Source organism: Desmodus rotundus, chromosome 5 (assembly GCF_022682495.2).
Source record: "Desmodus rotundus isolate HL8 chromosome 5, HLdesRot8A.1, whole genome shotgun sequence".
NCBI classification, from domain to species: Eukaryota; Metazoa; Chordata; class Mammalia; order Chiroptera; family Phyllostomidae; genus Desmodus; species Desmodus rotundus.
In genome coordinates, this window is record NC_071391.1 from 78904733 (window position 1) to 78965837 (window position 61105).

At 38.0% G+C, this 61105-nt stretch overlaps 1 protein-coding gene and 1 pseudogene across 2 annotated transcripts; both read right to left on the reverse strand.

Annotated features, from left to right (window-relative positions):
* Positions 1–14262: 14262 nt before the first annotated feature.
* On the reverse strand, positions 14263–60267 carry C5H11orf65 (chromosome 5 C11orf65 homolog). 2 transcript variants are annotated; one of them, XM_053924217.1, is made up of 9 exons: positions 59931–60267; positions 46769–46857; positions 41004–41096; positions 32958–33011; positions 32628–32828; positions 30775–30905; positions 22106–22276; positions 17052–17107; positions 14263–14594 (listed from the first exon to the last, which is right to left on the reverse strand). In XM_053924217.1, the coding sequence occupies exons 2-9, from the start codon at positions 46847–46849 to the stop codon at positions 14458–14460; spliced, it is 924 nt and encodes a 307-aa protein (XP_053780192.1). In that variant the 5' UTR covers positions 46850–46857; positions 59931–60267; the 3' UTR covers positions 14263–14457. The 2 variants fall into 2 exon arrangements, with proteins under 2 accessions (XP_053780192.1, XP_053780193.1); XM_053924218.1 differs by lacking the exons at positions 14263–14594; positions 17052–17107 and adding an exon at positions 17586–17920.
* Positions 23435–26962, reverse strand: LOC112314386 (peroxiredoxin-1-like; annotated as a pseudogene).
* Positions 60268–61105: the final 838 nt, after the last annotated feature.

Consider the following 61105-nt stretch of genomic DNA (forward strand, 5'->3'; position numbering starts at 1 on the left):
TATGGTTCCATATACATTTTTTGAAGTGTTTGTTCTATATCTGTGAAATATGCCATTGATACTTTCATAGGAATTGTGTTGAATCTATAAGTTGCTTTGGGTAGTGTGGACATTTTGATGATGTTAATTCTTTTGATCCATGAGCACAGTATATGTTTCCATTTGTTTGTGTCTTCCTTAATTTCTTTCTTCAGTGTTGTGTAGTTTTCTGAGTACAGGTCTTTTACCCCTTTGGTTAGGTTTATTCCTAGGTACTTTATTTTTCTTGTTGCTATATCAAGTGGGGTTTTTTTCCCTGATTTCTGTTTCTGATATTTCATTGTTGGAATATAAAAATTCCTTTGATTTCTGGATATTGACTTTGTATCTCACTGTTTTGCCAAAATCATTTATTAGGTTGAGCAGTTTTTTGCCAGAGTCTATAGTATTTTCTATGTACACTATCATGTCATCTGCAAACAATGAGAGTTTTGTTTCCTCTTTTCCAATTTGGAAGCATTTTATATACTTTTCTTGTCTGATTGCTGTGGCTAGGACTTCCAATATGATGTTGAATAGAAGTGGTGAAAGTGGACAACCTTGTCTTATTCCTGATCTTAGTGGGAAAGTTTTTAGTTTTTGCCCATTGAGTGTGAGTTGGCTGTAGTTCTCTCATATATGGCCTTTATTATGTTGAGGAATTCTCCCTGTATTCCCACTTTGCTGAGTGTTTTTATCATAAATGGGTGTTGTATCTTATCAAATGCTTTTTCCGCATCTATTGATATGATCATGTGATTTTTGTCTCTGTTTTTGTTTATGTGATGTATTATGTTTATTGATTTGCAAATATTGTACCATCCTTGCATCCCTGGGATGAATCCCACTTGGTCATGGTGTATAATCCTTTTAATGTATTGCTGGATGTAGTTTGCCAATATTTGTGGAGGATTTTAGTGTCTGTGTTCATTAGTGATATTGGACTATAATTTTCTTTCCTTGTTATGTCTTTATCGGTTTTGGGATTAGGATGATGCTGGTTTCATATAAAGAGTTTGTGAGTCTTCCATATTCTTGGATTTTTTGGAATAGTCTGTGAAGGATAGGGGTTAGCTATTCCTTAAATGCTTTGTAGAATTCTCCTGTGAAACCATCTGGTCCAGGGCTTTTGTGTGTTGGGAGTTTTTTGATGACTGTTTCAATTTCATCAGCTGTTTTTGGTCTCTTCAGGCTTTCTTCTTCTTCATTCAGTTTTGGAAGGTTATAGTTTTCTAGAAATGTGTCCATTTCACCTAGGTTTTCAAATTTCGTGGCATATAGTTCTTCATAGTGATTTCTTACAATCCTTTGTATTTCTGTGGTATCAGTTGTAACCTCTCCTCTTTCATTTCTGACTGTGTTTATTTGGGTCCTCTCTCTTTTTTTCTTGATGAGTCTGCTTAAGGGCTTGTCGATTTTGTTTATCTTTTCAAAGAACCAGCTCCTAGATTCCTTGATCCTTACAATTGTGCTTTTAGTCTCTGTGTCATTTAATTCTGCCCTGATCTTGGTTATTTCCTTCCTTCTACTTGCTCTGGGCTGTCTTTGTTGTTGTTCCTTCAGTTCTTGTAGGTGTAGGGTTAGGTTGTTTATTTGAAATGTTTCTACCTATTTTAGATAGGCCTGTATCTCTATGAACTTCCCTCTCAGGAATGCCTTTGCTGTGTCCCATAAGTTTTAGATTATTGAGAATTCATTTTCATTTGTTTCCAGAAACTTTTTGATTTCTTCCTTGATCTCATTCTTTCACCCATTCATTGTTTAATAACATGCTATTCAGTCTCCATGAGCTTGAGTGTTTTTGAGTTTTTTCCTTGAGGTTGGTTTCTAGTTTCAGTCCCTTGTGGTCAGAGAAGATGCTTGATATGACTTCAGTTTTCTTGAATTTGATGAGGGTTGTCGTGTGTCCTATTACATGGTCTGTGTTTGAAAATGTTCCATGTGCATTTGAAAAGAATGTGTATTTTGCTCCTTTGGGATGAAAGCGTCTACATATGTCAGTTAAGTTCATTTGATCTAGGACATTGTTCAATGCCGCAATATCTTTGTTGATATTTTGTTTGGGAGATCTGTCCAACTTTAACAATGGGATGTTAAAATCCCCTACTATAATTGTGTTGCTGTCAATATCTTTCTTGAAGTCCTCCAAGATTTTCTTTATGTAATTGGGTGCTCCTATGTTGGGTGCATATATATTTGCAATGTTTATGTCTTCTTGATGGATTCTTCCCTTGAGTATTATTAAGTGACCTTCTGGGTCTCTTTTTATGGCCCTTTTTTGAAGTCTATTTTGTCTGCTATGAGTATTGCTACCCCGGCTTTTTTTTTTTTTGCTGTCTGTTTGTTTGGAATATTTGTTTCCAGCCCTTCACTTTCAGTCTGTGTAGGTCTTCTGTTCTGAGGTAGGTCTCTTGTAGGCAGTATATGTGTTGGTCATGCTTTCTTATCCATTCAGCTATTGTATGTCTTTTGATTGGAGCATTTAATCCATTTACATTTAAGGTTATTATTTATAGGTACTTATTCATTGCCATTTTTTTGTACCTGAGTTCCCCTCTCTCTCACTCTTTTCCTTCCTTTCCTTAAAGCAATCCCTTTAGCATCTCTTGCAGAGCTCATTTGGTGGAGGTATATTCTTTTAGATTTCTTTTGTTTGGGGAACCCCTTGTTTGGCCTTCTGTCTTGCTTGAGAGCCTTGCTGGGTAAAGTAGCCTTGGTTGCAGGCCTCTGGTTTTCATAACTATTATGGAATATTTCTTGCCATTCTCTTCTGGCTTGGAGCGTTTCCATTTAGAAGTCATTTGCTAACCTTATTGGGGCTCCCTTGTATGTTACTTCCTGTTTCTCCCTTGCTGCCTTTAAGATTCTCTCTTTGTCTTCGAATTTTGCCATTTTAATTATGGTGTGACTTGCAGTGGGCCTCTTTGGGTTCCTCTTGATTGGGACTCTCTGTGTTTCCTGGATTTGTGTGACTTTTTTCTCTCATCAAATTAGGGAAGTTTTCCATCATTACTTTTTCAGACAGGTTTTCTATCCCTTGCTCTCCTTTTTCTCCTTCTGGTATCCCTACTATATGGATATTATTACATTTCATGTTGTCTTGCTGCTCCCTTACCACCTGTTCATTCTTTTTGAGTCTCTTCCTTTTCTTGCTCTTTCTGGGTGTTTTTTTTTTTTTTTTTTTTTTTTACCTTGTCCTCCAGCTCACTGATTCCGTCCTCTGCTTTGTCCCTCCTGTTTGTAATTCATTCTAACGTGTTTTTTATTTCTGAGATTTTATTGTTCATTTCTTCCTGGTTTTAGTTTATAATTTCTATTTCCTTTTTCATACTGATGTAGTTCTCACTCAGTTCCTTGTAGTTGTCTGTGAGTTCCTTGAGCATCTTTATAACCATTGTTTTGAAATCTATATCTGATAGTTTGGTTACCTCCATTTTGTTTAGCTCTTTTAGTGGGGAGTTTTCCATGCTTTTTGATTGTAGGTTCTTTTTTCGTCTCCCCATTTTAGGTGACTCTGTTTTTTTCTTTGCTTCCTGTTGTTTCTCTTTGCTAGCTGTCTTTGTAGAGTGAACTTCTATGGTTGGAATTCTATGATGTTCAGTGGTGTGGTCTCTTTGGTCTCCTTTTCTGGACACTCTAGGTTTGCCCTTCTGTTTGTGTGGGCTCTCTTGTTGTACTTGGGTTTTTACCTTTTGGTGGTTCCTCTGTTGGTGGTTTTTCTCCTCTAGCAGGTATACTGATGTTCACAGCTCTCACCTATTCTTGTATGTAATCATTGGCAGGGGGTAGGCAAAATGGATTAGGACAGCTGGAGATTATTTTATGGGATTTAAAATACCAGCAAATAGAGAAGAGATAGGAGATTCTTTGGATAAGTATAGTGTTAACTGTGATATTTCACCCAACTAGCCACTTTTTATAAAAGGTGAAAGAGAGATAAGACTCTTGTTAGAGGGGAGGATGATTGTGAGCTGAATCCGAAAAACAGAGTGGCTCGTGCAAGGTCAGATGATGAGATATAGTGAGATTAAAGTATAGAAAGTAGGTGTAGTGTGGCTGAGCATAGAGTTAACCACAACAGTAATAATGCTTAGGAATAAAGTGAGGTGGGCTAAGATCAGGGAGGGTTGCTGTGTAGTATGTACAGTTGTATGGAACAACAATTATTTACAACTAGTACTGGAGCAACAATAGTATGACAAGAAATGTATGATTTGGATAACCAGAATAGAAAGTACCTGATCAAGAGTCATGTATTATTGGAACACAGGTGAAGTGAAAGAAGGAAAATTAAAATACAATAAAGAGAGAATAAGGAAAACCAGTCAAACAATGCAATTAAACAGAAATAAAATGAGGAAAACTAAACATAAAAAAGAAATTGAAAAAATACTAATAAAATAAAAGTGGTAAAAATAATGAAAAGATTATAATAAGACACATAAACAATAAAATGCCAGCTCTATGGGATAGCAAAGTGACATCTGTCTCAGTGTCTCAGTTTTAGGGGTTAGTCTTGTGCTCCCCCTTTCAATCTGTCTCTGGGCCCTTCATAACTCCCATGTCTTATTGTTTCACTCTGGGTGGGGTGGGGAAAAAAGAAACAGGATCCAAAAAAAAGAGAAAAAAAAAGTAGTAAGCCTCCTGCTGACTCTAAACCTGTTCAGCAAGTTCTGGTTGTCTTCCTAGAGGCCAGGGGAATAGGGAGGCTAGGCTTAGCTTTTCTCCCTTCCTGTGGTTTTGAGGGGATGGGAACCAGGTCTGGGTCACAATATTCACAGTTTTCCCGCCTCAGATCAGCCACTCAGTCTCTGGGCTCACACAGCTGAAATCACCCTCAGGGCATCTAGAGTTCCTTACAAAGCAGCTGCCCACCATTTTGAACTAGCCCAAGGCTTTTCACATGGCCCAACTTTCCAACCAGTCCAGAGACAATCCGAGTCAGGGTCCGACAGGGCCCAACTCCTCCCTTCTCCAGATATCGCCTGGCACCTCAATTCCTCTGGTGCCAGTGTCCACAGTCCTAGTGGGTGTACCACCTCTCTGTGTCTCCCACTTCATCTCTATTCCCCCAGCGACTGCCAGCACCGAGGACCCTCCTGGTACTGGGCTGCCCTCTCTGCTCTGGTAGGGGAGGGAGCCGGTGATCTATCTCTCCTCCCCGTATCCTGTGGCAGGCGCCTGGCCAGGGGCCACGGCAGCCCTGGTCCCCATGCAGATCCCCGGGACCTGACCTTCCCAGCGCAATCTCTTCACTGTCTGTTTTTCAATGTCCTCTGCAATTTTTTTGCCACCAAACTACATATAAGCTGGGATTCTGTTGGCTGTTCACTCTGTTCCTCAGAAGATTGGCTAGGTGTTCCAGCTGTACACAGGGAGAACTCTGCTCCGCTCCTACCTACCTCACTGCAATCTTCCTGTATCCTCAAATATTATTAATGGTTTTGAAAAGTTTGCCAAATTTGCAGATAACAAACCTGGGAGAATCACTGATTTGGAGGTAAGGAAATTAGAATTCTAAAAGATTTTGACAAGCTGGAACACTGGAAATAAATAGGAAAGAAATTTATCAGGAACAAATGGGTAGTACTTAGGTTTCTAAAATATTAATTATAAAGTATTTGTTGTATGCTGAGTACCTGACATACATTGTATATGCAGCATCTTTTGCATATATATTATGCAAGAATAGTGGTGTTATTTAATTTACACCCAGGGAAAGAAAAATTTGGAGAAATAAGGTACGTATATCAAGGCCACAATATAGTAAATCCAACATCCAAGTTTATGGACAATCCCTAATTTGCAAAGCTAAAAATTTAAATATGGTCTAAAGCAGATAAAAGCAAAGAGGAAAAGCTTTGGATTTATTAAAAACCTAAGTAAGCTAGTCTTTAAAAATGTAGAAAGCGAGTATACTGGCTTGAAATAATAGAGTTATGTGCCATTGTGATTATTTTAATTACACCTTAATGAAATTATACATTATATATATATTTCTTTTACTACTATTGAATGTATTTCTTTACTATACTGTTACCTGTTTCTGAGTAAATGTTTCTAAAACAAAACGTGCCGAGACTCATTCATGTTATTCAAGACTGTGCGTGGTCTGTGTGCCAGGCATGGTGCTGGTTCCAAGGGAAGCAGCAGTGGCCAGGGCAGGCAGAGTCAGCCCTTACAGAGCTCAGTCTGGGTGCTACTGGCAACCTAACATGCGGTGTGAACTGGGAGGCCTGCTTCTCAGAACCAGCCTGGTATGCTGCATGTCGGTCTGAATAGTCTGGTAGTTTTTCTTAATTACACCATGATAAAAGGCAAATGGATGTTCTTTGGGCCTAGAAAGTGATCTAGTTAACTATTCTAAAGTCTAAAAGATAGGTTCTGGAATATGACAACCACAAAGATCCTGGTATCTGAAATGTAAAGTTTATATACCACATGTTTATTTTGTCTTATTTTTTGTTATTTATAAAACCAAACAGGTTTCAAGTGTACAACTTTATTATACACCATCTGCATACTGTAATTTTATTATGCATCATATGCATACTATATTGTGCATGCACCACCCACAGTCAAGTCTTTCTGCCACCATGTGTCCTCCCTTTGCCCTCTTCCACCTCCCCCCACCCTCCTTCTATTCTGGCAGTTACCATTGTACTATTGTTTTGGCGGGGGGGTTGCTTAATCCCTTCACCTTTTTTATCCAGATCCCTCCCAAGCCCCCTCCCCTCTCACAACTGTCAGTCTGTTCTGTATATCTATGAGTCTGTTTCTATTTTGTTTCTTAGTTTATTTTGTTCATTAGATTCCACATATAAGTGAAATCATTGGATATTTTTCTTTCTCTGATTGGCTTCTCTCACTTAGCATAATTCTCTCTAGGTCCATCCATGTTGTTACAAAAGGTAAGAAAGCAGGGTGCAGCCAAGAGGAGGGCCCCAAGAAGGGACTTGTAATGGGGTCCAGAACTCAAGGTGTCCGGGAAATATTAGAAAAATATATATAGGATGTCCTCACCCCCACAAGCCTGAGTTGGTGGGGGGGGGGCGGGATGGGACACATGGAACAGGGCCATTCAGAGCTGTTTTGGGTAGCAACAGCTCTGCAGCTAACCCCTGGCATGGTCATTTAACGTATCTATAACCTTTAACTGGTTTCATGGATATGTTAAATAGCTGTGGCCCTGCTTTGAGCCAGGGGGATGGGAGTGACTTCCACCCAAGATGGGACTGGGAAGCAACTCCCCCTGGTTACAGGGCCTGCGTGAGAGCTTGGAGATGATTGGCTCCATGCCATGGGGCCACACCTGCTGGACTTACTATGGCAGCCCAGTAAAGCTGGAAGAATACGGGGATGCTGGCAGGTGTAACTGACTGTAGGAGGAGTCAGAAATGGGGCTGCAAAGGAAGATGGGCGCTGGGATTTAAACGTAGGTGTGGCAGCCATAGAGAGAGAGGACCACCCGGTTCTGGGGGGAAAGAAGAGGATCATGCGGTTCTGAAGGAATGAATAGGGAGGACCATGTGGCTCTGGGGTGCTTCTTTTTGCCACGCAGCTTAGGCAGCAGGAGAGACTTTGCCAGGAAGAAAAGGGGAGAAAGGACTCTTGCTGGTGGGCCTGAGAAGGTGCCTCATGGCTTTGGATTAACTGGAGATTGTGGTAGCCACACAGCTGATGGTGCCGGGAGCCTGAATCACAGGCTTCTACTTCTTTCCCTAAGACATGGTACCCCAGACTGGGCACAGGGAGAGGGAAGGACTGTGCATCTGTGGCTATTCTAGAGGACTTTAGTATCTTATTGGAAACATTAAGTTTCCAATACTCTAAGTCTGTGTAACTTTTAAATAAATAATTCCTTTCCTTTTCATCAGTCTCTGGCATTGAGAGACGTCTTTCCTCTGGCGGTGGGCATTTCGAACCTAGCAGGTGTGTGTGTGGGGGGAACTTCCAGAGAAAGAAAAGGGGGGATCCTTTCTGTAATAATTTATCGTGACACCCCCCCCCCAGCCTTGCTCTGTAACAGTAAGATTTCCTTCATTTTTATGGCCAAGTAGTTTCCATTGTGTAAATGTACCACAGCTCTTTTATTCACTTATCTCCTGATGGGCACTTGGGCTGCTTCCAAATCGTGGCTGTCATAAATAACGCTGCAATGAACTTAGGGGTGCATGTATTCCTTTGAATTAGCATTTTGAGTTTCTTCAGCTGTATTCCCAGAGTGGAATTGCTGGGTCATATGGCAGTTCTATCTTTAATTTTTAAAGAAAACTCCATACTGTTTCCCACAATGGCTGCACCAATCTACTTTCCCACCAACAGTGTGTGAGGGTTCCCTTTTGTCACATCCTCACCAATAGCCATTCTGACAGGCATGAGGTGATACATCATTGTGGCTTTAATTTGCATTTCTCTGATTAGTGACGTTGGGCCACTTTTCATATGTCTTTTGGCCATCTGTATGTCCTCTTTACATAAGTTTCTATTCAGGTACTTTGCGAATTTTTAAATTGGATTATTTGTTTCCTTAGTGTTAAGTTGTATAAGTTCTTTAGACTACAGGCTTTATTTTCAGTGAGATTTCACCTGGATATGATTTGTTAAAGAAAGGCTTACTGCAGTTAACAGCGTAAGGACTGTCACCTGGAGAGAGCTTTAACTGAAATTGTGTGCTCAATTCACATTCTAAGTCCTCGGTAAATACTCTGAATTTAAAGAATCTAAAGACAGTATGTTCTTACATCCCAGGAGCTTTTAACCCTTCAGCTCACTTATGCTAACAATGAGGAAGTTTTATTATACATCGGTTCTGTGCTCTAAAATGGAAGATAAGCACATATTGTGCCAACAACTCCAATCCTCTATGTCTATAAAATAAATGTTAATTGTTACTACTGTTTTAAGGGATAAATAATTTTACTCTAAATGTAATTAGACAATTTGTATATTGTCTTTGTACTCTATGATGTTTCAGATGCCGTAGAAATAAATCACAATAGGCTATGTTTGATTTTTTCTACTTTTTTTTTTTTTTTTTGCTTTTTTAATACAAAGCAAGATGATTGTTGAATACTGCTAGGATGCTTTGAGGACATCCTATATATATTTTTCTAATATTTCCCGGACACCTTGAGTTCTGGACCCCATTACAAGTCCCTTCTTGGGGCCCTCCTCTTGGCTGCACCCTGCTTTCTTACCTTTTGTAAGACCAACATGGATGGACCTAGAGAGAATTATGCTAAGTGAGAGAAGCCAATCAGAGAAAGAAAAATATCCAATGATTTCACTTATATGTAGAATCTAATGAACAAAATAAACTAAGAAACAAAATAGAAACAGACTCATGCTTAAGGAGAGCTCATTAAACTCCTTTAAAAAATCAGTCTTAAGCAAGCTAACGCCTGTAGATTCAAAGGTCTTTACATAGCTTTTAAATGTAGTTTCCATTTTAATTATTGGAATTAGGACTTGGTTAATTAGGAAGCTTGGTATAAGAGCTTATTTTAGACGTTGTAACTCTCCTTCTTATTTCCCTTGTACAAGTATTGATAAATTTTGGGAATATACCCCTCCTCAGATGTATAATTTGTGAATATGTCCTCCCATTCAGTAGGTAGCCTTTTCATTTTGTTGATGTTTTCCTTTGCTGTGCAAAAACTTTAATTTGATGTAGTTCCATTTGTTTATTTTTTCCTTTGTTTCCCTTGCCCTCAGAGTTATATCAGAAAAAAATACTGCTATGAGAGATGTATGAGATTTTACTGCCTATGTTTTCTTCTAGGATTTTTACCTTTTCAAGACTTATATTTAAGCATTTAATCCATTTTGAGTTTATTCTTGTGTGTGGTGTAAGAAGGTGGTCTAGTTTCTTTCTTTCTTTTTTTCTTTCTTCCTTTTTTTTTCTTCCTTTCTTTTTTGCACATATCTGCCCAATTGTCCCAACATCATTTATTAAATAGATTGCCTTTATCCCATTGTATATCCTTGCCTCCTTTGTCAAATATTAATTGACCATATAGGCATGGGTTTTTTATCTGGGCTCTCTATTCTGTTCTATTGGTCAATATGCCTGTTTTTATTCCAATTCCGTGCTGTTTTGATTATTATGGCCTTGTAGTATAGTTTAATATCAGATAACATTATATCTCCATCTGTTCTTTTCTCAAGACTGGTGAGGCTATTTGAGGTCTTTCATGGTTCCATATAAATTTTTGAATATTCTAATTCTGTGAAATATGCCATTTGTATTTTCATAGGAATTATGTTGAATCTATAGCTTGCTTTGGGTAGTATGAACATTTTAATGATGTTAATTCTTCCTATCCATAAGCATGATATATGTTTCCTCAGTTTCTTTCTTCAGTAGCCTATAATTTTCCAAGTACAGATTTTTTTACATCCTGGTTAAATTTATTCCTAGGTACCTTATTCTTTTTTGTTGTTTTTGTTGTTGCAATTGTAAACAGAATTATTTTCTTACTTTCTCTTTCTGACAGTTCATTATTGGTGTATAAAAATGCCACTAATTTCTCAAAATTAAGTTTGTAGCCTATTTACTGCATTCACTTATCAGTCCTTGTAGTTTTTTAGTGGAGTCTTTAAGATTTTTATATATAGTGTCATGTCATCTGTGAATAATGGCGGTATTACTTCTTCCTTTCCAATTTGGATGCCTTTTATTTCTTCTTGTCTAATTGCTTAGGTTAGAACTTCCAGTACTATGTTCAATAAGATTGGTGAAAGCAGACATCCTTTTCTTGTTTTTGATCTTAAAGGAAACACTTTTAGTTTTTGCGCATTGAGTATGATGTTGTCTGTAAGGTTTGTCATATATGACCTTTATTATGTTGAAGTATGTTCCCTCTATTCCCACTTGGCTGAGAGTTTTTCTTGTAAATGGGTGCTGGATTTTATCAAATGCCTTTTCTGTATCTGTTGATATTATCATGTTATTTATATCCTTCATTTTTGTTTATGTGGTGTATTATGTATATTGATTTGTGAATATTGTACCAACCTTGCATCCCTAGAATAAATCCCACTTGATCATGGTTTGTGATCTCTTTAATGTATTGCTGGATTCAGTTTACTAATATTTTTTGAAGACATGTTTATTTCTTTTAATTAAAAAAAAAAAATCAGCCTGGCTGGTGTAGCTCAGTGGATTGAGCATGGACTGTGAACCGAAGGGTCAATGGTTCAATTCTCAACCAGGGCACATTCCTGGGTTGTGGGCCAGGTCCTCAGTAGGGGGTGTGCAAAGGGCAAGCACACACTGATGTTTCCCTTTCTTTCTCCCTCCCTTCCCTCTCTCTAAAAATAAATAAAATCTTTTAAATTATTTTTTAAAGATTTTATTTCAGTTTTAGAGGGGAAGGGAAGGAGAGGAGGAGGGAAACATCAATGTGTGTTTGCCTCTTGTGCATCCCCTCATTGGGGGGGGGGGGCTTGGCCCGTGACCTTTCAGTTCTCAGCCCATGCTCAATCCACTGAGCTACACCAGCTAGGGAATAAAATCTTTTTAAAAAAAATCAGTCCTCTTAATAATTTCAGGCTCTTTGTCTAGTTTCTGAAAAAATTAATTTTGCACAAATTTGACAGTAGACAGTAGAGACAAATTTTAATAAAGATTAGATTCAGAATTTGGTAAGGTGAAAATCTCATATAATAAAAGTTATTCCCTAAATAACCCCATCTTTTGTCCATTAAGCATGCATATTTTTAAATGTACAGCTATATGTACAAATGTATACTTTCTACACTAATATACAGTGCATTTTTGCTTCCTCCCCATTTGCCCCCACAGAGAATATTTGGCAATGTCTGAAGACATTTGTGTTGTCACTGGCATGGTAAGAGCATGGAACATTGACTTGTAGTGTCAACGAAAGGTCAGCATTTCCAAACTGGAACAGAAACATGTAGAAAAGAAATGGGCATGATTTTTCTGTTACAAATGTGTTACCATAGATGGTCTGCTAATGTGTGAACCACTATTTTGTAAAATTATGGTAAAATACACATAATATAAATTTTACCATCTTAAGCATTTTTAAGTTCACAGTTTGGTAGTATTAAGTTTTGTACAATCTCCAGCACTCTTTTCAATTTGCAAAACTTCTTCAGGGTGGGGCAACACAGCTGTGTTGTGGTGCTGTCTGTGGGGCAGGGGTCCGAGAGGAAACAATGGCGCTTGCTCCACTCTCTGCCAGTTTTCAGTCACTTCCTCCACTACTCACAAGCAAATTGGGCCCTTCTGGTGCTGATTCCAAGGTGGGTGGGCTTGTGTACATTCTAGGGCCCTGTGGGTCTCTCAGGTGAACTCTCCTGTGAGTCTGGGAGTTTCTCTTGTTGCTGCCTCAAGCCCCACACTTGTTTTCAATCAGAGTTTGAGCTTTTGTTTCCCCACACTGCAACTCTGTGTTGTGTAGAACAACCAGTTGTTCCTCCTGATTTATCTGCCCTCAAATGTGGGTCCGCCCGGTCTGCTGCTTTGCCAGGTCCACCAGCCACCGCCTTGCCGCAAGTCCTCTCTGCCCGGCTGCCCAGCTCCGCCCCTCCTACTGGTTTGGATGAATGTTTTTTCTTTAATACCTTGGTTGTTGGACTTCCATACAGTTCAATTTTCTGTCAGTTCTGGTTGTTTTTTGTTTTTAAATTGTTGTCCTTCTTTTGGTTGTGTGAGGAGGCACAGTGTGTCTACCTATGCCTCCATCTTGGCCAGAAGTACCAAATATCAATAATTTTTCTATGTATTAATGTTAAAGGATCTTGACTAGTCCCAGGATGGAGTTGCTTATGCTAAGCCCCATGTCTGCAAATGGAAGCTTATCTGAGCTTCCATGCTCAGCTCTCCCAGAAAATGTAGGCCTAGCCCAACCTATCAGCAATTGCCTGCTTAGTACAAGTTACCTAGCTCAACTCCACTTCCCTTTGCTCCATATATGGAAGGTTACACTGTTTTAACCAATTAGCAATGCCCAATATAACTTTCTTGTTCCTGCTCACTTTTATCTATGAAACACTCACTTTGTGCAACTCTTGGAAGCTACTTTCTGTTTTCTACACTCGATGCTTTTCAATTCATGAATTTCTAAATAAAAGCCATTTGGGTCAGGAAATTAAGGTCTGAAATTTTCTTTCGAATGGATTGAAGTTGAAATTTAACATAAAATAGTTGGGCATAATTTTTTTAAAGATTTTATTTTTAGAAAGAGAGGAAGGGAGGAAGAGAGGGAGAGAAATATCCATTAGTTTCCTCTTGTGAGCCCCCAGCTGGGGACCTAGCCCACAACCCAGGCATGTACCCTAAGAATTGAACTACTGACCTTTCATCTTGCAGGTTGGTGCTCAACCCACTGAGCCACACCAGTGAGGGTTAGTTGGGCATAATTTTAATAAAATATATGAAATGCCCGTTCACTAAAATATTACTGAGAAACCAAAGGCCTAAATATATGGGAAAATGTACCATGTTCATGCATTGAGATACTAATTAAGAGCACTTCTCCCTTAAATTCATATATATAATCAATGCAATCGAATCCATTTCCAGCAGCATTTATTTGTTTGTTTGTTTGTTTTAAGAACTTGACAATATGATTGTAAGGTTTGTATGGAAATGTAAAGGACTAAAATAAGACAAAACAATTTATTTTGAAATGAAAGAAAAGTTTGGAAGACTTGGGCTAAATCGACAGTAACACATAGAAGATGGAATTGCCATAAAGACAAGACACAAACATCAATGGACCAGGGTAAAGAACCCAGAAATAGATTCTGGTCCATTAGGATTATAGACAGATTTTTCAAGATAGTGTGATGACAGGTAGCAGTAGAGGGTGCTTAGACTTGGAGGGTGTGATAGACTCTGTTCTTGACCCACTGTCATCTCCAGTCCCCCGTTCCTCCCACTGTGGAAGCTGAAAGACAGATTTTCGTTTTCTAGCTTCTTTAGCAAAGGGCGCCCACTGACCCAGTTTTGTTCAAGGATGTCTAAGCTGACTGGGGCAGGGGCTTCCAGTAAGCCTATTGCTCTCCCAATAAAAAAAAGAATTTGCTATACTGCCCAATTCCCTTTTTTTTTTTTGCTCCTTTTCCTTTTTTAATGGAAAGGGATTTCTACCTGACATGAATGCCCAAATAAAAGATACTTCAAAAAAACAAGCTAAAGATTTTTTTTTGCACCTAAGTATAATACCTTTATTTAAGTGTAATTTTTAGAATATTACAATTTCTCAGAATACCAGGAATAATTTCTACATTTTCTCTGACCACTATATTCAGCCCAATGTTTTATTTTTGTTTAATTTTTACTTGAGTAGACTCTGTGCCAAGAACACAAGCCATTCCAGTCAGAATAAACTATCTCATGATTATAACTGATGGACTCAGGGTTTGAAGGGCTATAGCTCACAAAATAAACGAGGACTTTATTTATATTCCGAACGTGGAATCAGGTGTTAGTCTAGTAACATTTGGTTTTTCGTAAGAATTATTTTCTGATATTCCCATGTTCTCTGACATAGATGCATAGTCATATTTTCTTTTCTGTTCTTGTTCAAACCTGAAACCTAGAGAAGAATGACAGATGTTTACAAAGATGCCAGATGTGTTAAGATACAGACTTGTTCAATATGCCTGGTTCTACATTCCTCTTAGAGCACCTATCTTTATATCCTATTTAACTGAAGCCATAAATATCCAACATTTTTAATTTCATTGTATGCACTATATTTTGTTGTCCATCTCTACAAAAGGCTCTGCAGGACTTGGGTTTCAGGTTTGATCTATTACTAATTAGCTGTGCAATTTGGAGTAAGTTACTTGCCTTCCAAGTCTCAGTGTCCTCGGTGAGAATTAAGTGTAGCGATGAATATGAAGAGGACTTAGCATTTAGTTTGGCATTTAGTTAGAAGCCTGTTCTCTCTAGAGCTAGTTTCCAAATCTCAATCAGATTTTGTGCTTTTTGAAGACATGACACACATTCTCTCTTCAACGCCAGCACCTTCGGTGTATCACCTTCACTGACTGCAGCTGTAGTGCAAACCCTCACTGCTTAACTTGCTCTTATGCTCCTTTCAATTCTCACGCTGTATCTTTCCATCGTTTTGCAGTACAGGCAGACCTTGTTTTCTCACACTTCATCATACTGTGCTTCACAGATGTTGCTTTTTTTGTTGTTGTTTTACAAGTGGAAGTCAAAACTACCCACTGGCAAAAAGGTTATGACTCACTTTATTGCAATACTTTAATTGAGGTGGTTGGGAATTAAACCTGCCATATCTCCAAGGTGTACGCCTGTGATCTCTTAACTCAGTGTTTTATATCCTATGCTTCCATCTTTGTACTTGTCATTCCTTTATATTCTTTTACCTGTCAAACTTAATATATGCTACACATTGGTGATTCAGTAGCAAACAACAGACAACTCCCTGCCCTTAAGTGGAGATAGTTACCTAAAACCGTTCTGTAGAAGGCCATCAACTCCACTGAACCCTCAGGTTGAAAATGCAGAGTGTTTGAGGAATGGCTAAGAGTTCAATGATGGTGGGGTTGTGAGTGAGGGGGAGAGTGGACATGATAAGGGTGGAAAGCTATCCTGAAGTTAAGATTTTATTCCAGGCACAGTGGAAATCTTTGAGAGGCAGCAGGAGCAGTCATTGTTAAGCATGTAGGTTCTGGAGCTAGCATGACTGAATTCAAGTCTTGGACCTCACAGTAAGTTCCTGTGAGACCTCGAGCAAGTAATCCATCTCTTTGCTTGCTCATCTGTAAAATGCAGACAATAGAACCTGACTCAAATGAGTTACTATTTAATATAAAGCACTTTAAAATAGCACTTCTGCATGGTAATTGCTAAAGAGGAGTTTAAGTGTTCTAATGCATTGGCTTAAATTAGTAAAAGATCACTATGTGTTGTGTGGGGAATGGGCTGGAGGAGCATCAGTTTGGGGGCTGTGGCAGCCTGGACTGTGGTAGCAATGAGCTGGACCTAAGGGGATAGGTTCCGGCTAGTGATAGCTAACATTTGTAGAGAATGAGTTATGTACCAAGGACTAGCCTAAGCTCTTTACACATTTTACCTCTTAGTACTTCACCACAACCTAGGAGCTTGGTACTATTGTTATTCTCACTTTACAGAGGAGGACACTGAGGTAGTAACTTGCCCAAGATCACACAGCCAGTAAACAGAAGAGCCAAAAATCAAAACCAGGCAGTGTGCATGTACACTCCACAACGTAACCTCTCTGCTTTACTGCCTCGCAGGGATGACGGCAGGACAGAACTCACACACTCAGACTATACAGTCACCATAATTAATTCTGGCTATGTTAGAGTTATTGATATTTCTGGGATATGATGATCTGCTTTAACATGCCATCATTGTCAGTTTCTCAGTGTTGTGGATCATAGGAGGGACAACAGTGGCACAGAACTTAAAAAATATTTTTAACATTTTGAGGCATTTACTTAGCCAAGTGAAGTTTGCTGATTAAAAATTATTACTGAAACCATAAGATGCAACTTCTAAAGAAAAGGATTCATTAATTTTTTTTTAATTCAACCTTATATAAAACGAAAAAATTCTATTTCCAAATAACAGTCTTATCTAAAGCAGAGATTTTCAACCTTTTTTCATCTAATAGCACACAAACTAATTACTAAAATTCTGAGGCACATTAAAAAAATATTTTTTTGCTGATCTGATGAAAAATAGGTATAATTTTTATTCATTCATACTGGACAACTATTGTGTTGGATGTTGGGCTTTTTTTTTTTTTTTTTTGACAGTCTAAGGGAAAAGAGGTCAGTGCCCCTTACTGAATAGTCAGGTATAGCATGTTTTAAAACTTCCTGTGGCACACCAGTTGAAATCACTGCTATAAGGTAAGAATGACTTGGCAAATTCATCTGTCTATATACTTTGCAGGGTTCTGAAATGTTAGGTGCTAAGAAGTGTGTACATGTGTAGAATGTATCATTTATTCACAAGAATTTCCCACAAAGTATTGCTAAAAATCACCTACTTTTGAAGTTAGCTGAAGAGTTGCTTGTAGCAATTTCCTTCCAGTTGGCAATATACCTAAGCACATTATATAGACACTCATTAAATTAAATTAAACTAGTTTGTTAGTAAGTAGTGAATGAATTCATTAGTGCATGATTAGGCTACTTCCACAATTCCACTTTCTCTGTAAAATCTTACATTAATGGCAACAAATTCTCTAGTCAAAATGTTTAATTTTCATGACTTTCCCACCTCCACGTAGCTCTCATGCTTCCAAGACAAACCCTAGGACAAGGAGTTGGAAGATGTATAAAAATTGTGCTCACATCTACCATGTTAGTGCCCTGTGATCTTCCTCAGCACACCTTTCCTCATCCTATGTTCCATTCCTTCCAGATCATGCCCTCAGTTGAATGCCTGCTAAGATGTTAGTTAACTTCTAAATTAAAAGTATGGACAGAAAACTCAAGGAAAAAAGAGGTAAACAATTATGACAAACTTTCTCCTCGGTTCCAGATTGCCACACCTACTGTCTCTGACACGTTAACAGAAATGTAAAGCATGTGGTTTATGATGTTAGTAGAGCTATGGTGCTACCTTTGCAGTGTGCAGTCAACACGTCATCCAAGTAGGACAAGTGCAGCTGCCACCTGTTTCCCAAACAGAGACTGAAATAGGGACACCAGGGTAGCCTGAGAAGAGGTAGAATAACAGGGAAGAACAAGATGTGATGAGCTATGAAGACGAGGGGATGCTCCAAGAGGCAGGTTTCCTGTAACTTATTCCATTTCATTTTAGGCTCTGTGTCGTCTTTCCCAAGCCTCGCTTCTTCCAACTGCACCCAAGAAGTCAGGTAAGGAATTGGTCACAGCAGGTGCCGAAAGGGAGCTGAGGAGGATTAGAATTATCGTGTAAAAAATGATTTTCTAAGTACTCATTTATTCCATTGAATTACTCTGGTTAACTTAGTGTTCCTGAAGGGGGTTTTTGTGTTTGTTTTTTTTTTTGGTTTAGGAAGGTATACTTTATCCAACAATATTTAAATATTTAAAGTACTGTGTGTATAGTTGTTGGGTTTTTTTTTGTTACTCCTACCTCTTATTACTCCAAAAACTTTATTCTATGACCTTAAATACGATATTACTGGGTCACTGTTAAAAGATGCAGGATAAGAGCAGGCAATGTAAACCCCTTCCCAGGATCTCCTAGTAGACGGTGCGGTCTGGACTGACTGTACATTTAGCAGACTTGCAGTGGTTGTCCAGGATCACTGTGAAGAGTTGCATGTCTGTCATCCTGCTTTCTTGGATCTATATATTCAAAGGTTTGCATTCCACCTTCAAGAACACCTTGATTTATATACTGATTTACATATTTGATTTATATACTGAAAGGTTTTCATTCTACTTTCAAGGACACCTGAGAGTCTGGAGGATAAACATATGCCATATTTAATTAAGGCTGATCACTGACCCAGCTTTACCTGATACTAGGACAATTATTTTAAAAGAACTTCTCATAAAAGACATACCAACAGTAACTGATACAAATATCTAAGTTTTACAAATAGAAGAAAGAGTGATAGCATTACTATACTGCTCATATCATGGAACTAATGTGTCTTTCTCACTAAGAAGTTTTTGTAATTTTAAGGTAATAATTGCAGAATAGTATGTATGTGAAATCTATAATAAATTCCTCAGGATTATAAATGTAACATTTTGATCATCTGGGAAGGTGCCTAGCCTGAGAAGCCACTTAACTATATGTCCTAGAAATCAACGGAACGGCTTCAGATATAGAACTACACCCCACACACATAGGCAAAGATCTCATAGCAACACAATTGATAGAATATCAGGAAATTATTTAAGATATCCCAGCTGCTGGTCACTTAACAAGTTATTTCAAAATTCACTTGCGGTTTGAAAATGATGAAATTCTGTAAGAGGAACATCTTATAGAGAATATGCCCCTAAAGATCCAACAAGACAGTAGCGGTCACATGGCATTGTGGGAGACTCAGTGACGGTGATGCGGGGGTGCTCCGTATTCTAAGTGCCTGCAGCAATGTATCTCTCAACACTGCAGAATTTATGATGGAGCTCTTCAGTGTCTTTGAGGCCAAGAGTGAAGTTGGCTCTATCCATTTCTTCAAAATAATAATAATAATATTGTATTCAGTTGATAGAGGATGCACATGGCTTCTCCTCAGGAGAACAGCCATCTGTCGTGACAAGGGACTAGCACAGAAGCTGTTGGGGAAAAACCTGGTTTGTATCAGTGTTCAACACATTAATGTCGTTCTGTTGGTCTGATTATTGAAAACTGTCCACAGATTTTGAAGGACACTCTACAAAGAATTAGTGGCCACCAATTCTTCTAAAGAAAAATGTCAGACTCTGAAATTCTCATCAAACAAGGTGGCATCAATCCAGCTACAAACATCTACCGGAAAGACTGTGGAAACCACAAATGCGCTGGGAAGAAGGTGCTTGCTTGTACCTCAGCTGGGGAAGATCTTTGCAAAGTTTAAGCTACTGAGATACTCAGTAGTTTAGAGATAATCTACTCTACTAGGTAAGCTACTGAGATAATCAGTAGCTTCGAATTAGTAATGCTACTAAAATATTTCCAAATAATCACACTGGATTCTATTTGAAATTTTTGTTATCCAGGGCCTAAGTGAGAGAATAAACTGATAGATATTGTACATAATTTGGAAACATGAAGTATCTCCATTTTAAAAACTGGACACTGTCAGTTAATCCTACCAGGTCAAACCTAGGAGTATTCATCCCGCCCACCTACGTATATGCTACAAAAACCACTTCGAGTCTTACTGGTTTATTGTTTTCATCCTTTCTTCCACAAATTGAATCCCCTACCAGAGAAAGGTATGGTGGATGACAGTGGACTGAGATGTCTGTTTATTTCCTCCCTTTGAACTTAATTGTATTGTTCTTTTTGTATTCCAGCAGTGATGAAATACAGAATATTAGGTGTTGATTTCTGGTTAATCTTTCACTAAAGCGTGCTGGTCCTTTGCTTGAATTAGCCAACTGTATAAGGGAAAGGTAAATCCGGATTTCAAAAGCTCACCTGAGAAAATTCTCTCTCCTGCTCTCTGAAGATCATTCAAAATGAACCTCACCGACCTCTCCCTTTTTTTCCTCCATTCTTTACCCAGCAATTTTTACTCTTGGGAAAAAAGGTAGAAGTACAGCACTACATAAAGTATATACTTTTCTAATTGCTAATCTGTACACCTAAAACTAATGCAAAATATTGAATGTAAAAATATATAAATATACTTGTAATTTTTAAAAAGGTACTGCATTACAGTGTGTTTCTTTGAATGTCATTTCCTGCATCATTATTACTATCTGTATTTATTCAGTGTCCCCCAATATCACAGACATCCTGTCTATAGGGAATCCAAATACTATGGTCAGGACAAGATATTGGGTTAAAGAATCTTAACAATCTTTTTTTACTATTTACTTACTACAATATATTTTAGAGCATCTACCTACAATGCATAACTAGTTATTTTTTCTTGTCTTTCCCTTTTTATTTTCTAATATATCTTTCCCACCAATGTCTTATTTTTCTATTTTTAGTCATTCTTTTTCTTTTCTTGTCTTTTCTCATTATTCTCTTCTCTGATTCCTCTTGGATGCTTTTCTTCCTGTTCTATTGTTCAATGACATGTTGATTTTTCCTATCCCATATTCTTATCTCTCTTCCTGATTTCTTCCTTTTTCTTATGTTTCTTTACTTACACTATCTTCATTTTAATTTTTCTGCCTTTTCATCCACACAATAGTCACATTCATTATTGTAGCTGGCAAATATTCAATATATTTAAAAGCTGTTTGAGATACAATTCACATACCATACTGTCCACCCATTTGAAGTGTTTAATTCAGTGACTTTCTGTGTACTCACAGAGTTGTACATCCATCATCATGATCAATTTTAGAACATTTTTATTTCTCAAAAAAAAAAAAACTGTACCTCTTAGCCTCACCTCCCAACCCTCATAAGTCTTCCAGTCCTAGACAACCACTAATCTACTTCCTGTCTCTATAGATTTGCCTATTCTGGACATTTCATATAAATGGAATCATAATACATGGTCTTTTTTTTTACTGGGTCCTTTCACTCAGTAGAATCATCAATATTGTAACATGCATCAGCATTATTTTTTATTGAAGAATAATATTCCATTGTATAAATATATCACATTTTTATTTATCCATTCATCAGTTGATGAATATTGGGGTTATTTCTACTTTTTGGTTATATTATGAATAATGCTGCCATGAACATTTATGTACAAGTTTTTGCATGGACGTGTGTTTTCATTTCTCTTGTGCATCCATACTGAGGAATGGAGTTGTTCAATCATATGGCAACTTCATGTTTAACCATTTGAGAAACTGCCAGATTATTTTCCAAAATGGCTGCACCATTGTACATTTCCACTGACAGTACATAACGGTTCCGATTCCTCTACTTCCTTGTCTTCTTAATTATAGCCCTCCTAGTTTGTCTGAGGTCAGATCTCATTGTGGTTTTAACTTGAATTTCCCTGACGGTTATATTAAATATTTAAAAATTTCCATCACACACACACAAAAATTCTAAAAATGTTTTCCAAGGGCTATAGTATGCCACTAAAAATTATAACTTTTTAGTGTCTCATATGGGAAGATCAGGGTTGGTAAGCTAACAAAATGCTTTGTATTATTGATTTCATGTTCTTAGCCTTGTTTCTAAATCCCAAAGTAAGAAAGAAAGAAAGCAAATTTAGGCTAAGGCATAAGTATGAAGTCTGACAATAAAGAACACCTCTCTAATTTTCTTTTTTCTACTTTTAGATCATCCCTCTTATATCTTTCTCCCTCATTTCCTCTTCTTTCTTTCTAGACAAGTATAAATACTTGTTTTGTGGGGAGTGGTGGAAATTATGTTTGTGACTCCTACATTCAACACGGGAATGAGAAATATTGGAAAGAAAAATCTGATGCCTGCCCTTGTTCCCCAAGAACAGCAAAATGTATTTACTCATCAAAGTTCAGTGTATTTGTCCAGTTCAGCACTTCATCCACTTCCCATTCCATCACAGAATCTATCCCACCATCTTCAATAGATCTTATTAGCCCTTTTGTTGCTGTGTGAATTAAACCTAGAGTTTTATTGTTTGTTGACTTAGCCTCCAGGCTTCCTGCATAGTACCTAAATAGAGGAAAGGAAGAGAGACATAAATCCTCTGGAACATGTGATTACTAGTAGATTCAGTTAATACATATTGTTGTTGTAATAGTATTTAAATATAAAGCAAGTTCTTTATCCTATTTAACACAAATACCTCTAAACCAAGTCTATGGGATGGGATCTTTTGGAAAAAACAAAGCAACTTAATCAAGCACATTAAACAGAGAGAAGCCTCATTTCAAGATTCCCACTCAGCAAGTTGGATTTTTATGATACAAAGAAAAACTAAATTATATCACCAAATCATAGAATTACAGAATCAAAGGGCCTCGGAGACCAAATAACTAGCCCACTTGTTTTACAGATGAGGAAATTCTGGAAGAGTTGAATAACTTTTAGAAGGCCATGCAGCTGATGACAACTATGAAGAAAGAAGAAAAGAGAGAGGGAGGAAAAGATAAATGGAAGAAAGATACTGGCATTTTGTATGTGCCAGGCACTTTTCGTTCATCATTTTGATTCTTTTTAAAAAGACACAGCCATTTTGACAACTATTTTTATTCCCATTTTATGAATGAGGAAATTGAGACTTAGAGAAATTAAGAAATTGTTTGAGATCATGAATGCAGTAAATATGTATGTGAAAGCCAGTATTCAAATCTGACTGTAAGCACAGACTTCGGTAGCACTATTCTCCTACGTTCGTCTGAGCACGTAAATTAATGCATCCTCCAAACAAGCTGAGCGAGGAGACAGAAGTTGTGTTTACCAAGAATATTAAAATTGCTATATTTTAATGCTATTTAAAACTGCTTTTTTTTGTTTTTTATTTTAAGATCTACATTGGTGTTCTATTTTAAAGGTTAACCTATTCTGACACTATTTAATTTGACACTCATTTATTAGGAGGTGGCATGATGGAGGTGTACAGCTAGAATTTGGTATTGAACTGTCTGACTTTGAATCTTGCTTCTGTGATTTATAGCTATATAATCTTTGGCAAAGGATCTAGCCTTTCTGGGACTTAGTGTCCTCTTCCTTAAAACGATAATCATTATACTACCTCCTGCTAGCATCCTTACGAGGTTTAGAAGTATAAATACAATTAAAGCATTTACAACTATTGGCACTTGGTAAACATGCAATGAAAGAAAGCTTCCGTAACCCTGGATGGCAAAGATGTGATGGTGACAAGATGTATCCCTGCCCTCATCAAGTTTCTGCTTTGTCAGACTTTAAATGCACAATGACCTGTGTGAGCTAATGAATTGTATAGCAGGAACATGCCTCTTGATTTATATTGTTAGGGAGTGCACAAACTGTAAGAAAGTATGATTTCACAATTTTCCTTTTTTTTCTCAGTTCAAGTTTAACAGAAGCTACACAAAATAAAAGGTGTTGGCCCAGTCCTGTACGTGTCAGTTGGCCTGCTCCATAAATTCAGGCCATTTTCTCCAGAAAAAGAAAGGCTGGCCTCCCCAAACCCTGCAGCAAAGGCCTGTTTTGTCCCACACCACAACTGGCCTAAATCTAAGATCTTGTTTTAAGCATGACAATAGTAAAGAGAGGTTTTGTTCTCGTGCCTGTACACTGCTCACATGATCCTATAACGGCCCGTTGCTCACTTCTGCTTAGAGAAACATTCTTTGCTCTTCCGGACATCAGGCTTGATGGCATCACCGCCAGGTTTCCAGCCAGCTGGGCACACTTCCCCATGGTTGTTAGTGAACTGGAAAGCCTGAACTAGTCTGTTTTCATCCAAAGAGTGGCCAACAGGAAGGTCGTTTGTGGTGATCTGTGGAAGGATACCTTTTTCGTCAATGATAAAGAGGCCCCTGAGTAAGATGCCTTCATCAGCCTGTAAGACCCCATAGTCCTGAGCAATGGTGCGCTTGGGGTCTGACACCAAGGAATGTTCATGGATCGCAGTCCTCCCTGTTTCTTGGGTGTGTTGATCCATGCCAGGTGACAGAAGTGAGAATCCACAGGAGCACCAATCACTTGGCAGTTGAGTTTCTTAAATTCTTCTGCCCTACCACTGAAAGCAATGATCTCCATGGGGCAAACAAAGAAAGGTAAAGTCAAGAGGGTAAAAGAAGAACACCACATATTTTCCCCTGTACTCAGATAGGCTGGTATCTTTGAACTGACCATCTGGCATAAGAGCTGTAGCTTTGAAGATGGGGGCAGGTTGCCCAATGTTAGCATTTCCTGAAGACATCTTGCTATCAGCAGCTCTGAGACACAAATACCAAAAGAAGCAGGTCAGGAAGAAGACTCATGAAGCACCTGATTTTACAATTTTTCTAGAGTTCTTCACTCACTTATTCATTTAATGAACATTTACTTCAGTGTCCAATGTTTTCAAAGCCATCTGTCCAGTGGTGAAATGCCTTCATGGAACATGCAGTCTTCCACTTCTATACTCTCCTCCCTAAACAATAGGCACTTAGCAGACACGTACTAAATAAAAAAAATACATGAATGATGGTACCCTTTGGCCCAGAATTATTAACTAATGCTCATGACACAACAAAAATGAATTTAGAAATCAGAAACTTCTGAAAGGCTGAGGTTGAATGTATTTTTTATGAGTTCCCCCATGTTTATCTTCCCAAAGATACAGACACTTAAGATTAGATTTGTGAACTGGGATGATACTCATTTTCCCTTCTACAGCACTGATATACAGCAATTCATATATCTACTTTTTGTTCTCAGACTTTATTTATTTTTGAAATTTAATCTTTATTGTATTATTTTTTATATTACCTTTTAGTCTCCTTATACTCTCCTCTGTTGTCCATGTCCATGAGTCCTTTTTCCTTTTTGCTCAGTCCCTCCACCCTCTACCCTCTCCCTGCCCCAGCTAGCATCCTGCTCTCCATCTATGAGTCTGTCCCCATTTTCCTTGTTTGAGTGACTTTTTTTTTGTTTCCCTGGATGAAAAAAGCCCTCATTGGGAAATGTTTTGCCAATGTGGCAGAGGTGAAACAAAAAATGGCAGAAGCACTAAAAGACATCAAAATTGATGAGTTCGAAAACTGTTTAGAGCACTGGAAAAAAATGTCTCGCTAGATTTACTGCATACAATGGGGAGCACTTTGAAGGTAACTAAAGTTTAAACATGTAAGAATAAATACACAATTTTGTAATAAATAAATTCTGTGCTCAGGGTTCCCCCTCATACTTATACACCTGTAAATCTATCACTACAATAATGAATGAACACATCACATCCCCCAAAGTTCCCTGTGTGCCTTAGTAATCCTTCTCCCCCTCCTTCCTCCCACCCTTATCTCCAGACAGCCATTGATCTGCTTTGTGTCACTCTAGACTTGTTTGTATTTTCTAGAATTTTGTATAAATGAAATCATACAGTGTGTTCTCTCTTTTGACAGGTTTTATTCATTCAGCACCATTATTTTGAGATTCATCCATGTTGCTGTGGGTGTCAATAGTTTATTCCTTTGTACTGCTGAGTAGTATTCCCTTGTGCAGGTACCTCACAATTACTTATCCAGGGACATTTGGGTTGTTTCTGGTTTTTGGCTACTTCAAATAAAGCTGTTATAAAAATTCATATATAGTCTTTCTGTGGGCATATGTTTTATTTCTCTTGGATAAATACCTAAGAGTGAAATGGCTGAGTTGAATGGTAGGTATACCCTACCATTTAACTTGTAAGATAATACTAACTTGTAAGAAAACTGCCAAAGTGTTTTCCAAAGTGGATGTACCATTTGCATTTGCTCTATGTGTGTGCAGACAATTTCTTCCATTCTAGTGGTAATGTAATATCTTGTTGGGAACTGCCCTGCCTGGTTTCAGAGGCTGTAACCCCCCATGGTTAAGGCTGAGTCAGAGTTGGGACCATAAGCCACTAAGGAGACAAAGCTTATCTCCCTGGCAGGTGCGCCACCTCTGCCCACTTCACCCTGCTTGGCCCTGAGCTTGGCCAGTTAGCCAATGACGGGTAAGAATCCTCAAGGGAGGATCAACCTAAGACAGGCTCTGGTCACCAGGAATAAGCTCGCAGGGAAGGACTCAGGGGGCTGTGGAAAAAGGGGGTGATGGACCCTCGCCCCTTGGCTTTGAAATGGCCTGAGTCCTCATTCTGTCTGCAAGAAGTCTCCTAATCTCTTGGCTGCCTTACTTCCCTTGCCTGACTTAAGCCTGAAACAAGGACAGAGGGCAGTGCAGTCCTGTGCTGGGAGGGGCGGATTCCCTGGGGAATCAGGCCTAACAAAAATACATACATTCCTGTGAAACCTACTTAATTTGTACCCTCAGTTTAAAGGATAAGGGTCCAGACCTGAGATGAGTCTGGCGCCTAAAGTTTTATGGCCCTCTAACTAATTGGCTGTAACTCAGAATAAGCCCTCAAAGTTCTCTGTAAATCATGTATTGTTTAACCCTTACTGGCTGACAATGATTGATGAGCTTTATCTGTATTCCTGTGCAAATGAACCTAATAAAAGCCCATGGAGAGAAAGGCTCTGGGCCCTTCTCCTTTGAGAGATCGGCCACCTCTCCTCCCCAAGCAGATCATGTCTTGGTAGACTTATTCTTCATCCGTGGCGGACCGGGGGGCTGCGTTAAAGCCCCCTGACAATATCTCATTATAGTTTTGGCTTGCACTTTCTAATGACTGATGATGATAGCTATTAGTACACTTGTGCTTATTTGCTATCCACATGTCTTCATTGTCAGAGTATTTGTTTAAATCTTTGCCATTTTAAAATTAGGCTGTATTCTTATTATTGAGTTTTGAGTTTAAAAAATATTCTATACAAGTCTTTTATCATATATATTTTGCAAATGTTTTCTTCCTGACTGTGGCTTGTGTTTTGATTTTTATGTATTTTTTCACATTTGCAGTATTTTTTGTGATATATCTCCTCAGGCAAGGGAAACGAAAGAAAAAATAAACAAACAAGATGACATCAAACTAAAAAGTTTTTGTACAGCAAAGGAAATCATCAAGAAAATAAAAAGACAACCCACAGAATGGGAGAATGTATTTGCTGATACATCTCATAAGGGGATAATATCCAAAATTTATGAAGAACTCACAAAACTCAACACCAAATAAAGCAAACTACCCAATTAAAAAATAGGCAAAGGACCTGAATAGACAGTTCTACAAAGAGGACCCACAGATGGCCAGTAGACATATGAAAAGATGCTCAGTGTCACTAATCATCAGAGAATTGCACATTAAAACCACAATGAGATACCATCCCCCACCTGTCAGAATGGCTGTCATCAATATATAAAAAAACAAGCACTGGCCAGGATGTGGAGAAGGGGGAACCCTTTTGTACTGTTGGTGGGAATGCAGATTGGTACAGTCACTTGGAAAGTGGTATGGAGATACCTCAAAAAATTAAAAATAGATCTACCTTTTGACCCAGTGATCCCACTTCTGAGAATATATCTGAAGGAACCCAAAACACTAATTCAAAAGAACATAAGCACCCCTGTGTTCATTGCAGCGGTATTTATAATCACCAAGATATGGAAGCAGCCCAAGTGCCCATCAGCAGATGAGTAAACAAAACAACTATGGAGAATTTACACAATGGAATACCATTTGGCCATAAAAAAGAAAATTTTACCCTTTGCCACAGTATGGATGGACCTTGAGAACACTATGCTAAGTGAAATAAGCCAGGCAGAGAAAGACAAATACCATATGATTTCACTCATATGCGGAATCTAATGAACAAACTGAAGTAACAAGCAAAATAAAGACAAACTCATAGATGGAGAGCAGGATGACAGCTAAGGGGGGAGGAAGGTGAGGGAGTGGAGGAATTGAGAAAAAAGAAAAAAGGACTCATGGACATGGACAACAATGTGTGATTGTTGGGGGTGGGGTATATAAGGGGACTAAATGGTAATGGGAAAAAATACAATAAAAATGAAATAATACTTAAAATTTCCAATTGTTTGTTGCTGGAACGTGGCAGTACAATTTCTGTATTTCACAACCTTGATAAACTCACTTATTAGTTCCAGTAGCTTTTTCTTTTTGTAGATTTCTTAAGATTTATACCTAGACAATCATGTCAACTGTCAATAAAGACTGTTTTAGTTCTTTCTTTCCATTTTCAGTGTCTCTTTCTTCCCTCTCTTGCCTTATTTCACTGGCTGGGACCTTCAGTGCAACGTTGTAAAGAAGTAGTGAGAGGAAACATCCTTGCCTTGTTTTCCCATCTCAGATACAAAGGAGACAGTCTTTCACCATTAAGTGTGTTAGCTGTAGGTTTTCTATAGACGCCCTTTATCAAGAAGAGGTTCTCTCTCTTATTCCTAGTTTGCCAAGAGTTTTTATCATGAATGATTGTTGGATTTTTGTAAGTATTTTTCTTCATCTACTAAGATGATCATAACTAAATTTCTTTTTAAGTCTGCTAACATGGTAAATTGCACTGATTTCCAAAAGTTAAGCCAACTCTGTATTCCTAGGGTAAACTCCATATGTTATTTATTATCCTGTATCTATGTTCATGAGACATATTGTTTGTTATTTTTTAATTCTTATAAGCCTCAAGTGGTTTTTGTATCTGGTAATACCTTATAGAAATTGTTGCAATGTGGCCCTGGCCAGGTGGCTCAGTTGGTTGGAGCAGCATCCCGATACCAAAAGGTTTCGGGATCGATCCCCAGTCAGGGTATATACCTAAGGTTGTGGGTTTGCTTCCTGATCAGGATAGGATGCTTATGGGAGGCAACCGATGAGTGTTTCTCTCTCACATTAATGTTTTTCTCTCTCCCTTCTTCTCTCTCTAAAATCAACAAATATATCCTTGGGTGAAATTTTTTTTTTAAAGGAGAAAATTGTTGGGATGTGTTCCCTTCTTTTTCTGAAAATATTTGTGTAGAATTTGTATTATGTCTTTCTTAAATGCTTGCTAGAATTCACCAGCAAATCTACCTGGTCCTTCAGTCTTCTTTGTAGGAATTTTTAAAACTCTAAGTTCAAATTCTTTAATAGATATAAGACTATTCATATTATCTTTGCCTTTGAGTGCACTTTGGTTAATGTCTTTCAATAAATTATTGTTTCATTTAATTTTTCAAATTTATGGCATTAAGTTGTTTGTAATACATCTATATTGGTTTTTTTTTTAATTTATTGACACTATTAGAAAAGTTCCCATTATCCTTCCCTTCACCTGCCTCTCTGTTTTTTATTTCCTTTCCTCTTCTTTCAGGCTTCCTTTGGATTAAGTGATTTTTTTTATGATTCTATTGTATCTCCATTATGAGCTTATTAAGCTGTCATCTTTGCTGTTATTGTTGATTTTATGGTTGCTTTAGGGTTTGTAGTATACATATTTAATTATTATGGTTCATCTTTAACCAATATTATACCAGTTTATATGTAGAATAAGACACTTCTAATAGTATATTTTCGTTTCACCTCTCTCAACCTTTGTAATGTTGTTATCATACATTTTACTTCTGCTCTGTTATAAATTAATAAATACCACAATATATAATTCTTTCTGCTTTAAATAACCAAGTACCTTTAAATATTTTGAACTTTAGTAATTGTACCATATGTTCACATTATAGTTATTTTTGTAACTATCTACTTGTAATGTCAGAAAAATAGACAATTATATATTTTTTGAAATGAAGATTTTCAATAAAAGAGAAATGAAGTACAATTGTGGAATCAAGAATTTAACTGGAACTTGATTGGCAATATCAACATTAACTTATTCTTTACATAAAAATTTTAATATCTACCTTTTTAAAAATTGTGGTAAAAATGTTTAACAAAATTTATCATGTTAATTATTTTTATGTATACAGTTTAGTAGTTATTAATTACCTTTTTAAAGATTTAAATTATAAGAAGAAAAGTGCTTAATATTTACTTATGTTACCATTTTGGGTATTCTTCATTTTTGTAAGGATCCAGATTTTTATTTAGATCATTTTCTTCCCGTTTCTTTGCATGTCTGGTAATTGATTACCATATGGTAGACATTGTAAATTTTATATGATTTTAGGTACTGAAGTTTTTTGTAGTCCTTTAAATATTTTGGGGATCTGTTCTGGTATGCAGTCAAGTAAACTTGAAAACAATTTGATTTTTTGACACTTGCTTTTCACATTTGTTAGATAGTTCCAGAATGACTTTTAGTAAAGTCCACACAGTCAGGATCTTAGGGCAGAAAGAAGGGTTGCATGGGTCTGAACGGCCAAATTAGTTATCAGATGTATAAGAGTAAATGCTTATTTCCATATCTGATGTTCCAATGGAATGTTATTTCCTCGAGGTCCAAGACAGTGTGTCTTTTCACATTTACTTCCTGAAGCTGGACTGTGTCTGGCACATAGTAGGCATTTATTAAGTGTTTGCTTTCTATGTATTTTTAAAAATATAACTGTAACCTTACATTTTCTTTAAAAAATAGCATATAGCTATATTAGTAGTAATATAACATTTAAAAAAATAAAATACTATATACTTCTTTAGTAAGTTTTCATCAACCTACATTTGCCTCATCCATTCTATTTTTCTAATTTTTCTTTTCTTTTCCATATCTTGTCTCCTCTTCAGTTTAGAGAAATGAAATTTGCATTCCTTTTTGTCTCCCAGCATTACGTCTTCAGTGGACATCCAAAACTATTGAGAAATAAAAAATGAATATGTAAAATGTTGAAATATTGATTATGAGGTTATCTGACTATAGACAGAACTTCCATGTGCTCAGTAGGAATATGCCAAAATAGAAAAAGGTTAAGATAGACCTTTTAGAGGTATTTCTAATTTCAGTGATGGGTGAACAGCACATTGAGCCTTCGGAGGCACATGCCTCAGAAAGACTGACAAAGTTCTAGTGTACTGAGATACTTAATAAGCATTTGAACAAATGAATGAATGAATGAATGAATGAATAAAGAGACATATTCCAAGAGTGTTTTAGTTTCTCCTAAGAACAGACCTGACCTACTCTTAGGGTTGGTGCCTTTTGAAGACTGTAATCCTAAAGGAGTATAGGCACCCCACAAGAACAAATAAGTTTCCACTATGTCCTGAGTTTGTGGTTTCCCGTGTATGATACTTTATCCTAAATGGTCGTCTATTTTCCTACTTCTGATTCATTCCCCTTCCCCCACCACACACACCTGAACTCACAAGGAGGAGAGTTTGCTATTCCCCACAGCACTTTGTATTTTTCACTATTAAAGCACATATTTACTGCATTATACTGAAATATCCTGTTTACTAAATGCCTTCTTAACTACAAGGCAAACGACTTGAGGAAATAAATTATTCTTATTTATTATTGTATACCTAGCATTTGCTACAATGCCTGACGCATGGCTGGTATGAAATAAAGTTTGCTGAATGAATGCATTCCTTGATCATTTTCACTTTTCACACTTAGTATATTCAACATACCACATTCTACAAACTGTCTATCAGCAATTAAGGGTTTGATGAAGATATGTGAGGATACTTGTATAAACAGACATCTATAGAACCAGATCATGTTAACTTATAAAATGTAAGTTTACAAATATCCTTAGGTAGAAATTATTTCCACAAAAAGGAGAATAAACATGAGCGTCTATAGAAAAGTTCCTGAATCACATATATGCATTAGGAACTATGTATATTTTAAATCATTCTGTTCAATTAATATGAATACATGGTAAATTCCCCAACACCATAAAAATTCAAATAATTTTCCACCAGTCTCTGCTGTTATAAGCTCTGCAAGAGAGAAAGTCATATTATTCTCAAGAATGCCCACCTCTAGTCTAAGGATAATATAGAGTCAACAACATCTTCAAATTTGCTTTTATACAAAGATGGTACACTGCTGAGTACCAGGGAGTATCTAAAATGGCTTCATTCAAAGCTAATTACTAAAAGTAGAAATAACTGTGAGTAAAAAAGAGATATATTCCTGTATTATTTTTTCTTTTTTTCCTTTATCCTCACGTGAGGATATACTTATTGATATGAGAGAGGGAAAGGGTGGGAGAAACAGGGAGAAAAACATCAAAGTGAAAGAGTAACAAGGATCGGTTGCCTCTCACATGTGCCCCCTGCTGGACAGACACCAAACCTGCAACCCAGGAATGCGGCCCAACTGGAATCTAAACCACTACTTCCTGATCTACTAAAGGATGACATTCCAACCAACCGAGCTACCAGGCCAGAGCTGTTCTTGTGTTTTGAAGTATTATTAGTAACCCCAGAGTAGTTAACTTAGGCAATTTTTATCAACTAAATTACTAGGATTTACTATTTAAAAAAGTAATTTTAAAATTAATTTTCAAAAAGACAAATTGCTTTATAAATATATGATTCAAAATTGTTAATATTTTTTCTTACTCTATCTGAAACAGGTCTCCAGCCATTGTTCTCTATACGACGATACCATCCACTGTGATCCTCTTCCTGAACATTATCACTTTTAATATGAGATGCATATTTCGCTGAAAGTTTTGTGTAATCTCTAGGGCTATTAGCACACAGATCTTCAATATGTCTCTCAGTAAAAATTTTATAGTATATTTCAGGTGGAAATTTAACCTATAGATGGAAAAGTTCAAAGAACCATTGTATCCCAATTACAAAATAATTTACATTTTAAAAATTACATCTTACAAATGTCATATAAATAAGCTTTAAAATTGCAACTAATAATTCACCCGTACTTACACCACCTAATCTGAACCGTACATGAACACCAGCAGCAGCATCTAGAAGCTCTGCCTATAAAAAAAAATTACTTTTCAGCATTATGTATATACCAATTCACTAATTCTCATTCCATCATGTTAAAATAATTGCTGAATATTGATTATTTATGAAATAGATCAAGTGACTAAACTTCAAATAATTATTTTTAATTAGAAAATGTTTTAAGATTTAATTTCTTATAGATATCTAATAAGTAAAACAACTTACATGATAAGTGGCAAAATAATATAAAATTATGTTTCCTTTCTATATAAGTATAAAAGTCAAATGATTTGTTATTCATAAAACAAAAGTTTTAAATAAGTGCTCAAATACATAGTTTGCATATTAAATATTATCTTACATGTAAATTCAGCAGAAAAATCTTGTATTGGTCAATCAGAGTTTTACACCAGATGACCTATCCTAACAGCCTTTTATTAAATTTTTTTAAATCCATGTTTAAATTTCTTTTATTTAAAACTTTTTCCTTTTAAAGAGTTTATTTATTTTAATTTTAGAGGAGGGAAAATGGGGAGGAGAGAGGGAGAGAAACATCAATGTGTGGTCACCTTTTGAGGGTCCCCTACTGGGGACCTGGCCTGCAACCCAGGCATGTGCCCTGACTGAGAATTAAACCGGGGACCCTTTGGTTCACAGGCTGGCACTCAATCCACTGAGCCACGCCAGCCAGAGCAAATTTCTTAAGAATTATATATAATTGATTTTCTAAATGTTAGTGCCCTAGACAAAATGGAAAATAGGAAAAAAAATTTGGTACTGTTTTAGAAGACAGTTCAATATTGTCTCCTGACAACATTAAATTAGATGAGAAAATAGATGTTATCTTGTTCAGTCCATAAAGCCCTAAAAACAACACTAGTTTTACATAATTTTCTCCTGAGTAAAAATTACACATACATACATAATATATAGGGTCATAATTCAAATATGAAAAAGATGTTTTATAATAAGATTTTAAAGTATATATTTATAAAGTTCATAAAATATATACTTTCATATATGAGTCCGTCCAGAAAAAGTCTAGCCACTGTTAATATAATGAGAACAGTTTGCACAACATCAATGTAACCTGGCAGCCAAAGAGAGTGGACTACAATGCACATGCATGAACAATGATGACTTCACTATACCAGTCAGTGGGGGCAGTAGACACTGTTGAGTGAGCATGTGTACTGTGTTGCTATTGCATTCAAATGACTGAGTAGAGTAATGAATCTGTATCAAATTTTGCGTTAAGCTTGAACATTCCTCTGTACAAACTATTTGGATGAAGCAGAAGGCTTTGGGATGATGTAATGAGTGCAGCACAAATAGAAGTGTGGTACAAATGCTTCAAAGATGGTCAAGAATCTATTGAAAGTGAATGATGTCCTGGAATGCCCACAACAAGCAGAGCACCTGAGAATGTTGAATGTGTATAAGCTGCAATCAACAAATATCGGCAACTGAAAGTGTGAGAACTGGAAGCTTATCTGAGGATCTCAAAAACACTGTGTCTGAGATTTTGAAGTAGGATCTTGGCATGAATCATGTTGTGGCAAAATTCATTCTGCAGCTTCTGCTACCAGAGCAGAAGGAATATCGTGCTGCAGTTGGGAGAACTGTGTGAGGTCCCAAAGAGCCTACTTTGAAGGGGACTGAGGCGCATTGTCCTACATACAATGTTTCTTGCATCTTGTATCTTCTCCAATAAATGTCTCTATTTTGCCAACTTCTGGCCAAGATGGAGGCATAGGTAGACACACTGTGCCTCCTCACACAACCAAAACAAGGACAACAACAATTTAAAAACAAAAAACAACCTGAACTGACAGAAAATCGAAATGTATGGAAGTCCAACAACCAAGGAGTTAAAGAAGACACATTCATCCAGACCGGTAGGAGAGGCAGAGACACGCAGCTGGGCAGAGAGGAGTGGTGGCAAAATGGTGGCTGGTGGACCCAGCTAGGTGGCTTGTTGTGGAGTGGGTTGGTCCAGGCTGCAGCTGACCAGCAAGGGGCAGCTTGTGGACCCCACAAAATGGTGGCTGGCAGACCCTGCGGGCCCACATTTGCGTGCAGATACACCAGGAGGAACAAAGGGGGAGCTAAACAGACCACGCAACCCCAGGGTTCCAGTGCAGGGAAATAAAGCCCCAAAGCACTGATTGAAAAGCCCTTGGGGTGAGGCAGCAGTGGGAGAAACTCCCAACTTCACAGGAGAGTTTGTTGGAGAGACCCACACAGTCCCAGAATGTACACAAACCCACCCACACAGGAAGCAGCACCAGAAGGGCCCACTTTGCTTGTGAGTAGTGGGGGAGTGACTGAAAACTGGCAGAGAGCAGAGCAAGTGCCATTGTTTCCTCTCAGACCCCTCCCCCACATACAGTGTCACAGCCCAGCACCGTGGGTTGCCCCACCCTGGTGAACACCTAAGGCTCAGCCCCTTTGTGTAACAGGTGCTCCAAGACAAAAAAAAAAAAGAAAAAAAAAAGGCCCAAAGGAAAGAACAGATCGAAGCTCCAGAAAAAATATAACTAAGAGACAAAGAGATAGCCAGCCATTTAGATGCACAGTTCAAAACACTGGTAATTGGGAAGCTCACAGAATTGGTTGAATTTGGTCACAAATTAGATGAAAAATGAAGGCTAAGCTAAGAGAAACAAAGGAAAATGTACAGGGAACCAACAGTGACGGGCAGGAAACTGGGACTGAAATCAATGGTGTGGACCAGAAGGAAGAAAGAAACATTCAACCAGAAAAGAATGAAGAAACAAGAATTCAAAAAAATGAGGAGAGGCTTAGGAACCTCCAGGACATCTTTAAATGGTTCAACATCCAAATTATAGAGGCACCAGAAGAAGAGGAAGAACAAGAAATTGAAATTTTATTTGAGAAAATAATGAAGGACAAGTTCCCTAATCTGGCAAAGGAAGTAGACTTCCAGGAAGTCCAGGAAACTCAGAGAGTCCCAAAGAAGTTGGACCCAAGGAAGTATACACCAAGGTACACCGTAATTACATTACCCAAGATGAAAGATAAGGAGAGAATCTTAGAAGCAGCAAGAGAAGAGGACACAGTTACCTACAAAGAAATTCCCATAAGACTGTCAGCTGATTTCTCAAAAGAGACCTTACAGGTAAGAAGAGACTAGAAAAAAGTATTCCAAGTCATGAAAGGCAAGGACCTACACCCAAGATTGCTCTAACCAGCAAAGCTATCATTTAGAATGGAAGGGCAGATAAAGTGCTTCTCAGATAAGGCCAGGTTAAAGGAGTTCATCATCACCAAGCCCTTATTATATGGAATGTTGAAGTGACTTATCTAAGAAAAAGAAGATAAAAAATATGAACAGTAAAATGACAGCAAACTCACAGTTAATAACAACCACACCTCAAACAAAAACAAAAGTAAACTAAGCAAACAACTAGAACAGGAACAGAACCACAGAAATGATCACAGAGATCATAAGGAGGGTTATCAACAGGGGAGTGGGAGGGGGAGGGAGGGGGAAAGGTACAGAGAATAAGTAGCATAAATGGTAGGTAGAAAATAGACAGGGGGAAGGTAAGAATAGTATAGGAAATGTAGGAGCCAAAGAACTTATATGTATGACCCTTGGGCATGAACTAAAGGGGGGAATGTGGGCGGGAGGGGGTGTTCAGGGAGGAGGGAACAACAGGGGGAAAATGGGATAACTGTAATAGCATAATCAATAAAATATATATTTTTAAAAAGACCCAGAACTTCCAGAAAATCAAACTGTATGGAAGTCCGACAACCAAGGAGTTAAAGAAACATTCATCCAGACCAGTAGGAGGGGTGGAGATGGGCAGCCAGGGTGGAGACAACTCTCGGTAAGGTGGTGGCTGGTGGACCAGGGGAGGCGGTGGCTGGCAGAACAGGTGATTCCACATTTGCATGCAGATAAACCAGGAGGAACAACTGAGGAGTGAGACAGGCAGTACAACCCAGGGTTCCAGCTCAGGGAAATAAAGCCTCAAAACTGCTGACTGGAAAATCTGTGGGGGTTGTGGTAGTGGGAGAAACACCAAGCCTCACAGGAGAGTTCATTGGAGAGACCCACAGGGTCCTACAATGTACACAAACCCACCACACAGGAATCAGAAACTGAAAGGTCCAATTTGCTTGTGGGTAGTGGAGGAAGTGACTGAAAGCCCACTGAGAGCTGAGCAAGTGGCATTGTTCCCTCTCAGACCCCTCCCTCACATACAGTGCCACAATGCAGCCATGTGGGTTGCCCCATCCTGGTGATTACCTAAAGCGCTGCCCCTTACTACATAACAGGCCCGACAAGACAAATTAAATATGGCCCAAATAAAAGAACATATCAAAGCTTCAAAAGAATACAACTTATGTGATGAAGAGATAGCCAAACTATCATATACAGAGTTCAAAACACTGGTAATCAGGATGCTCACAGAAATGGTTGAGTATGGCCGCAAAATAGAATAAAAAGTGAAGGCTATGAAAAGTGAAATAAAGGAAAATGTACAGGGAACCAACAATGACAGAAGGCAACTGGGACTCAAATCAAAGATTTGGAAGAGAAGGAAGGAATAAACATTCAACCAGAGCAGAATGAAGAAACAAGAATTCAAAAAAATGAGGAGAGGCTTGCGAACATCCAGGACAACTTTTAACGTTCCAACATCTGAATCATAGGGGTGCCAGAAGGAGAAGAGGAAGAGCAAGAAATTGAAAAGTTATTTGAACAAATAATGAAGGAGAACTTCCATACTCTGGTAAAGGAAATAGGCTTCCAGGAAGTCCAGGAAGCTCAAAGAGTCTCAAAGAAGTTAGACCCAAGGAGGAACACAACAAGGCACATCATAATTACATCACCCAAGATGAAAGATAAAGAGAGAATCTTAACAGCAACAAGAGAAAAGGAGACAGTTACCTACAAAGGAGTTCCCATAAGACTGTCAGCTGATTTCTCCAAAGAAACCTTGCAGGCAATAAGGGGCTGGAAAGAAGTATTTGAAGTCATGAAAGGAAAGGACCAACATCCAAGATTACTCTATCCAGCAAAGCTATCATTTAGAATGGAAGGGCAGATAAAGTGCTTCCCAGATAAAGTCAAGTTAAAGGAGTTCATCATCACCAAGCCCTTATTATATGAAATGTTGAAGGGACTTATCTAAGAAAAAGAAGATCAAAACTATGAACAGTAAAATAACAACAAACTGACTACTATCAACAAGTGAACCTAAAAAACAAAAACAAACTAAGCAAACAACTGCAACAGAACAGATTTAGAGAAATAGAGATCACATGAAGGGTTAGCAGTGGGGAGGGGAAAAGGGGTAGAATAGGAGTAAGATACAGGGAATAAGAAGCATAATTGGTAGGTACAAAAGAGACAGCGGGAGGTTAAGAATAGTATGGGAAATGGAGAAGCCAAAGAACTTAAAGAACTTATATGTATGACCCATGGACATGAACTAAGTTGGGAGAATGATGGTGGGAAGTGGGGTACAGGGCAGAGGAGAAAAATTTCCCTTTGGAATAAAAAAAAATGGGACAACTATAATAGCACAATCAATAAAATGTTAAAATTTTTTTAAAAGCCTCTATTTTTTCAGTGTGTGGCTGGATACTTTCTGGACAGTCCATACACACATGTGTATATGTGTATATATGTGTGTGCATATTTAAATACCCTTTTCTCACTAAAGTAGGAAAATCTTAAATGTACAGCTCCATGAAGTTTTATGCCTCCTGTTTTAGTCAGTTAGTGTGAGGGGCTGATCACATCAATGCTCTTCAGAGACTGAGCTTGGTAAAGTCTGAATTGCTGCTTTAGTAATCCATATCTGGTTTATCCACTTCTACTTTTTCCCTGTTTCTCAGATGTCAGCTCCTCAACCATCATAGACTATGGGAAACTCAATTATATTCTTTGGAAGATTTGAGATTCATTATTTATTCTTCTACCATCTACAGACTCAAAGGTGGTGGTGGCTGTGTATTTGAGGTAGTTCCATTCCCTCTAATATGACTTTGTCTCTTAAGTTTATGAGAGATTTCATTTACTATTATTTAAAGTGGATTTAAAGCCGTGGCTGGTGTGGCTCAGTGGGTTAGGGATTGTCACACAAACTGAAAACTCGTCAGTTTGATTCGTGTTCAGGACACATGCCTGGGTTGCAGGCCAGGTCTCCAGTTGGGGCCTGTGGGAGGCAACCAATTGACATCAATGTCTCTCTCCCTCTCTTTCTCTTTCTCTTCCCCCTATCTAGAAAAATAAATAAATAAACTGTAAAAGAAAGTGGACTTAGATTATCTGTAAATTGGTTCACTGCAAACTCTAAGGCAACCAAAAAAAAGTTAAAAAGAAGTATAATTTATATACTAAGATACAAGAGAAAATGCTCAATTAAAACAGAGAAGGCACAGAAAGAGTGCAAGACAAAATAAGTAGAGAGAAAGAGAGAGAGAGAAAAGAAAGGACAACAAATACTCTTTGGCAATGCTGTTAGGAAATGGTAACAGATAAGGTAGATCAAGCTGTATCAATAATCACTTTAAATATCAATGGTCTAAATGTGCCAATTAAAAGGCAGAGACTGTCAGAGGAGATTAAAAAATAAGACCCAACTATATTTTTACAAAAACCCACTTTCAATATAAAGACAGACTTGTTGAAAGCAAAGGGATGGAGAAAGATATAGCACTTTAACTAATTAAATGAAAGCTGGGCAGCTATATTAATTTTAGAGTTCAGAGGAAGGAAAATTTTCAGGAAAAAAGAGGAACGTTACTTGGTGATAAAGTGGTCAATTGTCTAAGAAGGCATAGCGACAATCCCTAATGTGCATATGCCTAACAACAGGGCATCAAATATGTAAGACAGGAACTAAAGAACTGCAAGGACAACTAGAAGATCACTATCAGAAGGCCACAATTAGACATAAACAGCACCCTCAATAACTGGATCTAACTGACATTTATTGAACACTTCATCCAACAATAGCAGAATATGAATTCTTCTCAAGCCTACAGGGAACATTTACCAAGAGGGAACACTGTCTGGACCATAAAATGCAACTTAACAAATGTAAAAGAATAGAAATCATACAAAAGCATGCTCTGAGGTCCTAATGGAATTAAACTAGAAATCAATAGCAGAAGCACAGATGGAAAGCCCCAAAACTTGGAAATTAAACAACACACTTCTAAATATCAAAGGGTCAAATAAGAAGTCTCAGGATTTTAAATTTTTTAATATTTTTAAATAAATGAGAAGAAGCTACAACTGATCAATTTTGTGAGATGCAGTAAATATAGTGCTTTGATGACAATTTATAGTGTTGAATGCATATATTAAAAAACAACAAAGATTTGAAATCAGTAATCTAAGATTCCACCTTAAAAAACTAGAAAAAGAAAACAAATTAAGTCAAAAGTAGGGAGAAGAAATGAGATGAAAAACAGAACAGAAATCAGTGAAGTTAAAAACAGAAAATCAATAGAGAAAATCCAAGAAATTAAAAGCTGGCTCTTTGAAAAGATCAGTAAAATCAATAAACTTCTGGCTAGACTAAGAATCTGGATGATGGTTACGCAAGGGTTTGCTTATAATGACTCACTGAGTTATACATGTATGTATAATGAATTTTTATGTGTGCTTAATACTTCAGTAAAAAGTTTTTAAAAGGAACAACTACAATCACATTACATTTATAAAGCAGCTACCCAATTTTATGAAAGAAAAAAAGATGGTGTATCAATAAATAGTGTTCTCGCCCTGGCTGGCATGGCTCAGTTGGTTGGGCATCATCCTGCAAGTAGAAGGTCACTGGTTCCATTCCAGGTCAGGGCACAGGCCTCAGTTGCGGGCCTGGTCCCTGGTTGCTGCGCGTGCAAGAGGAAACTGATTGATGTTTCTCTCCTACATTGATGTTTCTCTCCCTTTCCTCCCTCTCTTTCTCTCTCTCTAAAAATAAATAAATAAAATCTAAAAGAAAATTAAAAAATAAATAATGTTCTTACCTCTTTAGGATTAATATATCTTACTATCTGACGTGGTTCCCCTTGTCTTCTTATATTAATCAGACTTTTAAAGTGTTGGAATACAGTAACATTCTAAAGGTTCAAACACATAAAATTTTATGGTTAAAAGTGGGCAAATGAGTAAAACCCATAAAATAGATTTTATATATGTAAACTAGATTTTAGAATATTATCCACTCAGGGTTTCCTTTGACAAGCCAAGCAATGTTGGTATTATTTTCACAAAGAGTGTTACCCTTAAATTTGTAATTGTATCACTAACAACTATGAACAGAGTATCCAGAACTTTGGTTGGGTCACTTCTGTATACTCCAGAGTAATCTAGGAGAAAGACAAAATATAGTCAGGTGAGTAAGAACATTGACTATGGCATAATATTGTCTGGTTCAACTGTTAGTTCTTACTAACTGTATGACCCTAGATAAGTTACTTAACCTATCTGCTCAGCTTCTTATCTAAAATACGGGGATGATAGTAGCTATCTCATCCAGCTATGGTGAAGAATGAATGTGTTAATATTTGTAAAGCACTTAGAACAACTTCTGGTATAAGAAAGCACTCAATAAATATTATCTATAATTATCAATACAGAATCCTCTTCATTCCTGTAAGTAATTCCAGTGATTTACAAACCCTATCTGCTTTTCATGTTAGTGCAAATTTAGTTAAGCAACTCCTAAAAATTCTTCAGTCTTGGAAAGCTAATTTTTTGTAACCCTCTCCTCATACCCTTTTTCATGAAAACATCCTTAATAACTCTTGGTAAACTCTATCTCTCCAGCTTGCTTATCTGAAGTCAAATTAGCACCAATACCACAATTTGAAGATCAAATATATTCTCTTTATATATTAGAACTATTTTATTTTATTTTTTATTTATTTTTTTTACTTTTTAAGAATATTTTTTAAATTAATTAATTTATTTTTATTCAGTTACAATTGTCAGCATTTTCTCCCCTTCCCTCCAGCCCACCCCAGCCAGTCCCACCTCCCTCCCCCACCTCTACCCTCCCCCTTGATTTTGTCCTTGTGTCCTTTATAGTAGCTCCTATAGACCCCTCTCCCCATGACCCCCTCCCCACTCCCCTGTGGTTATTGTTACAATGTTCTTAATTTCAATGTCTCTGGTTATATTTTGTTTGCTTTTTTCTTTTGTTGATTATGTTCCAGTTAAAGGTGAGATCATATGGTATTTGTCTTTCACCACCTGGCTTATTTCACTTTGCATAATGCTCTCCAGTTCCATCCATGCCATTGCAAAGGGTATAAGCTCCTTCTTTCTCTCTGCTGTGTAGAATTCCATTGTGTAAATGTACCATAATTTTTTGATCCACTCATTTGCTGATGGGCACTTAGGTTGCTTCCAGTACTTGGCTATTGTAAATTGTGCTGCTATGAACATTGGGGTGCATAGGTTCTTTTGGATGGGTGTTTCAGGGTTCTTCGGGTATAATCCCAGCAGTGGAATTGCTGGGTCAAAGGGCAGTTCCATTTTTAGTTTTCTGAGGAAATTCCATACTGTTTTCCACAGTGGCCTCACCAGTCTGCATTCCCACCAACAGTGCACTAGGGTTCCCTTTTCTCCGCATGCTCTCCAACATTTGTTTCTTGATTTGTTTATGTTGGCCACTCTAACTGGTATGAGATGGTACCTCATTGTGGTTTTAATTTGCATCTCTCTGATGGCTAGTGATGCTGAGCATCTTTTCATATGTCTCTGGGCCCTCTGTATGTCTTCCTGGGAGAAGTGTCTGTTCAAGTCCTTTGCCCATTTTTTAATTGGGTTGTTTGTCTTCCTGGAGTAGAGTCGTGTGAGTTCTTTATATATTTTGGAGATCAGGCCTTTGTCTGAGGTGTCATTGGCAAATATGTTTTACCATACTGTTGGTTCTCTTTGTATTTTAACACTGTAGCCCTGCAGAAGGTTTTTATTTTGATGAGGTCCCATTTGTTTATTCTTTCCTTTATGTCCCTTGCTTTCGGGGACATGTCTATGAGCATGGTGCTGTGTGGAATGTCTGAGATCTTCCTGCCAATGTTTTTCTCTAGGACTTTTATGGTGTTATGACTTAAAGTCTTTTCTCCATCTTGAATTTATTTTTGTGTATGGCGTAAGTTGGTGATCAAGTCTCATTTTTTTGCATGTAGCTGTCCAGATCTCCCAAAACCATTTGTTGAAGAGGCTATTTTTGCTCCATTTTATGCTCCTGCCTCCTTTGTCAAATATTAATTGACCATAAAGACTTGGGTTTATTTCTGGGCTCTCTGTTCTGTTCCATCGGTCTATGTGCCTGTTTTTATGCCAGTACCAGGCTGTTTTGATGACATTGGCCTTGTAATACAGCTTGATATCAGGTATTGTGATCCCTCCTGCTTTGTTCTTCTTTCTCAAAATTGCTGCAGCTATTTGGGGTTGTTTATGGTTTCATATAAATTTCTGAAATGTTTGTTCTATATCTGTGAAATATGTCATAGGTACTTTAATAGGGATTGCACTGAATCTATAAGTCACTTTGGGTAGTTTGGCCATTTTGATGATGTTAATTCTTCCAATCCATGAGCATGGTACATGCTTCCATTTGTTTGTGTCTTCCTTAATTTCTTTCCTCAGTGTTGTGTAGTTTTCTGAGTACAGGTCTTTTACCTCCTTGGTTAGGTTGATTCCTAGGTATTTTATTTTTCTTGTTGCTATATCAAATGGGATTTTTTTCCTGATTTCTGTTTCTGCAGTTTCCTTGTTGGTGTACAGGAATGCCTTTGATTTCTGAGTACTGACTTTGTATCCAACTGTTTTGTCAAATTCATTTATTAGGTTGAGTAGTTTTTTGGTGGTTTTCTATAGGATTTTTCATGTACACTATCATGTCATCTGCAAACAGTGACAGTTTCATTTCCTCCTTTCCAATTTGGATGCCTTTTATTTCTTTTTCTTGTCTGATTGCTGTGGCTAGGACTTCCAGTACTATGTTGAATAGGAGTGGTGAGATAGGGCATCCTTGTCTTGTTCCTGATCTTAGTGGGAAAACTCTAAGTTTTTGTCCATTGAGTATGATATTGGCTGTAGGTCTCTCATATATGGCCTTTATTATGTTGAGGAATGCTCCCTCTATTCCCACTTTGTTGAGGGTTTTTATCATGAATGGGTGCTGTATCTTATCAAATGCTTTTTCTGCATCTATTGATATGATCAAGTGGTTTTTGTCTTTGCTTTTGTTTATGTGGTGTATTATGTTTATTGATTTGCGAATATTGTACCATCCTTGAATCCCTGGGATGAATCCCACTTGATCATTATATTAGAACTATTTTAATTTGCACTATACTTGAAGCAAGGCTTTCATGGTTAGCCCTTTTTCAGAGTTTCTAACCAATTTTTAAGTCCAACTTCTCAGACATGCCTTCTATTGTGTGAGGTATCATTTTATCACCAGATATATCCCCCTTACAGCCATTCACCATACTGGTCTAACCTGAATTAATTGCCACTTTTATGGTAATCCTTCAGGTTTGTTATTTTTCTTTCTGTTTCCTTTTGTTTTTATATCATTTTTTCTTAAATGTCAGATGATCCTTGGTTGTCCATTAGTACAGTCATGTGCCACGTAATGACAGAAATACTGTTTGAAAAATGCATCATTAGGCAGTTTCATCATTATGCAAACATAATGTATACTTGCACAAACCTAGTGCAGAGTGCACTGTACGTGCAGGCTATGTGGGAAACCACTGTCACATATGCAGTATGTCAGTGCCTTATATGTTACAGGACTGTAATTAGCAGTGAAAGTGTGTGTCAGTTCTTCTAGGGAGCAAGTATATCCTGTGTTTCTGTGTTGTCTCCTGTTTTCTGACTGTTCACACTCATGAGTGGGAAGATTGCCTGGGAGCTTTGTGATGTGGATGGATTAAACTAATCAATAGGTTTTCTTATAGGGGATGGTCAGATAGCCAGCAATTAACCAGGGTGACTCTTGTATACTAAAATTAAGAGGGTTTTTATGTTGAGTACCAAGTCTATGCTAGAGTGAGCTTTCCCAGATAGTTCATTTAACTTTTTTAGAAATAAGCCTTCAGGGTTTTTTTTCTCCCAATAGTAAATAAATATCCATCCACCAACAGATTTTTTACTAATGTTAAATATCCATCTATCTGAAGCTTTAGATATTAAAGTGACAGGGGAGACAAATCATACAGATAGCTGTTCCATGTATAGACCTTCAATCAGCCCCCTTTTCTCCACTCACTGTCTTCCAGGCCTTTTAAATTGCTAACTCCTAATTGATATTCGTTCTAGGGTTCCAGTGGCAAACCAGCTCTCTCACTGGAGCCCCTTTGAAGTGTATCTGGGCAAGTCTTTTACAGTTTTGTTTAACTGGATGCTACAGTCTGTTTTGGTTTTCTGTAAATGAGGTAAAATTTCTTATTTGCTCACAAACATCCTTTTTTATGTATTAAGTTTCTGTATATTGTTATTTCAATGGGGTTTTGGAGGAACAAAAAGTGAAAATGTGTGCTCAGTCTACCGTCTGGTTAAAATACACACACACAACTTGTTTGTTTATATATATGCTTTCTCTACTGAAGCTCCTTAATGGCAAAGAACTACTGTAAAGTGCTAGCCCAGTGCCAGGAAAATAAAGGCAAGTGGCTCATTGGACTTGGATGTAAGAGAAGCTACAAATGACAGAAAAGCTTAAGCCTAGATGACAAGTATGCCCACTGAAACCATCAAAGGAATAGTAGATTTTAAGGAAAAAAGTTATTTCAGTGTTGAAAATCAATAGTTACCTCCCAGAATAGGTTTTAAGGCTTTGGTAGAGGCAGTAGAGGCAAATAATGGAAGGTATTTTGCAAGACTTGATTAACTGGTACAAAGGTTTCTTATGTGCTAGAAACAGAGCCATACCACTTCACACAAAATTATCAGCAGACGGAGAGCTGCTGCTATGAGAGAGAGAAGAGTGAAGTCATTTTACTCTTGGCTGTCACCTAACCAGGTAAATCTACTTGGAATATTCCTTATTGGAGGAAAAGACAAGCTCTACCCATATAGCATGATAAGAAACTACTACATTAACCCAGATGTGGTACATTATTGAACTTTAATTCCTCAAGAGTAGGTACTCAATTAATATTTAATGAGTGAATGTATCCCTAAACACCTGCTCACAAACCTGATTCCAGAGTCAAGAAATAAAGTTTTTAGGGGTGACACCCAAATGATCCAATTACTGATATTTCTTTAAAAATAAATTTTATTTATTTACTTTTAGAGAGAGGGGAAGGGAAGGAGAAAGAAAGGGAGAGAAACACCAGTGTGTGGTTGCCTCTTGCACACCCCCTACTGGGGATCTGGCCTGCAACCCAGGCATGTGCCCTGACTGGGAATCAAAATGGCAACCTTTTGGTTTACAGGCCCATGCTCGAGCCACTGAGCTACATCAGCCAGGGCAATAGCTGATATTTTCATTGGTAACAGCTATTAGCAAAGTCCCTGGCCCAGATCAGGAACAGCATAAAATATTTGTGAGACAAATTTTTTTTGTAATATATTTGTAATATAATGAGAATATTAATTAATGTTAACTTTTTGAAATTTAAAAAAAAATGTGTGCTTTTAAAGCAAAGTGTTATATATAACTCTGTAAATATACTAAAAACTACTGTAATATACACTTCAAAGAGGGGAATCATATGATATCTAAATTATATCTCAGTAAAGTTGCAAAAGGAAAAATCCTTACAAGGAACCTTTTCCAGGCCTTCTGAATGACTCTGGCGGCTTTATCACCCTTTGTAAATTCTACTTCTTCTTTCCAAGACATTTAAAGTCCTGAAAGAAAATAAGAAAAATGGATGTATTTGAAATTATTTGATATACTCCATTATGAAACTGTCACTAGAACTCAATGAAAATTAAATAGAAAGTTGTATGAATGAAAAAAATGTATAAATGTCACATATTAAATTTACAGTAGCAATATGGTTTTGAGATGCTTCATCATAGTCCAAACAAAGTAAGTAAACATTGCTTAAAATTTTTAAATTCTGAACTGCTACTTGTAAAATGCTAAATGTAAAAAGATTTATAAATCCCAACTGAATATTTATACATGTAACATACATCTACTAATATGTGCATATTTAGAAAGACAGACACCAGAGGTGCTGTCTAGAAGATATACCATTTATTATGAAAAATAAAAGTAAAACCTATACATATATATAATCTTTAATTTTTTTCTCTTTTGATGCTAAAATTATTTGGAAACTTAGAACTAGATATTTTCTTCCAACTGGATATTGCTTAGTTTTAAAACTGACATGTTTAAGAATAGAAAGAAAGTGTTCTATGAAAAAAAGTCTTTCTGACCAAGATGGAGGCTTAGGTAGTCACACTGTGCCTCCTCGCACAACCAAAAGAAGGACAACAACAAATGTAAAAACAAAAACAACCAGAACTGCCAGAAAATTGAATTGTGTGGAAGTCTGACAACCAAGGAGGTAAAGAAGAAACATTCATCCAGACTAGTAGGAGGGGTGGAGATGGGCAGCCCGGTGGAGAGGACTCACAGCAAGGTGGTGGCTGGAGGACTGGGGTGGGTGAGGTGGTGGCTAGTAAACCAGCGGCCCCACATTTGCATGTGGATAAACCAGGAAGAACAAATGGGGAGCAAGAGTGACAGTGCAACCCAGGGTTCCACCTCAGGGAACTAAAGCCTCAAAACTTGTGACTGAAAAAACCTATGGGGTTAATGTAGCAGAAGAATCTCTCATCCTCACAGGAGAGTTTGTTGGAGAGACCCACAGGGTCCTAGAAGATACACAAATCCACCCATCTGGGAATCAGCACCAGAAGGGCCCAATTTGCTTGTGGGTAGCTGAGGAAGTGACTGAAAGCCTGCCACAAGCCAAGCAAGCAGCATTGTTCCCTTTTGGCCCCCTCTCCCACAGATGGCGCCACAATGCAGGCATTTGGGTTGCCCCACCCTGGCAAATACTTAAGGCTCTGCCCCTTACTATGTAGGTGCACCCAGACAAAAAAATATGGCCCAAATGAAAGAATAGATCAAAGCTCCAAAAAAAATACACCTAAGCGATGAAGAGATAGCCAACCTATCAGATGCACAGTTTAAAACACTAGTTACCAGGATGCTCACAGAAATAGTTGAGTATGGCTGAAAAATGGATGAAAAAGTGAAGGCTATGCAAAGTGAAATAAAGGAAAACACACAGGGAACCAACAGTGACAGGAAGGAAACTGGGACTCAAATCAACAGTTTGGAGCAGAGGGAAGAAATAAACATTCAACCAGAATAGCATGAAGAAACAAGAATTCAAAAAAATGAGGAGAGGCTCAGCAACATCCAGGACAACTTTAAATGTTCCAACATCCAAATCATAGGGGTGCCAGAAGAAGAAGAGGAAGAGCACGAAATTGAAAACTTATTTAAAAAAACAATAAAGGAGAACTTCCCCAATCTGGTGAAGGAAATAGACTGCCAGGAAGTCCAGGGAGCTCAGAGAGTCCCAAACAAGCTGGACCCAAAGAGGAAAACACCAAGGCACATCATAATTACATCACCCAAGATTAAAGATAAGGAGAGAATCTTAGCAGCAAGAGAAAAGGAGACAGTTACCTACAAAGGAGTTCCCATAAGATTATCAGCTGATTTCTCCAAAGAAACCTTGCAGGCAAGAAGGGGCTGGAAAGAAGTATTGAGAGTCATGAAAGGCAAGGACCTACATCCAAGATTACTCTATCCAGCAAAACTATCATTTAAAAAGGAAGGGCAGATGAAGTGCTTCCCAGATAAGGTCAAGTTGAAGGCATTCATCATCACTAAGCCCTTATTATATGAAATGTTAAAGGGACTTATCTAAGAAAAAGAAGATCAAAAACTATGAACAGTAAAATGACAACAGACTCACAATTATCAACAACGGAACCTAAAAAAACAAAAACAGAAACAAACAAGGAAACAACTAGAACAGGAACACAACCACAGAAATGGAGATAACATGGTGGGTTATTAGCGGGGAGGGGGAGGAGGTGGGAGAATGGGGGAAAAGTTACAGGGAATAAGAAGTATAAATGGTAGGTAGAAAATACACAGGGGGAGGTTAAGAATAGTATGGGAAATGGAAAAGCCAAAGAACTTATATGTACAACCCATGGACATGAACTAAGGGGCAGGGGGAATGCTGGTGGGAGGGGTGGTGCAGGGTGGAGGGGAATTAAGAGGGGGAAAATGGGACAATTGCAATAGCATAATCAATAAAATATAATTAAAGAAAATAAAACAATTAGGAAAAAGACAAAGAAAACAGTCTGACTTTTCCCCCTTCAAATAGCTTTAGTAATATAGGAGGCATGTGCCAAGGGATCCTAGGAGGGATTGAATCTTTGGGTCTGAAGTATGATTGGAGTTTAAATATTAACTTATTCTACCTTACACTTAATTGTGTGATCTTGTATGTTATTCAACCTTTTCCAACTTCAGTTTTCTCCTCTGTAAAATATGGGAGATCGTAGTACCTACCGCATAGAATTGTGAGAAATAAATCAGATAACACAGGTAAAGCATTTAGTATACTTTCTGGACCATTTTTAACCATTCAATAAATTGTACCGATTATTATACAAACTACTTTCAAAAATAAGAGTTATGCACGTGCATTATTTTGGATAAAAAATTTAATATAATGAACATTTTTAAACACAATTATCCTCATAATTTACTATTCATTATTAGTGCAAATAATAGTAAGGAATGATATATGGGGCTTAAAAGATTGCCAGTTTTGATCAGAGTATTTTAAGATATACTCTTTCTAGCCAGCAGGTGGAGAATGAACAAAGTGTAGTTTATCTGTGTATTTCAGAACACTTCAGGAAAAAACGTCTTTTGCTGAATAGTGTGAAAATCAGTTTTAATAATTTTTAAGGACACTCACTGTTTCTATCATTAAAAGAGATAAATATAGCCCTGACTGGTGTGGCTTAGTCCACTGAGCGCCAGCCTGCAAACCAAAAGGTCCCAAATTGGATTCCCAGTCAGGGCACACAGCTGGGTTGCAGGCCAGGTCCCCAGTGGGCGGCATGTGAGAGTCAACCTAGTGATGTATCTCTGGCACATTGATTTTTCTCTCCCACCTTTTCTCCCTCCCTTCCTCTCTCTCTAAAAGTAAATAAATAAAATCTTAAAAAAAAGATAAATACAGAAGATGCCTTTGCCATTTGAAATTTATCATAACTTAAAAATCACATCAAAATTTTAATTTTAAAATATGAGAAAAAATAGAAAAATTATACTCAATTTTGAAACATGGTGGTTACCTTGATTTATTACTTGTTTGTGATAAAGTTCTAAATTTATTACTCATCTTTTGATTAATCAATTGCAGCCAAATCTTGTCATTTTTTTTTGCTCTGTTGGTTTGTAATGTGGCCTTTCTGAGATAGATTATTACTCTTATATTATTTTCCTGTCCAAGTTCTTTTTCTCTGGCCAAGATACAGGATACAGGTATTTGGTATTCACAAATAATCATAGAATCAGGGTAATATTTAAATATCAGAAAAATATGTAAATATCATTTCCTACTTAAATCTCATTACTGTTTAAAATCCAAAATTATTCATACTATCACTTAGATTTATTTACTTTAAAAATTATTATATAGGTTCTGGCCAAGATGGAGGCATAGGTAGAAATCCTTCACTTCCTTACACAACCAAAAGGAGGATAACAACCAATCTAAAATCAATAAACAACCAGAAGTGCCAGAAAACCAAACTGCATGGAACCCTGACAACCAAGGAATTAAAGAAAAAATTAATCAGAACCACCAGACTGGTAGGGCTGCAGACCAAGAGGGCTCACTGGCGGAGAAAAACTGAGGTAAGTCAGTGGACCTTGGGGGCCGGGCTGGCTGCAGTGTGGTGGCTGGCTGCAGTGTGGTAACTGGCTGCGGTGTGGTAACTGGCTGCGAGGGCTGTGAGAGTGGGGCTGACTTAAGGGATAACCGAAACTCAGAGTTGATACAGCGGTTGCTACGTTCGGAGAAACTCTCAGTCTCACAGTAGAGTCTGATGGAAAGTACTCTATGGACAAGCAGGCCAGCTGCATTGTTCCCTCTCAGGCGTCTCCCCCAAAAGCAGTACCACTGCAGCACAGCGAAGAGGGTTGCCCTGCCTGGGTGGGTACCTCAGGCCCTGCCCCCTTACAACTTATCAGCTGTGCCAAGACAAAGAAATAGGGCCCAAATGAAAGAAGAGAGCAAAACTTATTTGAACAAATAATGAAGGAAAACTTCCCCAATTTGGTGAAGGAAATAGATTTCCAGGAAGCTCAGAGAGTCCCAAAGAAATTGAACCCAGGGAGGAACACACCAAGGCACATAATAATTACATTACCCAAGATGAAAGATAAGGAGAGAATCTTAAAGCAGCAAGAGAAAAGAAAAGTTACTTATAAAGGAGTGCCCATAAGACTATCAGCTGATTTCTCAAAGAAACCTTGAGAAGGCAAAAAAAGGGGCTGGAAAGAAGTATTCCATGACATGAAAGGCAAGGACCTATATCCAAGATTACTCTATCCAGCAGAGCTATCATTTATAATGGAAGGGCAGATAAAGTGCTTCCCAGATAAGGTCAAGTTAAAGGAGTTCATCATCACCAGCTATTATTATATGGAATGTTGAAGTGACTTATCTAAGAAAAAGAAGACAAAAACTATGAACAGTAAAATGACAACAAACTCACAATTAACAAATGAACCTAACAGAAAAGGAAAAAAACAAAAACTAAGCAAACAAATAGAACAGGAACAGAATCAGAGAAATGGAGGTCACATGGAAGGATTTCAGAGGGGAAGGGGAAGGGAGGAAAACAGGGGAAAATGTACAGGGAAGAAGAAGCATAATTAGTAAGTATACAATAGATAGGGGGAGATAAAAATGGTATAGGAAACAGAGGACTCAAAGAACTTGTATGTACAACCCATGGACATGAACTAAGGGTGGGGGGAATGCTGGGGGGTTGGGGGGGCAGGTGGAGAGGGGATAAAGGGAGAAAAAATTGGGAAAACTGTAATAGCATAGTCAATAAAAATACCTTAAAAATTTATTATATAAATAATAATAAATCCATTCTTATAGTAAACATTTTGAACAATATAGAACAGAGTAAGAAATCCTCCATTTCTTCTAGCCCAGTACTTTCTTGAAAGGCATATACATGCCCATGGTTATATATACAGAGTCTGGCACAATTCCCCTTTTTGTTACAAAATCTTTTATTACAAAATCATAAGCATGTAACTATGTAACAACAATATCACATGCAAGCACATCAAATGACATTTTAGGCGAACTGCTCAAATTAAACCTCTACATTATTACAGCAGTATGATTACCCTACCAACCACACTCAGCCGGGCTTTACTTCTGCAGGACCCTGAATGTTGTATACACAGATAAACACACCCATCATACAGGATTGGTGGCACTGATGTGATGAAATTATACTTATTTTCTGCATTTTTTTACCTAACAATGTGTCAGAGGTTTTTCCTAGTTAATATACATCTCCCTCATTATTTTTATAGGTGCACAGTATTCCTAAGTATGGGCATGTCATAATTTATTAATACTTCATCATTGGACGTGCAGGTTGTTTCTACATTTTGCTGTTACACTTACAAAAGGAATATCCTTATACATCTGTTTGTGTATATGTGCAACTGTTTTTGTTGGATGGAGTTTTAGAAGTGGAATCACTATGACATATGTATTTTGCATCGACTCTTTCTGGAAAGTGATACCAGAAACTAAGAGTGATCATCTCTGGGGAGGGACCAGGGCGACTAAGAGGATTGGGTTTAGGAGTGAAAAGGAGACTTTTTACCCAATATGCTCTATTATATTGTGTGATTTTGTTTTTACAATATACATGTAGTTAAGACATGTAATTACATAGAAAGAGTATGCACATTAAAATTTTGACACGGCCACACTGTCCTCAAAAATGTTGATTTACACTTATAAACATCCTATGAGAGTGTTTAATTTCTAGATTTTACAAAAGTGAAAAATTAAACATAAATGGGATATTAGGACTAGTGTGATTCTTTTAATATCCTTTGCAATAATGGAGTCGTGAATTTTATTCTTGTTATGCTTAGTGATTTAAGGTATAAAGCGGTGGACATGTGTGAGAGCACAAGATAGCATCTGTGTAATTCATGCAGATTATATAATTTTCCCCCAAACACCCTCAATTTTGTAGGTAAAAATTTAAAACTAGGTTTTAAAAATCCATTTTAATTATATAAACATGTCTGAATCAGTTTTATTGGGCACTTTGACCTAAATAATTTCACACAGGCTTCCTGCACACACCTGCTTCCCACTTCTCATGAAATGAAGACTAAAGGTTGTTAGATGCTGACAAATCAGTATCCTTTTCATGTGTATTGAACATCTTTACTATATATCTCAGCCCCTACAATATAAGTTTGCTAAAGGCAGACTCATTTTTTGCTTATTGCTGCATGTCTCATTTCTAGCAAAGAGTAAGTGATCAGTAAATATTTTCTGGCTGACTGAATAGGAGATTGGTTAAGTAAATGATGCGTCATACAATAGAATCCTATGAAAATATTAAAAGTGATGCTGCAAATGTACACATTGATATGTAAAATGTTTCATATCACACCATACAACTTTTAAAGAGCAGTTTGTTAAACAGTTTTCTGTAATAACCTATTTGTTAGGGTCTCCCTCCCCTATTCAAATATGTGTGTGTGTAACTATGTATGTATGAGTATGAATATCAATGTATACAATGGTGATAGAATCTAGGAATTTAAAATGTTTATTTTTATTACTGCTATAATGAACATTTACTACGAGAGTAATAATTTCTATAAATGGTTTTGTCACCAAGAGAACAATTCATTGCAGGTTTCACCTGAAACCTTAAGTGGGGAGGGACAGGGGGTAAAGGCTTGGGGTGGATCCCCTGGAGGTGGATCTCTAAGACTGTGCTGCTGGGAGTGCGGTCCACAGACCCTCGCTAATCCCTAACTGCTTGTTTCCTGATGAGATAAAGAAAGCAGAAAACTAAAAATGGAACTGCCCTTTGACCCAGTAATTCCGCTGCTGGGATTATACCCTAAGAACACTGAAACACCCATCCAAAAGAATCTGTGCACCCCAATGTTCATAGCAGCACAATTTACAATAGCCAAGTACTGGAAGCAACCGAAGTGCCCATCAGCAAATGAGTGGATCCAAAAACTATGGTATATTTACACAATGGAATTCTACGCAGCAGAGAGAAAGAAGGAGCTTATACCCTTTGCAACAGCATGGATGAAACTGGAGAGCATTATGCTAAGTGAAATAAGCCAGGAAGTGAGGGACAAGTACCATATGATCTCACCTTTAACTGGAACATAAGCAATAGAAGAAAAAAGCAAACAAAATATAACCAGAGACATTGAAGTTAAGAACAATCTAACAATAGCCAGGGCGGGGGTAGGGGGTGGGGGCGGGGATAGTGGGAAGAGGGTATTACAGGAACTACTATAAAGGACACATGGACAAAACCAAGGGGGAGGGTGGAGAGGGGGGAGGGAGGTGGGTTCACCTGGGGTGGGGTAGAGGGATGGGGAGAAAAGGCATACATCTGTAATTGCATAACAATAAAAAAAAAAAAAAAGAAAGCAACTGAGAGCAGCTGGAAACTTTTACAGCAATTTGACATTGCTGTGGGGGCACAAACACATCATCAGTGGGCTTGTAGTTTGTGTGATTTTACTTTTTTCTTTCTCTAATAATTCATTCTTATTTTATTTTACAAAAGGTCTCTGACACATTGGAAATAAACTTTTAAAAGGTTATCTCTACAACTGAAAATTGGTCTAAAGTGTAGTCTTGGGATTAGGCCCAGGTATTTCATTCAGCTGGTTTCCTGTAATGTCGGGAACATCTGCTAAACCTTATAGAAACTGAAATCTGTACACCAATACCTGACACCCTGTATATCAGGCACCACTTGGAAAGGTCTTAATCTTGCTTAAGGATCTTGTTTTTACTGTTGTTCCCATCTCCTTGTTTAGACCTGGCTTACTATGATAAGTGTTGGGGGTCAGAGTCAAATTTTAACATTTCATTAATATCATGCAGCAACCAAAAAGCATTTTAAATAAATATTTATTGGGGACTAATACAATAAGTGATAAAGGAGGCTAAAAATCTACATATTATGTGACTTCATTATTGTTTAAGAAACCAGAATGGAGTGAGCCATTTACACATCTGGAGAGCTTCCTGGGCAGACAGGATAGCAAACATGAAGGCAATGAAATGGGAAGCTGGAACAGGAAGAAGGCCTGCGTGGCTTATAGACTGGAGAGAAGAGTGGTGCGGGATAACAGCAGAGATGCAGTGGGATAACAGATTACACCGCTGTCTTCCATTGTAAAAAGTTAGAATTCTATTTTAAGTCTATTTTAAGTGATAGGAAGCTACTGGAGGGTTAGACTAGAGGAGTTGTACCTGACTAGTGTTTAAGTATCACTCTGAGAGCGGGCAAAAGATGACAAAATAAAGCTAAACTATTACTATGGCTCAGCCAGGAATAATTATACAATATCAAAATATACGATACAATGACAGCAACACACCATAATTACATACCCTGAAAGAACAAAAAAGGTCTGTTTCAGGCACTCTTTACCAGAGCTAGCTGTCTATCTCCCCTTGAGCCTGTCAGGCATGATTAACTGTCACTACTCTGAGCCTCTATTCTCAGGACTGGAGCGACTGCTGAAAAGCATTCCTCACTCGAGATCCCCAAGCAGGTGTTTCAGAATGTATACAAATAAGACAGGCCAGACCAGAGCATCCGGACCCTGTCCTCAAAGATGGCATCAGAACAAACTGAAGCCTGCACAATCAGCCAGAAACCTCCTAACTTACCACTAATTGCCGTGTCTACCCAGCTCCATCCCTCTTCCCCTCCCCCTTTATTGCCCAGTAAAAACTCAGAGCCCCAACTTTTCATGGCTGTTGTATCTCTTCACACTAGCCCCTTTCCCTCACAGAAAGTGAATTAAAACTTTGCTCTCTGTCTTTTCTTCTCTGTGAATTCTTTCACAGCCTGCAGCAACAGCCACCCTAACATACCCTGTAACAGCACCCGTGATAATATGAATTTGGATGTAACATGATTGGTGACTGGCTCCTGTCTCCAAAGCACACTTACCCTGGATATTTATTATTTTTGAATAACTCAATCTTACACTGTATGAAGTTAAATTTTTGGAATTTATTTGGTGTTATGGCAGGGTTTTTTTTTTTCTTAAACTAGGAAGATGAGGGTGGAGAATGAGTGTGTGTACGTGTGTGTGTACTCATATGTGTGTGTTGTAGTAGTTTGGTGTGAGGGCTAAATTCTCATTTTATATTGTAGGAGGTTACCAGAAATAGCTAAATCTAAGAGAAATCAAGAGTAAGTAAAATAACACATTATTTAAAATATGGAGGTACAAGCCCAGAGAAGTGCACGTGCAAGGAAGAAGATAAAACAGAGCAGTGGGATAAAGAACGATAGTATTTCAGCACAAGTAGTCAGGGAAGGCCTGTCTAATGAGACTTTACTTTGCATGATGCAAACAGACAATGACAGCAAAGTGGTTGAAAGAAAGAAAACTGTCTTTGGAGCTTAGAGAAAAGGCAGAGGAGTAGAAGATCAAAAATGTAGGCAGGAGCCAGGCTATAACTGTATGAGAAATTGATTGGCATGGTTTGGGTGGTAAGCTGGAGCTGGCTTGTACTGGGTCAGTTAAACCAAATTTTAAATTTTCAAAAATTTTGTGAGCTGGTTTTTAAACAGTCATTATTAAAAATTAAATTATTTAAACTTACAATTAAATAAAATAAAAGGAATACTGAAAACTCATCACTTTTTTACTATTAAAGGGGATCAGAACATTCCACCCCAAAATTTGCCACTTTGACATACAAATTATTTTGAGTTGAAGACAACTGAGAAACAGCAGATGTAGGAAAAGCTCTCTACCCTGTGTCTTCCCACCCCACCCAAAAAGGAGGTAATTTGTTGGGAACCACCGTGCCTGGTTTCAGAAGCTATAACCCCACATGGCTAAGGCTGAGTAACAAACCTTGGGACCCTAAGCCACTAAGGAGACAAAGCTTATCTCCCTGGCGGGAGTACCACCTCTGCCCACTTTACTTCACTCTGTCTGGCCCCAGGCGGATGACTGGTTAGCCAATGATAGGTAAGATTCTTCAAGGGAGGGATGACCTAAGACAGGAATGGTCACAATGGGGCCATCAGGGAAGGACTTGGGGGGCTATAGAATAAGGGGGTGATGGACCTTTGCCTCTCGGCTTTGACTAGCCTGAGTCCTCATTCTGTCTGTAAGAAGTCTCCCAATCGCTTGGCTGCCTTACTTCCCCTATCTGACTTAAGCCTGAAACAATGCCGGGATGTAGTTGCAGCCTTGGGCAGGAACAGGCAGTTCCCTGGGGCAATCAGGCCTAAGAAAGAATGCATAAAATCCTGTGAATCCTGCTTTGCTAAGAATGCCCTCAATTTTCTGATAAGGGTCCCAGCATGAAATGAGTTTGTTTCCCAAAGTTTTATGGCCCTTTAGCTAATGGACCCTGACTCAGAATAAGCCCTCATAGTTCTTGGAATGTTATTTACTGTTTGATCATTACTGTCTGACAATGATGAATTAAGACCTTCCTTGATATAATACTCCCAGAAAGCAATAAAAGCCTGTCCAGGCACCGTGAGTGCTCTCTCACTCAGGGAGTGGACTTGCTGTCCCTTTTCTCCACAGGACTTCTGCAGTCCACAGTGATTTTGTTCGCTGCACCCACAACACTGCAGACACTGCTGGCTGGGTCTGCATCAGTAATTTCCCTTTGTGAAGGTGGTCCCCCTTTCCTTTCCCATACCAGGAGGAGGAAAACGACTTATCACTGGCACTGAGGTGGGCCTGCACAAACAAACCTTACTTACATAACCCTTATCTTCCAGTAGTTTACTCCCAATCCTCTCTCCTGTGTCTCCTCACTTCACAAACTTATGCCCATTTGTTCAAATGGTACACAATACTAACAGCCCCTTTGGGTTTTCATTTCCCTTTCTGTGTGCATGTAAAATTAAAATATTAACATCAAATAAAATTTTTATCCCTTTTCTCCTGTTAATCTGTCTTTGTCAGTTTCATTTGCAGACTTCAATCATAGAACCTAAGAGAGTACAGTTTTTTCCTCCCCTTCACCGTATTTTACTTCTATTTATTTTCTTGAGGTTATTTATATTTATCGCAAGGTGTTCCAGCAGTGGCACTATTGATGGTTTGAGCTGGATTCTTTGTTGTGTGGGTTGTCCTATGCACAGTAGGAGGTTTGGCAGAATTTCTGGCCTCTACCCAACAGATGCCAATAGCAGAGTTGTGACAACCCACCAAAGTTATCTCCAGACATCGCCAAATGTCCTCTGGGGAGCAAAATCAGCCACAGCTGAGAACCACTGGTCTCTGCGTGCTGGAAACACTGTCTGACGCTGCACATCTGCACATCTCTTCCCAGTTCCTGAGGCCAGGACTGTAGCTTAGAATTGGCCAGGGTGGGGCAATTTACACCTCAGGAATCTGGAAATACCACAAGTCAGGCTCGATTTATTGTTTTGATGGTTGTCTAGACTTAAGAAAGTGAAGAAAATGTTAATGCACACTAGTATGCATGTCACGAGTATGGTATGAATAGCTCAAAATATTGATGAAATATCTTCCAGTATTCAAAATTATCTGAGTCAGAAATGAGTCATTCACATTATTGAGGAATAATTAATTTCCACATATTTCAAGAAAGAACATGTTCAGTTGTCAAATGCTGCTGGAAGGTCAAGTGGATTGAGAGTAAGTTAGATTTGGCCGGATGAAATTGATGGTGACCTTGATAAGTACTGTCTCAGTGGGGTAGAAAGGAAGAAAGCCTGGGATGGTTGAGGAAGTGGGACAGTTGAAAAAATTGAGAATAGTAACAATTCTTTGGACCTCTGTTAGGGAGCAGAGTAAGGGGTGGTTGCTAGGTGGTGGGAATGTATTCAGGGGATTAGTTTTTTAATATGGGAGATATTAACACATGTTAAGGTGTTGTTGGGTATGATCCAGTAGTGGGGGAGAAATTAAACGTAAAAGAGGGATAACTTGAAGGGTAGAAGTCTTCTGAGTACGTTGAAGAGGAAAAGGTCCAAGGATGAAAAGAGAGGTCAGGGCAGTTGATGGCCTTAGATTAAAAACAATACTGATGTCATATGGTTATTACGAGGCTCCCAATAAATAACCAATGTGAGATCGCTTCATAAACCCTAAGATACTAAAAAGTGGTGTCAAACCACTGTTCAGGTAATAAAATATTTTACTTGCAGATTTTGAGGTGAGTTTTGTCTATCCCAAATTAGTAACTTGTAACACATAGCTCCACTCATGAAAAAGCCTACAAATCTTTAGATTCTCCATTCCACTTACTTCATAACTTGGAAAATAGTATTAAAATTAATATACTTCCCATTTCCTTTCCCCTGCTTTATTGAATAAAGAATTGTTTTGTGATTTTTTTTCGGTTTTGTAGCTTCGCTTTTCCTTTTTTCCTGTTATTTATTTTTTACTAACAGCAGATAAAGGAAAACAACTACTAATCCTACTCCTTAAAAACGCCTTTCCCTTTTCCATCTCTAAATAGCTACATGGAAAAACAGAAAACCATTTCATGGATGGAACAGAAAATAAGTCCAGAAAATATGTGAGGTAGGTTAAGTTTTCCCCCTCGGCCTGAAGGTGGACGCAATCGTACCTTTACACAGGTGGGAGAGTGAGGAACTGCGGGCGGGCAGATAGGCAGGGAGCGCTTTCCACCCAGAGCGATGCCCGTTCACCCAGGGCGAGGAGAGCAAGCGCGGGTGAAGGGGTTAATCCTGGGCAAGAATACAGGAGAGGCTGAGGCCTAGTGGGGGCTACAGAGAAACGAAACTTCCTTAAGGGGTTGTATAGGGTGCGGGACCTCAGCGACTCGGGGCCTTTACGGCTCTGAAACAGAGTAGGCTGAAAGCAGTCTCCCAAAAGACGAACGGTACGGGCTGATAAGGAGGGGACACCATTCCCTTCACCTGCCATTAGCCAGTAGCCTGGGGTCGCCTCAGTACTCCGTAAAAAAAAAAAAAACGCAGGCGGAAATGACGTTTTCTTGTTCCGTATGTTCTTCCGGGTCTGACCCTCTTAGCCCCGCCTCCAAGCCCCGCCCCTCGACTCTGACGTTTTCAGCCCCGCCCCTCGACTCTGACGTTTTCTCCACCCTTGAGTGCCGCCCTTGTGATTTGTTACAGGCCCCCGGGCAAAGGTTTTTAGAAGGGAAAGCGAAGTGATTTTCTGCAAAATTGGACTCAGTATATTATAAATTCCAGTCACTTCAACCAAGATTTTAAAGATGTTGGAGAAATACAGTGAAATGTTTTCTATTTAATTAATTTATTCATTTGTAAATAAGAAAACAGATCTTACCAGTGATTTGACAGGTCTTGCTCAGGATCCAAGAATAAAGTGACACGTGACTGCAGTTCAGTGCTGCTTCTAAATTGAAGCTCTTTAGCCGGTTAACCCTAAACCAATTTTTAAGTGAAAACAGATGACGTCTTAAATGAATATCCAGATAACCTTAAATTATACAACTACTGCAGATCTAAAGCAAGTTTGATTCTCTTGAAATTTGCGTATCTCACACTTTGTCAATGCTTTAGTTTGTCATGGATTACTGCAATGTCGAATAATCTTGTTCGGAAACTGCCCAGCTCTATTTCCTTCCTATGCTTGTGCATGTAATACAATTAGTTTGTAAGAAAGATGAAGGTCTACGGTATAAAAAAACACCAGAAGAAAAATTTCCCTGTACAATAAAAACATTTGTTCTGAAGAAATTCCCTGTAGGCTAATTCAGTGATTCACTGAGCCTCCAGAGTTCTTTAAAATCATTAT

Bases quoted from the DNA above. Each gene is read 5' to 3' on its own strand.
- C5H11orf65 (XM_053924217.1), bottom strand. From the start codon at position 46,849: ATGTCTTGGAAAGAAGAAGTAGAATTTACAAAGGGTGATAAAGCCGCC. The intron at 33,012-41,003 runs GTAAGAACATTA...TTTTTTTTATAG, and splicing joins GATATATTAATCCTAAAGAG to GCAGAGCTTCTAGATGCTGC. The intron at 32,829-32,957 runs GTAAGTACGGGT...TTCCATCTATAG, and splicing joins TACGGTTCAGATTAGGTGGT to GTTAAATTTCCACCTGAAAT.